This window comes from Mustela lutreola, chromosome 1 (genome assembly GCF_030435805.1).
Source record: "Mustela lutreola isolate mMusLut2 chromosome 1, mMusLut2.pri, whole genome shotgun sequence".
Classification (NCBI taxonomy): domain Eukaryota; kingdom Metazoa; phylum Chordata; class Mammalia; order Carnivora; family Mustelidae; genus Mustela; species Mustela lutreola.
In genome coordinates, this window is record NC_081290.1 from 226,099,325 (window position 1) to 226,171,413 (window position 72,089).

Genomic DNA, 72,089 nt, shown 5'->3' on the forward strand with positions numbered 1-72,089 from the left:
TTTTAAATCGCAAAAAATAATCCAAGAAGCAGAGTCATGGAATGCTTTGCTTCACTTTGAGGCTAAGCTTTACTTAAGATTAAAGACAAATAAATATATTCTCTTCTGGCATTTACCTTTACTGTTAAATATTCCAATAGCCACTCAATAATTCACACTGGGCTAATGTTTAAAACTGTTATATCAATATGACATGAATGCTGTCAAAATTAAGTTATTGTATCCTATTCTGCAGTGGTGTTGCTATCAGATATACTTTTCTTGGTTCAGACCTCTTCAGCCACTGGTATCTCTCCTTAAGATAGATGTATACCAATATCAGGAATACAAATCTTTCATCTCAGAGCTAAACTTGGTCCTTGGTTCTCTAAACCAAGATTTTTCTTGGTTCTGGAAATGATATGGTTCTAATTACTACTCTTGTTGTCTTGAATGATTCCCACCAGGGTGGGCAACCTGAGTTAACCATTTGATGGCAGAACCTCTACTGGCCGGGATTAAGGTAGCTGTGGAAGTGAAAAGTGTATTTCCTTAACTTTAAGACATTCTCAATTATGATTCAATGACAGTGTTTGGGGGCAGTTATGGGTATAGTTACTGGTACACTACCTCTTTAGTGTACATTTATTTATGTTCAAATACACTTAAAAAACCTAATGAACAACATTAATTTACTTACTCATATACACACTGCTTATTTGAAGTGTCACTTGCAAACCTTGAGTCTAAATCGTCTTAACCCTTGGGATTCTTTGGAATCTTTTGGCCGTCAGCAGTTACGCATTACATCGTGGGATGAGTTGAGTTTTCATCCTTTTTAACACCTTTGCAAAGGATGGCATGATTCCAAAGCAAATGGAAGGAGACCGCAGTTGGATTCTACATTAGCGATGTGGTTAAGGACATAGTTTTCTTTTTTGCTTAATTGATCTAATGATCTCTCGAGATTTCATTTTAAAAGTCAGCCTTAGCTTCTGCTAGATAGATCACAGACACCTAAGTGGCAGATCTTCTTGAAGCATGACTTGTTAGCATGCACCTCTGTTAGATGCGAAAATTCTGCGACTTGCTAGGAGGTACTTGGTGATATCCACCGACTTTAATTGCACTGCCTGGGATGTGCAGATCATTGTCTGCCTGTCCTAACTTTTCACTATCCCGTGACACCGTAGTACAACCTCTCTGGGGACATTTTGAGCAATTAGTAGATATCTAAATTCGGTGTAAAATTCCAAATGTAGTGCTACTAGTGCAAATATCTCATCCAAGACATCCATTTGAGTAGATCTTACCTTCTACTCACTGCCAAGTTCATACACATAAAGGCAATGATAACTGTGTCACAAATTATTCCTATTCTGAGGAGCTAGAGAGTTCTTTCTGGCATCCCTTATAATACACATTCAGATTTCAGCCAATATTCCTCTTAGAATTAAGGAAAAAGAGCAATTAACATTTCAAAGGACAAGTATCTCCTGTATAAACAAAAGAGACTTAAGCTATGAGCAATCACTCTAGCACCAGTAAAGATGAAACCTACAGTGTTTCCTCTTCTGTTCTCATCCTGCCTCCTCTTTCCCTTCCAACAAGTAAACTTGTTACTGTTTGTGGGATAATTTTCCTTACAAACTGTTAAGACAACATTTTGGGATTAGAGTATTTATTTTCTGTGAGTCTCTACTGAAGGAGACCACATATACAGCCCAGAATAATCCATGTATGCCGGTTGTCCCTGTGTAATTGTTAGGAGGACTCTGTTTAGCTCTCAGAAGATCCAGGTTTGAGGGACAAATTCTACATATCGATAAAGAGCCCCAATCAAATCATAAAATGCTTCCAGCTGAACAGCTGCCTCCTCTGTCCTTCTGTCCATCAACCCAGGCGGCTGAGGACCCTGAAAGTGTCATTTTCCTCACGACAGGAAGAGAAAAGGAGACGAGCTTTAAGTTCCCCAGGGAAACTACAAAAAGGGTTTTGGAGGCATCAATTGGGAAGGTGACAAGGACTCTTGCAGGCAGTCTAGGTGGCAAGAAATAAGGTGGTGGTGGCAATACAGAGGCAGACTTGGCCCCGAGATGGCGAGAAGTCAGGTGGGAGCCCCTGGGTCTGCACCGCTCCTTGGGGGGCCCACGCTGAGATCTTGCAGACTCAGAAAATCTGTGTTGTATGAACATTGCAGGGGGCTCTGGTGCCCTCAGTTCCTTCCTTTGTTATTTTCCTTTGGGGTTTCCTATAGTGCTTGGCAATGTTATTTTGAGAGATGTCAGTTGCTCCACTACACAAATAGGCAAAGGCTTTTCTCGAACCTGTGGCTGCATTTTTAAAGGCAGAACAATCCTATTCCTGGGAACTCGGATCATCCCCAGGAGCATCGGGGATCACAACCCACAAGGGAGGTAGAACTCACCAGGACACACTCCTGGCTATCGACATACCTGAAAACTGAGCCGAGTTCTGTGCATTGTTTAATGACACCCTCGCTCCTTATCCCTTGGCCTTCCTCTCTCCCTACCTTCCCGTCCACATTTTTTTCTCTGTTTTTTCTTCTAGTCCCTTCCCCCTTCAGGCCCTCCCTCTCCTCTAATTGGAATAGAATTAATAGAATATTTTAAACTGTTTCTAAATGGAATCAAAGAAAAATTATGTTGGTTTTGAACTAAACTATTTTTTAAGATTTTATTTATGTGTGTGTGTGAGAGAGAGCACAAGCAGGGGGAGCAGCAGAGGGAGAGGGAGAAGCACACTCCCCACTGAACAGGGAGCCTGACACCAAGCCCGATCCCAGGCCTTGGAAACATGACCTGGGCTGAAGGCAGATGCTTACTGACTGAGCCACCCAGGTGCCCCTGAACTAAAATATATTTATTTGATTTTAAATTCATTTGTCACTGGGTCTGTAGGTAAAAATTACTTTTATTTCTGTGTGCAGAGTTTTACTGGCCTTTTTTTCCTCTCTTTCTCTCTCTCTCTCTCTTTCGTAATTTGGCTACAGTCTATAAGCATGGGGCTTGCAAATCCGCTTACAGAGGCGGAGGCCAGGGAAGCATGTTGGCTGCTGAGCATGTGCTGTATGTTTTGGTAAGGGGTGGGCTCTGAGAAGCAGCAGGGGGTTCTAGATGTCATGCGATCATCTCTTTGACAAATGTTTACAGAGCATCTACTGGGTACCAGCTGCTGCTAGGCCCTGGGGGTTCAGTGATGAAAAAGATGATTAGGTAGAACTCAAGATGGAACTCCAAGATCGATAAACAGCACAGGTGTAGAAGGTGGACTCATCTGGTCTCCAAGTGTGACTTAGCCGTTCCCCTGTCAGCATTGCCCTGTGACTTCACTGCTCTGAGCCTCAGGCTCCTGAGTGGACATGCACAGCGTTGCTCAGAGGGACTCACATGATTCATCTGAGTCCATTGTGTGCATTGTGGGAGGTAGGGTTGGAGGTGGGAGGTGGGTTTCTTGTTTTTCTGTAGGAACCTAGCTATCCCTGTGCCTTTGTTTACACTGGTTCCTCTCTGGAGTCTGTGGGCCCACCCCCAGTAAAAATCTTCAGCGTGGAGTCTCTAATGGGCTTCCCTGGGCAAAAACATTGCACACGTTTGCTGCCTTTTTGTTGCTGGGGGAAGAGCATGCCATATGTGCTCCCTCATGGGTCGGATGAGAACGGGGACGTGTGGATTCCTCCGGAGTCCTCCTGCACCTTTCCCCTTTATAATCCAGCCGTGTAGCCTTTACTGCCCTACTGCAGTATGTCTTAGCCAGGGGGACAACTAAAACAAATCCTTTCTGGCTACTAACAAGTAAATGTTTTCAGCAAGTGCCCGTGAGAATGTGGAAAAATTGGAACACTGTACACTGCCGGTGGGAATGCAAAAGAGGGCAGCTGCTGTGAGATGGGATGACCGCACCTCAAGCATGAAAACCAGAATCGCATATAAGTCAGCGTTTGTACTCCTCGGTACATGCTCCAAAGGGCTAAAAACGGAATCTCAGAGGGAGATTTGTACACCCATGCCCATAGCAGCATCGTTCACAATAGCTCAACTATGGAAGCAATTCAGATAGCCATCAGCGGATGAATGGATAAGCCAAATGTGGGGTGTGTGTGTGTGTGTGTGTATGTGTAATGAAATATTATTCAACCTTAAAAAGGAAGAGAATACTGGCACATGTTACAATATAGGTGAACCTTGAGGGCATGAGAGTGAAATAAGCCAGTGTCTATCTGTCTCTCTCTCTCTCTTTCACACACACACACACACACACACACACACACACTGTGTTTCCACTCACATTATATACTTAGAGGAATCAAATTCATGGAGCTAGAAGAAACGATGGTACTTGCCAGGGGCTGTGGAGGAAGGAAGAGTTATTGTTTAAAGGGTACCGGCTGAGGTGCAGTTTTTGCAGGATGGGAAGAGTTGTGCAGACGGATGGTGGTGAGGGTTGCGCGACAGTATAGATGTAGTTAGGGCCACCAAAATGTCAGTTAAAAATGACATCTCATAAATGTTATTTTACCACAATAAAGAAAAAGTCCTTTCCCTATTGGGGGAATTTCACTCCTTTGTTGAAAAGTAAAATGACTCTGTAAATGGAAGAACTTCCATCTCTCTGTTCTGTTCCATCAATCTATTTATTGATCTTTATGTCAAGACCCCATTATCTTGAATACTGTAGGTTTAGAGTAAGTCTTGAAATCAGGTAATGTTAGCCCTCCAACTTGGTTCTTTCAAGATTGCCATGGAGATCCTTGCATTTCCAAAAATTTTAGAATCAGATTGTGAATGTCCACCAAAAAAAAAAAAAAAAAATTCTTCCTGGAATTTTGATTGGGATTATGTTGCATCGATAGATCAAGATGAGTTGATTTCTTAAGAAACTGAGATTATTTATTTAGATCTACTTTAATTTCTCTCAGTAATGTTTTTTAGTTTTCAATGTAGAAGTTTTACACATATTTTGCTAAATTTATTTCAAAATATTTTATGTTTTATAAACACTATTATAAATGAGATCATTTACATATTAGCTGCTGGAATGTAAAACTACAAATGATTTATGCATATTGACATTATGCCTACTATCTCACTAAATACATTTATTAGATCTAATATATGTATTCTAGTGGGGTTTATTCTTTTTTCTAGGTAAATGATTATCTGCAAATAGAAACAGTTCTGTATTTGTGTGTGTGTGTGTGTGTGTGTGTGTGTGTGTGTGTGTGTGTTTGCTTCTTGCCAATATTTCTCTACAAGTAGGATATTTGCTGTATGATTTCTGGAGGGGTTTTGGAAATTCCCATCATTCCTAGTTTTCTGAGAGTTGTTCTTTTGTTTTGTTTTACCATGAATGGATTTTAAAATTTATAAATTTCTTTTTAAGTTACTATTAAAGTGATCATATTTTTTTTCATATATTGTGTTGAAATGGCAAATAACATTAATTGATTTTTAAATGTTAAAACACCTCTGTATGGTGGGGAATTAAAAATCCCCTTGGTCATGATGTTTTATTCATTTTTATATTGCTAATTCAATTTGCTAGTCTTTTGTTAAGTAGTTTTGCATTTATATTCCTAAAAGATCTAGTCTAATTTTTTAATGTTTCATCAAGTTTTGGTATCCTGGTTGTTCTGGCTTCATAAAATAAGTCTGAAAGTTTTTCCTTCTGTATTTTCTGAAATAATTTATATAGAACTAGTTTAATTTTCCTTTAATGTCTGATAGGATATTATTTCTTTTATCGGATATCTGAAAGGATTCATCAGTAAAGCTTTTTAGGCCCACAGTTATTTTCTTTCTTTGTTTTTGAAGAGAATTTTATAATGAATTCAATTTATTATTAAATGTAACATTATTCAGATTTTTTTCCTTGAGTAAGTTTGGCTAAGTTGTAGTTTTCAAGGAATTTATTTAATTCTTAAGTTGTTTTATTTGTAGCACAATGTTATCCATTATATTCTTTTCATAGCCTTTCTATGTCTGTAGGATCTGTAGTGATTATTCCTCATTTATGCCTGGTATTGGTTATTTGTGCTCCCTTTTCCTTGATCAGTCTAGCTAGAGTTTTATTAAGTTTCCTAGTCTTTTTTTAAAAACTGACTTATTTAGGGGTGCCTGGGTGGCTCAGTGAGTTAAGCCGCTGCCTTCGGCTCAGGTCATGATCTCACGGTCCTGGGATCGAGCCCCCCATCGGGATCTCTGCTCAGCGGGGAGCCTGCTTCCCCCTCTCTCTCTGCCTGCCTCTCTGCCTACTTGTGATCTCTATCAAATAAATAAATAAGATCTTTAAAAAAAAAAAAAACTGACTTATTTAATTTTCTTTATTTTTTACTAGCTATTTTCTTCATTTCTATACTTTTACTTTTTTCTCTCTTTTTTGACTTACTTTGCATTTACTTTCCTAGTCTTTTTTTTTTAAGATTTTTATTTATTTATTTGACAGACAGAGACCACAAGTAGGCAGAGAGGCAGGCAGAGAGAGAGGGGGAAGCAGGCTCCCCGCCGAGCAGAGAGCCCGATGCGGGGCTCAATCCCAGGACCCTGAGATCATGACCTGAGCTGAAGGCAGAGGCTTTAACCCACTGAGCCACCCAGGTGCCCCTACTTTCCTATTCTTTTTACGGCATCTTAAGCTGAAACCAGAGGTCACAGATCCTTTTTTAAACTTTCTTCATTTTTAGTGCAAGCTTTTAAATCAACAGTTCCCTATAAACACTGATTTAGTTCCCTCCCAAAATTTTTGGTGTGTTGTATTTTTATTAGCATTCAGGTCAAAGTATTTTCTAATTTCCCTCATGATTTCTTCTTTGATCCATGTATTATTTAGAAGTCTACTGATTAATTACCAGGTGTTTGAGATATTCCTCAAACACATTTTGTTACTGACTTCAAGGTAATTCCATTGAAGTCAGAGAACATGCTCTAGGAGTTATCAATCCTTTTCAAGTATTATTTATTTGGTAATCTATGGTCCAACACATGGTCTGTCTTGTGAGCACATGCACTTGAAAAGAATGAGTATTTTTTAGTTGTAGAAGTTAGTGTTCTATAAATATCAATTAGGTCAAGGTAGTTGATAATGTTGCTCGGAACATTTATGTCTTTATTTCCTTTATTTTTCCTTGTTGCTAAAGGAAGGGTGATAAAGTCTCCAGCTATAACTAGAATTACCTATTTCTCCTTTTTTATTATGTCAATTTTAAATATCTTCTCTAGGAGTGTCCTTTTATCATTAAAAAGGTTCTTTCCTTTTCCCTGATAAAGTGCCTTGTCTTGAAGTCTGTATCAGTTGGCGTCCAGAAATCTCACAGAATTTGAGCAGGCCAAGCTGTATATAAAGGATTGTTAATAAGCATCAGGGAATTAATCACTAAGGGGCAGGAGGTCCCTAAAGAACACAAGAATAGCATGTATAGGGGCAGCCACTACCTTTGGGACTGAGAGCTCTTACCCAAGGAAGGAACCTATTTTGCAGAGCGTAAGATTCAGACCTTGTTAGAAAGTGTGTGACTTTGTCATGCTGAATGACAGGGAAGTTCACTCAAGTGCCGCAGACCAGAGGTGGCATGCCGTGAAGAGCACATACGATGGCACTGATGGAACTGACCAGGAATCACGTACTGAGGTATCACTGAGGCTCAGTGGAAAACCACCTACTGAGACACCCACTAGGCTGCTTCGGAAACTCCACTGGGACGATGCGTTATTCACCAGAATGCTAGCTGGGGTGCTGGTGTAAGCTTGCCAAGAAACCACCCACTGGGGTGCCACTGACAGTCATTGGAGGGTGAGCACCACTCCGTGACCTGCACACACCTTCTTGGCCACCAAGTGCCCCAGGAGAAACGAAGGGGAAAAGCACACCAGCCCGGAAAGGAAGCCCATTTTTCCTGCAGTGACCCTGCAGCGCCCTCTACTGACAAAACTTACCGGAGGCAGCAAAGGCGAAATATTTACAGGGTCCACCTCCAGTACCGCAAAGCAGGCCAAGGAGGACGGATTTGCAAGGGCTAAGCAATAAATTGCTAACTGGTGATGGATGCTATTTCTTTGATATTAAATCAGCCAGTCCAGCCTTTCTATTCACTGTTTCCATGATTTATCTTTTTCCATCCATTTACTCTCAACCGGTCTGTGTCTTTATATTTAAAATGCATTTCTTTTAGAGAGCATGTAGAGTTTTGGTTCTTGTCTTTTTAAATCCATTCTTCCAATTTGTGACTTTTACCTGGAGTGTTTACTCAGTTCACATTTATTATAATTATTGGTATAGTTAAAGTCTACTTTTTAAGTTTTAAGTCTGCAAGTTTACTATTTTCTGTTTGTCCCCTCTGGTTTTGCTTTCCTTTTTTAAAAGATTTTATTTATGTATGTATTTATTTGAGAGAGTGTGAGAGAGCATACATTAGGGGGGAGGGGCAGGGAGAGGGAGAAGTGGACTCCCCGCGGAGGCGTAGACTGATGTGGGGCTCAATTTGACTTGAGCCAAAGACAGCTGCTTAACCCACTGAGCCGCCCAGGTGGATTTCTTTCCTCTCCCCCTCCCTCCTTCCTTCCTTTCTCTTTCTTCCTTTCTTTCTTTCCTACCTGCTTTGGGATTTTTTTTAAAACAACAGTTTATAATTAAATTTTATCTTACATCTTGGCTTTTTAATTATATCTCTCTGAATTTTTTCAAGTGACCATTTCAATGACTACAATATACATTGTTAACTTTTTTTTCCACTTAGAGTTAATCTTGCAATACTTGTCATAAAATGTAGAACCTTTGGAATCCCATAGGTCAATTATCATTCGCACCTACTTTTGTGTTTATAGTTATTACCATATTATTATAATTACATACATTATAAACCCCCTAAGACAGAGTCATAATTTTTGCTTTAAATGGTCTTATGTATTTTAAATAATATAAGAAAAATACAGTCTGTTATATGTACCCAGATATTTACAATTTCCAATACCTTTTTATTCTCTCCCCAAAGTAAGGGTTCCATGAGGTATAATTCCCTTTAGCCTGAAGCACCTCCTTTACTATTTCATATAGTACAGATCTTTTGACAATAAATTCTCTTAGTCTTTTAAAAATAACATTATTTAAGCTTCACTTTGGATAGATAATAACTATGGATATTCTTACTCTAGGTTGTTTTTCTTTTAACACTTCAAAGATATTTGTACTACTTTCTGGACTCCATAGTTACTGATGAATAATCACTAAGATTATGAATCAGCAAGTGCTGGTGAGAATGTGGAAAAATTGGAACCCTGTGCACTGCCGGTGGGAATGCAAAAGAAGGCAGCTGCTCCTTTTTGTCCCTTTTGTAATGTGTCATTTTCCTCTGGATGCTTTATAGATTTCTCTTCATCTTTGGTTTTCTGCAGTTTGACTATGATTTTCCTAGATAGGATTTTCTTTATATCTATCCTGCTTAGAGTTTTCTGCTTTCTTGAATCTGTAAATTTATGTCTTTCCCCAAGTTTGGAAAATTTCAGTAGTTTCAGTCAGGGTTCTTCAAAGATACAGGAAGAGATTTATTAGAGGAATTGACTCATGTGATTATGGAGCCTAAGAATCCTACATAATGCCATCTGTTTGTAAGCTGGAGAACCAGAAAAGCTGATGGTATAATTCAGTGGGCATCCACAGTCCTGGAAATCAGGGGCTGGCAGTTTAAATCCCAGTCTGGGTCTGAAGGCCTGAGAGCCAAGAGTGCTGATGTGTGGGGGCAGGAGAAGATGGATGTCCCGGCTCAAGCAGAGAGAGCAAATTTACCCTTCTTCCACCTTTTTGTTCTGCTCAAGTCCTGGAAAGATTGGGTTGATGAAGGGACCTTTCTTTTTTTCCCCCTCAACCAATTCAGATGCTAATCTCCTCTGGGAAGACTCTCACAGATATACCCAGTAATAATGTTTTACTAGTTATCTGGGCGTCTTTTAGCTCAGTCAAGTTGACACAAAAAACTGTGCCATCACATCAGCCATTTATATCTGTAAATAATTTTTCTGCCCTATTTCTTCTTTTCTTTTCTTTTTTTTTTTTTAAGATTTTATTTATTTATTTCACAGAGAGAGATCACAAGTAGATCACAAGTAGACAGAGAGGCAGAGAGGCAGGCAGAGAGAGAGAGAGAGAGAGAGAGAGGGAAGCAGGCTCCCTGCTGAGCAGAGAACCCGATGTGGGACTCGATCCCAGGACCCCGAGATCATGACCTGAGCCGAAGGCAGCGGCTTAACCCACTGAGCCACCCAGGCGCCCCCTATTTCTTCTTTTCCTTCCTTCTGGATATCCAGAGGAAATTTTTTTATTATTCCCTCCATAGTCCCTTGAGTCCCCTTTCATTTTTCTCAATACTTGTGTTTTCCTCTCTGCTCTTATTTTGGATAATATCTAAACTCTCCTCTGTCTTCTCCCTTCTGCTATTAAGCCCATCCAGTGAACTTTTATTTCACATATTAAAATTTTCAGTTCAATAATTTCCACTTGGATCTTTTTGATAGTGTCTTTCTTTATGAATATATATATATATATATATATATATATATATATATATATATTGTTCACCATAGCATATTTTCCTTAACTTCTTTGAGCAGAGTTATAACACTGGCTTTAAAACCCTCATCTGCTAAATCTGCTAATTCCAGCACGTGGCTTATCTTAAGGTCACTCTCAGTTGGTTGTCTTTTCTCTAGCATCTGACCTATAACTTCTTCGTTCTGGTACACCCAGTAATTTTGGATTTTATCCTGATCCTTGTGGTCATTCTGTTGCAAAGTCTCTAGATTTGGTTACAGTTCTGTTAAGTGTTGATGTTTTTATTTTAGCAGGCAATTAACATGGTGTCGGGGTCAGTGTTTTCCAGAGAACTGGAACCATTACATATTATTATGATATGGAAGATTCATTTTTAAAAATTAGATCACACAATTATGGGGCTAACAAGCATGAAATCTGTAGGACAGGCTAGAGGCTGGAAAATCAGACAGGATTTGAGGTACAATTTTGAAGCAGAATACCTTTTTCTTCGGGAAACCTCACTTTTTGTTCATAAGGCCTTCAACTGGTTAGATGAGACCCACCCATGTTATCAAGAGTAGTCTCCTTTACTTAATGTCAAGCTGTTGTAGATGTTAACTACATTTTGTAGTATCTACAAAATGCCTTCGTAGTGAAACTTAGAGTAGTGTATGTTTAAGTAGCTGCATATTGTACGTTAGCCAGGTGACACACAAGTCTAACCATCACACTTGTTTAGTCTCACACTGCAAATTTTCAGAATGACGGTAGACGTGCATCCTTCAAGCCTCAGATACAAGCTCTCCGTTTGCCCCACACATGCAGGAGTAAGCCAGAGACTTGAACAGAGTTTATAAACAGAGTATGTCTCTGTCTCTTTTGCAAGGTATCTTTCTCACTTTTCAGTAGCTGTGGTTACCCTGAACTCTGGTATAGTATCCCCCTTATCCAGAGTTTCAGTGACCCATGGTCAACCACTGTTAGAAGCAGATGATCCTCCTTTTGATATATTGTCAAAAGGTCAGTAGTAGCCTATCACTGATCCCAATGCCTGAGTCATTCAGCTCACCTCCTCTCATTACGTGGGCCTTCTGTCCCCTTATATCACCACAGGAAAGATGAGTATAGCACAATATGACATTTTGAGGAGAGAAAGACCACATTCATATAATTTTTTTATAGCGTCTATTGTTTTCATTGTTCAATTGGATTATTAGTTATTGTTATTAATCTCTTTATCTGATTTATAAATTAAACCTTATCATAGGTATATAAGGAAAAAACATGGCATATATAGGATTTAGTACTATCTGTGGCTTCAGCATCCATTGGGGGTGTTGGAACAAACACCGTGTGGATGAAGGGGATGAATGTATGTTGCTCTTCAGGCTGGGACAATTGTGGAGTTCCTGTCTCACGTTTGCCCACTCTGCATTAACACCAGTTTGGCCTTTCCACATTCCACAGTTAAAAACTGTAAAAATGAAAAACCCACTCCATGCTAATTCCTTTTTTCATTTTTTAAAATTTCCTTCCAGAATCTGCCCGCTAGTTTGTCACTTTCCAGTGCCTGCAGGTCATTATTTTCTCTCTTATTTACTTGTTTGTTTGTTTGGTTGGTTGGTTGGTTTGATATCTAGTCCACAGTTTATGGTTGTTATCTGTGGAAAGGTAGCATCTGGTAGGCATTTTCTGGGCTATACTGAAAACAGAAACCCTACATATGTTGTAATTATTAAATGAGACAATGGAAGGAAAAGCGTGGCATGCTTGTGGCGCGTCATCAGTAGTGGTCAGATGAGGAACCAGCAGAGTGGCTGTTCTCATTAACCGTTTGTGTCACAGCCCAGCTGTGGCTTTAAGGGTTCCAGGGTCAGCAAGTCTCTAGATTCCTCAGGAGATAAACCCTTAGGAACAAGTCAGGGAGTCAGTCAGGGTCATAGTCAAGGTTGTCTTCCAAGGATGTTTCCAGAGCCTTCCAGGAATTAGGGCTAACTGGGAAACTAAAGCTGCCATCCAATTGTATAGAGGAGACTGATCCAAACATTTTTTTGGAAAAGCAGTAAGAGGAGGCCAGCGTTTGGCAAGCGCTCCAGGCTAGATGATAAGCCTGCTGCTCTCAAGTAAGCTTCAGAAGAGCAAGAATTTTTGTCTGTGTTCTGAGTGCCTGTATTCCATGCCGTCGGGTGCTTGGCACATAGGAGGCAGTCCATAAACATTGGTTGAATGAATGGGCAACCCTTGTTCAAACCCCTACTTGCTGAGCTTGAAATGCTCTTCTGAAAACAGATGTTGCAGAGAAGAAGCGAGCCCAAGTCTGTGGGTAGGACACATTCCCAGTGGCAGGAGAGAAAAGGCTGACAGGGCAGATAAATGCCCTTCACCACAGAGCCTCCCTCCATCAGCCCAGCCGGAGGAGTCACCCTTCTAGCTTGGCTTGTCCTTGGGCTGCAAACATTAAGACTGAATGAATGGCCTGTGTACAACCTCTATTTGAGGTTTCATCAACATCTTGAAACAGTTTGAGGTCATTTTGGGTTTGGCACCACGAAAAACACAGGCTTTGCCAAGCTCTCATTTCCTTTCATGTTTCAGCCCTAACACCCCTAAAACAATCTCCAGCCTGTTGACGCTACGTCTTCATTTTCACTTCTGTCATCAAAATGTTCACTTTAAATAGACCGCTGGCAATCAGAGGCATCGTCAACTCTCGGTCAGGGCCGTGAGTCACCCAGATCTGGATGATTTCCCCAAGCACCACACTGATCCCTCTGTCATTTTCACGTCCCCTCTGTCTGTCCCCCCGCTACACAGTTCCTCACAGAGCCAGCGACATCCACTATGTGTTAAGGGAGACTAATTTTTTTTTTAAATTCATGTTCACTGGAAGTTATTGGGGAAATTCAGATGAATATAGATCAATCTAAAGAAAATACCACCACATGGAGATAAGCAGAGTGAACCTGAATCCTTCCCTCCCATAGTTGGTCTCTATCATGTATTTGACTCTCTGGAGATCATGGTAGAGCATCATTTTGTATCTACCATTTTAGTTAACGTAAGGGAAATTTCGTGTTATTAAATATTATTCATTTCTACAGTTAGAGTGCCTGTACTTATGCATTCAGTCATGAAAGTTTTCCCGAACAGATGTCTAGCAATGAAGGCCAAGCCCGTGGCTATGGTGATGGAGCTTAGGGTATCACGGACAAGAAGCACGAGAAGTAAATCACTTTATAAGTCACGAGTGCAGGAAAGAAAACTAAATAGAGAAAGAGATTAGGCCTGCTGTTTGAAGGAAAGTCTGTCTGAGGAGATGACAATTAGGCAAAGTTCTGACTAAAGTGTGGCTCTGTAACAGTCCGTGAAACACATGAACAATAATCCACATGACCACACACCTCACCTTGAACGTTTGGTTTGTTGAAAATTTATCACTATAAATATCGCTGCTGGGATGCCTGGGTGGCTCAGTTGGTTAAGCTGCTGCCTTCAGCTCAGGTCATGATCCCAGCGTCCTGGGATCGAGTCCCACATCGGGCTCCTTGCTCGGCAGGGAGCCTGCTTCTCCCCCTGCCTCTGCCTGCCTCTGTCTGCCTGTGCTCACTTGCTCTCCCTCTATCCCTGACCAATAAATAAATAAAATCTTTTAAAAATAAATTAAAAAAAATAAATATCGCTGCTGAACACTTTGAAGTCCACAAGTATCTTGAGCTGAGTGCTACTCAGAGGTGAAGAAAGCTGCTAGAATGAACCGAGCTAAAGAGGGAGAAAAGGAAGAAGGAAAAGAAGAGAGGAGGTCAGAGGCAGTGGGAGGACTGCTGAGAGGAGGGAGGGGAGCTGATGTGCGCGTGCGTGCGTGCGTGTGATGCGACCACCATACCTATGTCCATAAGTAACACCTGATAAAGGAGTAGAAAGAAGTTGCTTTCCTGAGGAGTAGAAGAATCAGCAGGAATTCCTGTTTAATTGGCCGATAGAGGACTAGTGAAAAAAGAATGGGGCTTTCTTATAGCAGCCTCATGTTTGTCTCCCCGGTATTATACTCCTGGCCTCCGCAGTATGGCTCTCTTTGCTGTCAATGGCTAGCCAGAAGTCATTACTCCCTTCTTAGATTTCCATATAATTTTATCTGCATTAAGCACAGTGCTTGGTAATCAGAAGGGGATTTTTAAAAATCCATTTCCTGAATGAATAAACACCTTAAGGATGATACTTAATGTAGTCTATCCTGTATTATTGTAATATACATGATCACCACCCCCCTGTAATGTTGTCAGGTCCCTAGGAAAGAGCTCTTTATCTTCTGTGTTTACAGTATTTGGCACAATAAAGAATATTCTGTGTTGAGGGAGAAAGGATGAAAGAAGGTTGAGGTAAGGCTTAGGTAAGCCAGGAAAAGCAACCACACAAAGACCATTGCAACAGAAACCAGGAATCCCACAGGAACAGGAAGGAAAAAAAAAAAAAACAGACAAAATGAAAGGAGGAAGAAGAGGAAGAGAACTGAGTCAGAGGGAAGGAGCATGGACAGCCACAGTGACAATGGACAAACTTTAATCCTGAGTCATTGTCTGGTCTAGCTAGGAAGCTGCATGTCCACTGTTGCTAGGCTGGCATGGGACCTGGCAAATCTGAATGGGAGTTTAAAAAAAAAATACAAGGCCTGTCTGGTGTTAGTGCAAAAGACATAAGAATTATAAAAGTAACAACACAAAAGTGTCTGACTCTTGATTTCAGCTCAGGTCACGGTCTCAGGGTGGTGAGATCGAGCCCTGTGTTGGGCTGCATGCTGGGCATGGAGCCTGCTTGGGATTCTCTCTCTCCCCCTCCCTCTGCCTCTCATTCTACTTATGCACGCTCATGCACGCTGTCTTGTAAACAACCGAACAGCAACAACAGCTACCACCACGATTTCCACCATTTACCGAATACCTCTTATGGCCTTATTAAGGGTTTTACAACTTCCGTCTTAATAAATTTTCAAATTCAGCTAAAGAGAGGTTGAATAATCAGCCCAGAATCACAGAGCAAAGAAGCCGCAACGCCGTAATCCCAGCCCAGCTCAGTTTCAGTGGGAAGCACATGCTATAGACTAGCCCATAAAACTGCCTCTCTGTGGAACAACTAATGTCGGTCAAGTACACTCAGATGTTGTTTTATGCTTTTAAATCCTCATTGCAATCAGTAGCCCCGTCAGGTGGCCACAGTCTCTCTTGGGGTCCCCAGAGTGGCAGACACCAGAAGGTATGTCTGATCAGCTTCGTTTGCTGCTTGGCTCAGAATGGCGGAGGCAGTAGGCTGTGTACCAGGCTGTGTAACCCCTTGTCCTTCTTGTTTGCTGACAACCGACTGTCTCCTGTGTTCTCTGCACACAGTCACCATGCAGCAATGTGCCATCATGTCTGGTTGGCATGCATGCCATAAAATCGTCAGGTGGACGGATGACTTCCTAGAAGGGGACTTTAGGCATGTGATTTAAACTAGATGAGGTAGCTACACACACATTTCTCAATGTTTGTTTGTTGATGTATCAATGCTTGATACAAAACAATGCTGTTTTGTATCAGTTTTTCCTTCTTGGTAAATTCCAAAGAGGCAATTCTGACTACTTGTCTATAGCATAGACTTCACAGTGAAACTGACCTGGCTTTGAATTCTGGCTTTGCCACTGCTTTGCTCTGTGCTTCTAGGCTAGTTACTCAACCTCTCTGTGCTATCTTTTCATATATATATATATATATATATATATATATATATATATATATGTGTGTGTGTAAAATTGAGATATAATTGGCATATAACATTATATTAGTTCTACGTACAACTGAATGATTCAATATATGTTTATGTTGCTAAATGATCACCACAGCAACTCTAGTTAACATCCATCACCATGAATAGTTAAAATTTTTTTTTTAAATCAAAGGAATGTAAAAATATTTATTAACCAAATGAAAGGTGAATGGGGGAGACATTTGATTATATAATACAAATACAATTATATAATACAATTATATAATACAAAATACAATTAAGACATAAATCTTGACATTCAGTACTGCTTAATATTAACTGCAAAGAAATATTTATATATTAATATAATATATAATATAGTTAATATATATTTTTTTAATTTTTTATTTTTTATAAACATATATTTTTATCCCCAGGGGTACAGGTCTGTGAATCACCAGGTTTACACACTTCACAGCACTCACCAAATCACATACCCTCCCCAATGTCCATAATCCCACCCCCTTCTCCCAAACCCCCTCCCCCCAGCAACCCTCAGTTTGTTTTGTGAGATTAAGAGTCACTTATGGTTTGTCTCCCTCCCAATCCCATCTTGTTTCATTTATTCTTCTTCTACCCACTTAAGCCTCCATGTTGTATCACCACTTCCTCATATCAGGGAGATCATATGATAGTTGTCTTTCTCTGCTTGACTTATTTCGCTAAGCATGATACGCTCTAGTTCCATCCACGTTGTTGCAAATGGCAAGATTTCATTTCTTTTGATGGCTGCATAGTATTCCATTGTGTATATATACCACATCTTCTTGATCCATTCATCTGTTGATGGACATCTAGGTTCTTTCCATAGTTTGGCTATTGTGGACATTGCTGCTATAAACATTCGGGTGCATGTGCCCCTTTGGATCACTACATTTGTATCTTTAGGGTAAATACCCAATAGTGCAATTGCTGGGTCATAGGGCAGTTCTATTTTCAACATTTTGAGGAACCTCCATGCTGTTTTCCAGAGTGGCTGCACCAGCTTGCATTCCCACCAACAGTGTAGGAGGGTTCCCCTTTCTCCGCATCCTCGCCAGCATCTGTCATTTCCTGACTTGTTGATTTTAGCCATTCTGACTGGTGTGAGGTGATATCTCATTGTGGTTTTGATTTGTATTTCCTTGATGCCGAGTGATATGGAGCACTTTTTCATGTGTCTGTTCGCCATCTGGATGTCTTCTTTGCAGAAATGTCTGTTCATGTCCTCTGCCCATTTCTTGATTGGATTATTTGTTCTTTGGGTGTTGAGTTTGCTAAGTTCTTTATAGATTCTGGACACTAGTCCTTTATCTGATATGTTGTTTGCAAATATCTTCTCCCATTCTGTCAGTTGTCTTTTGATTTTGTTAACTGTTTCCTTTGCTGTGCAAAAGCTTTTGATCTTGATGAAATCCCAATAGTTCATTTTTTCCCTTGCTTCCCTTGCCTTTTGCGTTGTTCCTAGGAAGATGTTGCTGCGGCAGAGGTCGAAGAGGTTGCTGCCTGTGTTCTCCTCAAGGATTTTGATGGATTCCTTTCGTACATTGAGGTCCTTCATCCATTTTGAGTCTATTTTTGTGTGTGGTGTAAGGGAATGGTCCAATTTCATTTTTCTGCATATGGCTGTCCAATTTTCCCAGCACCATTTATTGAAAAGGCTGTCTTTTTTCCATTGGACATTCTTTCCTGCTTTGTCGAAGATTAGTTGACCATAGATTTGAGGGTCTATTTCTGGGCTCTCTATTCTGTTCCATTGATCTATGGGTCTGTTTTTGTGCCAGTACCATGCTGTCTTGATGATGACAGCTTTGTAATAGAGCCTGAAGTCCGGAATTGTGATGCCACCAACGTTGGCTTTCTTTTTCAATATCCCTTTGGCTATTCGAGGTCTTTTCTGGTTCCATATAAATTTTAGCATTATTTGTTCCATTTCTTTTAAAAAGATGGATGGTACTTTGATAGGAATTGCATTAAATGTGTAGATTGCTTTAGGTAGCATAGACATTTTCACAATATTTATTCTTCCAATCCAGGAGCATGGCACATTTTTCCATTTCCTTGTGTCTTCCTCAATTTCTTTCATGAGTACTTTATAGTTTTCTACGTATAAATTCTGTGTCTCTTTGGTTAGGTTTATTCCTAGGTATCTTATGGTTTTGGATGCAATTGTAAATGGGATTGACTCCTTAATATCTCTTTCTTCTGTCTTGCTGTTGGTGTAGAGAAATGCAACTGATTTCTGTGCATTGATTTTATATCCTGACACTTTACTGAATTCCTGTATAAGTTCTAGCAGTTTTGGAGTGGAGTCTTTTGGGTTTTCCACATATAGTATCATATCATCTGCGAAGAGTGATAATTTGACTTCTTCTTTGCCGATTTGGATGCCTTTAATTTCCTTTTGTTGTCTGATTGCTGAGGCCAGGACCTCTAGTACGATGTTGAATAGCAGTGGTGATAATGGACATCCCTGCCGTGTTCCTGACCTTAGCGGAAAAGCTTTCAGTTTTTCTCCATTGAGAATGATATTTGCGGTGGGTTTTTCATAGATGGCTTTGATGATATTGAGGTATGTGCCCTCTATCCCTACACTTTGAAGAGTTTTGATCAGGAAGGGATGTTGTACTTTGTCAAATGCTTTTTCAGCATCTATTGAGAGTATCATATGGTTCTTGTTCTTTCTTTTATTGATGTGTTGTATCACATTGACTGATTTGCGGATGTTGAACCAACCTTGCAGCCCTGGAATAAATCCCACTTGGTCGTGGTGAATAATCCTTTTAATGTACTGTTGAATCCTATTGGCTAGTATTTTGTTGAGTATTTTCGCATCTGTGTTCATCAAGGATATCGGTCTATACCTCTCTTTTTTGGTGGGATCCTTGTCTGGTTTTGGGATCAAGGTGATGCTGGCCTCATAAAATGAGTTTGGAAGTTTTCCTTCCATTTCTATTTTTTGGAACAGTTTCAGGAGAATAGGAATTAGTTCTTCTTTAAATGTTTGGTAGAATTCCCCCGGGAAGCCGTCTGGCCCTGGGCTTTTGTTTGTTTGGAGATTTTTAATGACTGTTTCAATCTCCTTTCTGGTTATGGGTCTGTTCAGGCTTTCTATTTCTTCCTGGCTCAGTTGTGGTAGTTTATATGTTTCTAGGAATGCATCCATTTCTTCCAGATTGTCAAATTTATTGCCGTAGAGTTGCTCATAGTATGTTCTTATAATAGTTTGTATTTCTTTGGTGTTAGTTGTGATCTCTCCTCTTTCATTCATGATTTTATTTATTTGGGTCCTTTCTATTTTCTTTTTGATAAGTCGGGCCAGGGGTTTATCAATTTTATTAATTCTTTCAAAGAACCAGCTCCTAGTTTCGTTGATTTGTTCTATTGTTTTTTTGGTTTCTATTTCATTGATTTCTGCTCTGATATTTATGATTTCTCTTCTCCTGCTGGGCTTAGGGTTTCTTTCTTGTTCTTTCTCCAGCTCCTTTAGGTGTAGGGTTAGGTTGTGTACCTGAGACCTTTCTTGTTTCTTGAGAAAGGCTTGTACCGCTATATATTTTCCTCTCAGGACTGCCTTTGTTGTGTCCCACAGATTTTGAACCGTTGTATTTTCATTATCATTTGTTTCCATGATTTTTTTCAATTCTTCTTTAATTTCCCGGTTGACCCATTCATTCTTTAGAAGGATACTGTTTAGTCTCCATGTATTTGGGTTCTTTCCAAACTTCCTTTTGTGGTTGAGTTCTAGCTTTAGAGCATTGTGGTCTGAAAATATGCAGGGAATGATCCCAATCTTTTGATACCGGTGGAGTCCTGATTTAGGACCGAGGATGTGATCTATTCTGGAGAATGTTCCATGTGCACTAGAGAAGAATGTGTATTCTGTTGCTTTGGGATGAAATATTCTCAATATATCTGTGATGTCCATCTGGTCCAGTGTGTCGTTTAAGGCCTTTATTTCCTTGCTGATCTTTTGCTTGGATGACCTGTCCATTTCAGTGAGGGGAGTGTTAAAGTCCCCTACTATTATTGTATTATTGTTGATGTGTTTCTTTGATTTTGTTATTAATTGGTTTATATAGTTGGCTGCTCACATTGGGGGCATAGATATTTAAAATTGTTAAATCTTCTTGTTGGACAGACCCTTTGAGTATGATATAGTGTCCTTCCTCATCTCTTATTATAGTCTTTGGCTTACAATCTAATTGATCTGATATAAGGATTGCCACTCCTGCTTTCTTCTGATGTCCATTAGAATGGTAAATTCTTTTCCACCCCCTCACTTTAAATCTGGAGGTGTCTTCGGGCTTAAAATGTGTTTCTTGGAGGCAACATATAGATGGGTTTTGTTTTTTTATCCATTCTGATACCCTGTGTCTTTTGACAGGGGCATTTAGCCCATTCACATTCAGGGTAACTATTGAGAGATATGAATTTAGTGCCATTGTATTGCCTGTAAGGTGACTGTTACTGTATATGGTCTCTGTTCCTTTCTGATCTACCACTTGTAGGCTCTCTCTTTGCTTAGAGGACCCCTTTCAATATTTCCTGTAGAGCTGGTTTGGTATTTGCAAATTCTTTCAGTTGTTGTTTGTCCTGGAAGCTTTTAATTTCTCCTTCTATTTTCAATGATAGCCTAGCTGGATATAGTATTCTTGGCTGCATGTTTTTCTCGTTTAGTGCTCTGAAAATATCATGCCAGCTCTTTCTGGCCTGCCAGGTCTCTGTGGATAAGTCAGCTGCCAATCTAATATTTTTACCATTGTATGTTACAGACTTCTTTTCCCGGGCTGCTTTCAGGATTTTCTCTTTGTCATTGAGACTTGTAAATTTTACTATTAGGTGACGGGGTGTGGGCCTATTCTTATTGATTTTGAGGGGCGTTCTCTGAACCTCCTGAATTTTGATGCTCGTTCCCTTTGCCATATTGGGGAAATTCTCCCCAATAATTCTCTCCAGTATACCTTCTGCTCCCCTCTCACTTTCTTCTTCTTCTGGAATCCCAATTATTCTAATGTTGTTTCGTCTTATGGTGTCACTTATCTCTCGAATTCTCCCCTCGTGGTCCAGTAGCTGTTTGTCCCTCTTTTGCTCAGCTTCTTTATTCTCTGTCATTTGGTCTTCTATATCACTAATTCTTTCTTCTGCCTCATTTATCCTAGCAGTTAGAGCCTCCATTTTTGATTGCACCTCATTAATAGCTTTTTTGATTTCACCTTGGTTAGATTTTAGTTCTTTTATTTCTCCAGAAAGGGCTTTTATATCTCTCGAGAGGGTTTCTCTCATATCTTCCATGCCTTTTTCGAGCCCGGCTAGAACCTTGAGAATTGTCATTCTGAACTCTAGATCTGACATATTACCGATGTCTGTATTGATTAGGTCCCTAGCCTTCGGTACTGCCTCTTGTTCTTTTTTTTGTGTTGAATTTTTCCCTCTTGTCATTTTGTCCAGATAAGAGTAAATGAAGGGGCAAGTAAAATACTAAAAGGGTGGCAACAACCCCAGGAAAATATGCTTTAACCAAATTAGAAGAGATCCAAAATTGTGAGTGGGGAGAAAAGGGATAAAAAGAGGTTGAAAAAGGAAGAAAGAAAAAAAAAAAAAAAGCAAAAAGAAAAGAAAAAAAAAAAAGAAAAGAATTTTTAAAAAAAGAATACACCTAAGAAAAATGTAAAGAAGAAAAAATATATATATTAGATAAACTAGTATAAAATCGTTAAAAAAGAAAAAGGTAACAGTTAAAAAAAAAATTTTACCCGAAGGTGAGAAAAAAAAAAAATGAAAAAGAAAAAATTAAATTAACTGCAAGACTAAAAAAAAATCACAGGAAAAAAGCCATGAGTTCCGTGCTTGGCTTTCTCCTCCTCTGGAATTCTGCTGCTCTCCTTGGTATTGAAACCGCACTCCTTGGTAGGTGAACTTGGTCTTGGCTGGATTTCCTGTTGATCTTCTGGGGGAGGGGCCTGTTGTATCTTGCGACAAGAATATTTAAGATGGGTTCTCTTAGCAAGTTTCAAATACACAATATAGTATTATTAACCACAGTCACCATGCTGTATATCACATCCCTGGGACTTACTTTATAGCTTGGAGTCTGTAACTTTTGATCACACTTACCCATCCTCCCAACCCCTTGCCTCTGGCAACCATCAATCTGTTCTCTTTATCTATGAGTTCAGTGTTTTTGTTTTATTTTGTTTCTAATTCCACATAAAAGTGACATCATATGGTATTTGTCTTTCTCTGTCTTATTTACTTCACTTAGCAAAATGCCCTCAAGGTCCATCCATGTTGTCTCAAAAGGCAGAATATCCTTGGATTTTTTTTTTTTTTTAATGGCTGAATATTATTCCTTTGAGTGTGTGTGTGTACTACATCTTCATTCATCTGTCATTGGGCACTTGGGTGGTTTCCATGTCCTGGGCATTGTAAAGAATGCTGCGATTGTGTGGGGTGTGTATATCTTTCAATGTTAGTGTTTTCACTTCCTTTGGATAAATACCCAGAAGTGGAATTTCGAGATAATAAGGTAGTTGCATTTTTAATTTTTTGAGGATCTCCATATTGTTATCCGTAGGCACTGTACCTATCCACATTCCCAGCAATTCACAAGAGTTTCTTTTCTCCGCATCCTTACCACTGCTTGTTATTTTCTTTTTGAGACTAGCCACTCTAACAGGTGTGAGGTGGTATTTCACTGTGGTTTTGATTTGCATTTCTCTGCTGATTAGTGACATAGAACACCTTCTCATGTATCTATTAGCCACCCATATGTCTTCTGTTGAAAATTATCTATTTAGTTCCTTTGTCCATTTTTAATTCCATTAAAAAGAAAAATCTTGCAATGGGGTTATATGAGGTCTTTATGTATTTTAGATATTAACCTTTCTGGGCTTCATTTTCCTCATTTTGAAATGTGGAATAATAATGCCCCATCCTGTGGTGAGAATTAAATAAGATGAAAAGTATAAAACTGCTAACATACTCATAATCACTCAATAAATGGTGGAAATGATGGTGGCAGCTGTTGTTGTTACTTTTACAGTCCTTATGTCATTTGCACTGGAACCAGATAGGTCTTGGTGTTCTCCTTTCAAATATTATAAATTATTAGTTCCTTACCCTGGGCGTGTGCTTCCATAATCATTTTTTTCTTCATTACTGTGTTCGGTTAGCCAGCATGCAGTATGTCATAAGTTTTGTTGTAGTGCCCAATGGTTCATTAGTTCCATTGTCATCTTATTTACTCTGCAAGATAATTCTGGAAGGTGTGGAGAGGAAGATATCAGGTCCTGATCTTTGAGGGAGACACAGTGTCTTTTTGGGGCAGCCTGTGAAGGAAGGGTTTGATTCTGTCACAAGGCAAAGTGAGAAGAAGAGCTTAGCCCAGAAGCAGTTGCTGTGGCCTGCTTTCCCGGCTGCCCAGGAAGGAGGTTCCAGTACCCCTCTCCGTCCTGGCAGCCCCAGCAAGCTCCTGGAGCATCTTCAGTGCCCTTACAAATACAGTGTACCTCAGCACACGTGAAGATTGTGCTAAAGGACTACAGCCCTCTGGTGATGGTGGCGGGGTTTGAGGACTAGAAAGATCCACGTGAAGAAAGGTGACCTGCAGTTTGTGGGTTGCAGGAGGCATAAGTGATATTTTGGGTGAAAGCGCCACTCACCATAAGCTACAGTGGTGTATCTTTGCAGTACTTAACGAGCATCTTTTAGTGAGACTTCACCTCAGAATCAGCAACTTTTATACAGTCTGAACTGCGGGTCTCTTAGTCATGCTGTATCACACATGTGCACGTGTGCACGCGTGCGCACACACACACAGGACCAGGCCTCATCATCAAGGGACTTTGTAGTATTTGAATGTATCTGATCACCGCAGCTGAGAGCTCGTGCTTCCCTCCAAATGAGTAGAAGTATCAAGTGAAAATCCACATAGTGCTAAGTTAGATCAAAACAAGCAAATCAACCAAACATGGCTCAGGCTAACACAGTTGACCCATGAACAACACAGCGGTTAGGGGTTCTCAACCCCTGTGCTGTCAGAAATCCATATTTAACTTCCGACTTCCCCAAGATGTGATTACTAGTAGCCTACTGTTGGCCGGGAACATTATCGATAACATAAAGAGCTGATTAATGCACATTTTATATATTATATGCCATATTCTTATAAGAAAGTAAGCTATAGAAAAGAATGTTATAGAGAATATCATAAGGAAAAGAAAATACATTTATAGCACTATCTTCATTTATCGGAAAATAAATCCTCATACAAGCAGACCTGCACGATTCAAACCCATGTTCAAGAGTGAGTTGTATTTTGATTTCGGCTATGTAAACATAATTCTTTGGTGAGTTTCTGAAGAGTAATGAACAGCAACTCACAATTAAAGACATGCTGGCGGGGGCAGGGGAGGTGCCTATTCTCAAATATTTGTTTTAAATTAAATAAACCACATTTATTTATGGGAAGGTTTTTATCCTTTTTTAATACTAGAAAACATGGAACTATTTTTGCCCCACATGGCAAAGCGAGAGCAGATATCCGCATCCTTTGGGTTTGCAAACCTGGTAGTTAATAGTTTTACACCCAAACGAGGATGGTGGAGGCGAATAAGAAAGCCTTAGCTCGAGAACGTGAGATTACACAGGAGCAAAACTCTTATAATATGCTGAATGATGGTTGGCAGTAATAATGATTAATATAATTACTTTATTTTTAATCTAATTTTACACATGGCATAAAATTTTAAAATCTAATGAGGGTGGAATAAAATAAAAAGTAACTGTTTCTCTCTCTACCCACTTTCTTAGCCCTACACTGCCCAGAGAAAGCCATTTTTAATTGTTTCATTTTTAGTTCTTCGGCAATTACCACCATCATGCTAAATAATATCTTTATGCTTTTACTTTGTGATTCTTTGGCTGCAGCCTTATCTTAGCTCCTTCCTTTAAAAGAAGGATTCGGTGCCTTTGTATCCCTTCCCTCTTCTCCTCCCTTCCTCCCCAGGGGTTTTATTGCTTTATTTTCCTTCTCAGTCCTACTTTTATAAGCAGTTTTTACTTTTCCCTTGATAACTACAAATACTAAACTTAAACTTTAGTTTCTTTCTCTTTTTATTTTTTTTTTACTTTTTTGCTAATCGAAGTGTCATTTTTAGGTTATTTTTTTTTAATTGAAGTGTAATTAACATGACGTTATGTGAGTTTCAGGTGTACGGTGTAATGATTCAACAATTCTAGACATTACTCAGTGTTCATCACGGTAAATGTAGTGACCATCACTACAACTCAGTTTCTTTAAGGCTTCACCATAGGTGGTAAGAATGAGTTGCCACTCTGCAAGAGGAAACCAGCACCTCTGTACTTCCCTCAACCTTTCCTTCTGACTTTTATCAGCGATGCCTTTGTTTTTATGTTGTCCAGGATTTAGGGTTCCCAGATAAAATTCAAGAAACCCTGTTCAATTTGAAGGTAAGATAAATGAAGACTTTTAGTACAACTGCAATATATGTACCTTATATATGATTTTGTTCCCTTATTATGTCTTACTGAGATCCAAAGCGGATAATGAGCTTAACACAAGACCAGAACAAAAGCTGGAGGTAGACATTTTATTCTCCTTTTCCTCTTTCCCACCACCTCCTTCCCTACCCAAAATCTATGATTTATCCATCCACCTTGGTACTTCAAAGACGCTGAATCAGACCCTAGAAAGGAAGGTGGTATTAACAACTTACAGGCATTTCTCAACAATGGACTTGATGTACTTGGTAGGATGTCTTGGGGCAGAAGGCTTTAGAGCTGGACAGACGGGGGTTCAGATCCTAGCTCCCCACCTACCCGTCTGCAATCTTGGGCAAATCCCTGAACTTGTGGAACCGTTGGGCAAATCCCTGAACTTGTGGAACCGTACCGCAGGCCTGATATAGCCTGCTTTGCAATCATTAAAAAGATGAACTCACATGATGTATGTGGTACCTGACTGTTTTGCCTGATAAAGCACAGTATTTAACACGTGTTAGTTGTGTCTTACATTTAAGAAACTCATTCATCCTTGGCCTTTCCCCTGTTTTTGTTTTGTTTTGTTTTGCTTTGCTTTTCTCTCTAAATATGCACTGGGGTTATCTGAATGGGGGCGGGGGGTGACCAGCCTTCAGAATGGGGCACTAGGCTGTCCGGCTACATGAAACCTGGGCAGGGGGGCATTCACAGTCTCTCTGGGGTGGCGACAGCAGCTGCCTTGCTGCCTCTCTCTGAGTTTCTGACATATCATCCCCCAGTCCCATACTGCTCCCGGAGCAACCTGTCCAAGTTGCAGATCCTACTGGGGGCCTTTCTGCATAAATCAGCCACAAACCCTACAAGCCCTGCTGGAGAGGGTCCAGGTGCCATGGCCTATCATTCCAGTGGCCCCAGTGTGCCCTCAAACTTGACCTCTCCTTGGTCTCTGCTGTGATTTTGCTCTAAACACATCACCATCCTCCTCAGAGGGCATCACCTTCACCTTGGCTCTGCCCAGAACACGCTTACTTTCCTTCTCTGTATGGGAGCCAGTCAGAATACTTAATACCCTGTTCAAATATCACATCTTCTGGGGCACTCCTCATACCCCATCGCTGGCAGAGTTAGTAAATCCCTTTTCTACAGCTTTCTGCTAATATACTCAGATACTCAGGGGTGCCTTTAAGATGTTATTCATCAGGTATATGTCAGGACCATTAAAAGTCACTAAAGGCTAAAATATTGGCATTCAGTCCTTCTTCTTAGATGAAGCATCATTCGCTTGTGTTAGTTGTGAATGCTCGCTCCTCCTCCAACCCCTGCACACAGATTACACTATGTTCCAACACTGTCCCATCTCCAGCCCTGCCGCTGCCTGGCTTGTCCCCATCCGGAGTGAACCAGGCACCCTGCTCTGCTGATCCACCCTAATTCTGCATTCTGCCAGACCTTTAGTTGTTAGGTCCAGCACGTACCTCTTTTATTTCACATACCTCTTTAAAAACTTATCTTCTTCATACCTTTGCATTGCCTACTAGAGTGAGACATACTCAGGATCAAGGACTGAATATACATGTATTTCCTAACCCAATAAATGGCCAGCAGAGTGCAAGGTTCACAGTAGATATCCAAATGCATCGTCGGGTGAATGAATGAACAAACGAACGAATGTGAATGAATGAATGTATGAATGATTGAATGAATATGTAAAGTTTATGGAAGGTAGGACCCAATTGCCAATGCATCGTGAGCCAAAGTCAGCCATTAAATGCCCCTCAGGCAAAAGCAACAAGAACACTGTTTAATGTCATAATAAGTAGAGCATGTGAGAATTATAAAGTAATCTGTCTTCTCTGATAAAAAAAATATATATATATGTATATATATATATATATATATATATATACATATATATATTTTTTAAATATATAAACTTTCAAAGCTGTCAGAAAAGTGACCCTCCCGCTAGGTAATGAGAGAGGAATGACATGGTTTTCAAGGTATCAGCTCCGAGGGACTGGGAGCTGGAAGGATTGAAGGCTCCTGCAAAGTTCCTGTGAGCAGCACAGGGTGGTGCCTGTCAGGCAGCATCCCTCAGCACGTAAAGCCACCAGGGAGGCCTGAGGCTCGTGCTGAGGCTAATGCTGGGGAACACAAGCACACGAGGCCTGGCCCAGGTTTGAGGAATCTCCTGGCTTACAAGCAGGGGGTGAGGACTCTTTGTGGCCCAGGCATCCAGAGGAAGCAGGCACATTGACAGAGCTCTGACTTTTGAGCTCCCCTGTGCATCACATCATCCTTATAATAAGGGCTCTCCAGAGGTCAGTATGACTTGTCCCATTTCACAGATGAACAGATTACCCCAAGTATTGAGAGCTGAGCTTCTTTGTTACCTCAGCACATAGGATGCCTGTGGACAGCGTGTAAGACCTGAAAGCAGGAGAACGAGACTCTAGACCTGAACGTGCCATTTACCAACTGAGTCACCTCAGTCTGTCTACCTATAAAATGAAGATGGCATTAAAATGATTTATAACAGGTGCTTTTGAAAATCAAATGAAATAACATATATGGACATTCTTTGTAAATGAGTGAATGTTGTCATTTTTACCAGCTTTAAAGTTCAGCATCCACATTTTAGAACCTGTACAATTGAAAGAGATCAGAAATGTACTTTTGAGAAAATGCCTGAGCGACAATGACTTTTACTTATCTAGCCAGAGTTGGGCAGCCTCGGCACTATGGACATGTTGCTAAGATATCTCCGTATTCCGGGGGCTGTCCTGTGCACTGTAGTATTCATCAGGTACATGTCAGGACTGAGTAGCAGCACCCCTGACACCCAACCCCTGGACGCCAGTAGCATCTCATACCCCCAGTGTCTCCGAAATTGTCCCACATCCCCCGGGGAAGCAAAATCTCCTTCAGCTGAAAACCACCTGTCTGCGTATTCACTATATGTCAGATTATGCTAATAATTTTATACATCCACTTAAACCCACAACACTCGTAAGAATTAGTGTTAAGTAATTGGTGCTATCTCCATTTTATAAGGTTTTAACAGTGAAACAAAATTTCAGAGAATGTACTTAATGTGCCCAAGTTCATGCAGAAGATGGGAGCCCAGAGCTGGGCCATGTCTCCCAGACTCCAAAGCCCACAACCTTCATCCCGCCCTACTGAAAGCCCAGCATGGGTGGCTTTGGGTTCACTGACAGACAAAAGACTTGCCAAGTGTTAAAACTAACCAAGCCTCTCCAAGGCAAATAAATATCTCTACTCGCTAACAATACAACATGTTCTTATTCTAACGCCTCATTCCTCCCGTTATCAGAATTCAACTCACTAGGATGATGATATTTATGGCACTGACCTTTAAAGATAGGATGGTCTTTTGAACGCCAGAAACTATGAAAAGAATTTCTGGAAGCAGTGCACTGGATTTAACCCTCTTTTGTTTACAAAGCCCATGTTTTTGGCCACCGCAGAAGGCCCTTGACTATGTAACATTTGACTGTCTAGCAACAAAAACGTCTCTACTGTCTATGCCATTGTCATTCTGTTGATGAAATGCACACTGTGAGCCTGCGGATGCTGAGCCGCAGACCACAGTGGCATCCCCTTCCTCATCTGTGATGAGAACAGCGGTAACAGTAGCTAGTACAGCTGAGTGACAACGACAGAGGTAGGAGTTGGGTCTTATTACCATAATAAAACTGAGTGAGGGACAACACGTTTCCAACCTGTCCAGAAAAGAAAGTCCTGTCTCAGATGGACACATTTGAAAATGAATCATGCTGACTTGTGTTCTGCTATGCAAAAAAGAGCCAAATTAGACATCATTTAGAAAATGAAAGGACTATATCAGTGGTTATATCTAAAAAGTAAGAGACATTAGTGAATGTTTCATGACTTTTAGCTTTTAAGACAATGTCCTGATACTACAAGTTTTTTGATTGACGTCTTCATGCTCCAGCTCCCATACCCATTTTCAAGGGCACAAAGAAGTAAGGAGGTTATGCCATTCTCTCGAGCAGCCATCTGCTGCACTTGGTTTAAAAGTCCACAATTTCAAGTCTCATACTCTCTTGACTTCTTCAGTCTCTCTTCCCTCTCTCCCCATCTTTCCTCTTGTTGGATCTAAAAAGTGATCAGCCAGAGGAAGACTTGAGGAAGGACACGTCCCTTGGCATGAAGAAAGACTACAGTATGAAATGGCATCAGTCTAGCAGCAGACTCAGAATCTGCCTACAGGTTGTGTGTAGATATTACATCTGACGATAAGTAGAAATTTCAGTGAGAGTACTGAGAATGGACAAAAATAGTCTGTGTCCTTAGTGATGAAGGGAGAGAATGGAGAGGGAGTCCGAGGGAGCATGCTGTGGGCACCTGTGAGAGAAACACACACTGTATAAACCCAGACATAGCAACATGACTTCATGCTTTGGGAGGTCCTCTTGTTTGGGAAGAAAAGAGCATTCAAGCAATGTGGACTCCCGGTGCCAAGGCTTCTTTTGGTCAATGCCTCTCTGTTAGCCAGCCATGGCCTACTTCTCTTTGTCGATTGGACTGAATTTTAATTGGCTGCCCCTCTACTCCTTCTACACCCCCTCTTTTGGGAAGCTTGTAAAGAAGTTAAATGAATTCACAACGGAAGTGATTAGTTTTACTGGAAAGCAAAGTCCCTGGCATGTTGAGATGCCGTCAGGATGGGCCCTTCTTTCTCTTTCTCAGATCCCCTTCTCATGGCCCACACTTGTCATCTAACTTTGGAGATGCCATATGAGCTTTACAGTCTCAGTTGGTCAGCAGAAGGAGATCGGAACAAATATTGATTCAAGGGATTAGGCCCCCAAAAAAGAAATAGAGTCCTCTTGCTGCTAGCCAAACAGGGCATCATCTAAACAAATCTGCCAACAGAACAAGGTAAATCTCGGACCCAGTCAAGAGAAACAATGGTCTGAGTCTTTGTCATGCCAGAGAGGAAGTGGCTTTCCATTCCTGGGTCACCCCCTGTTAAGTGAGCTTGAGTAAGTGGTGGCAAGAGGTTGCTGAGAGGTGGGCGGTGTGCTGACTGTTCTGCCAGCGGATGCTAATGAATTCACTTCCAGCAGAATGCAGCAGGAATACACAGTGGAAAAATATCCCTTCCATTCCACTGAACCGACTAAGTCTCACCCGGTGCCAGACCCGATGCTGGGTGCTAAGAGCCTAATAGTGGTGGCACCCTCTCCCTTCCCCAGAGGAGCCTACATTCTAAGAACCAGGGATAGATGCAAGGGAGAGCAGATGCATTCATTCATTAGGCAAATATGAACGAGACACTCATGTGGACCACCAGGATAGAGGAGTGAACAATACACTTACATCCAGAATGTATTCTGAGGTTTAATCTAAGATTTCTCTGCTCCCTAAGACATGCCTGTAAGTTTATTATTATGAGCACCATTTTTAATTAAAATTTTATTGAAGTAAAGTTGACACGTGATGTTATGTTAGTTTCAGGTGTACAACACGGTGATTCTACACCTCTGTCGGTTACGCTATGCTCACCACAAGCATAGCCTCCATCCTACAGTAGCCAAGATATGGTCGTCCCATTTCCCACCGGAGGAGAGTGCAGAAGGAGAACTAAGTAAAGTACCCAAACTACGGAGTGGTAGAGTTGAAATTTGAACCTGAACAACCTGGGCCCCAATGTTAAAGAAGGGAGTGCAGGGGAGGGTGGGATGTTTGTAAGCGCCTTTCTTAAAAGATGGTGTTTAAACCGAGAACCTGAACTATCGGAGCAAGGCAGCTACTGACCATGAACCACACTCTTTGCTGGGCCCTCGAAATGTCTCCTTCCTTATTCCCACAGCAGTCACAGCAGGCGTCTCATAGCATCCTCACTTCCAAAGAGAAAATGGAAGCTCACATTTAGGTAAATCACACCAGGGTGCATGACTTTTATGTGACAGGGCTGGGATTTGTGCCCATGTTTTTCCATATAATTATGTTGCCATAATTATATCTAGAAGATTGGGAAGTTTATGGGTGTAGATATGTCTTACCTGGGACAGGCTTAATGGAGAAAAAGTCAGCCTAACATGGACCTCCAGGATAAGTTCACCTGTTTTTTGTTTGTTTTGTCTTTTTTAAAGAGTTGGGTCTGGGGTGTAGGAATTCTTGGAAGGAGACAGAGTACACGCAAACACACAGAGGTGCTAGAGATTAGGGGGCATCTTATAGACAGTATTTGAATGTAGTTAGAGCCACATGTTAGGGTAGAATGTTAGCAGAAGACACTGGAGGGCTAGGTTGGAACAAATTTTGGAGAATGTCAGTTGCTTTATGAAATTGAGTGGCATTCAGAATAAACTGCCTTGAACATTATAATAAGATCTCACTATATCATGAGACTCATGGAATGCCTTTCAACCAGCATTTATTAAGCACCTCCTACATGTAAGGTTCTAAAGTAGGAGCTCTGGCCAAAATAACTGTCTTTCATTTGCAATTATTATAGCCAGATCTCTGTAATGTGTATTAATCTACTTTCTGTATCTCAGAAGGCTGCTACACAAAGCCTGACTCAGTCATTTTTTTGGTTGAGGATCCTGCCGTAGGGTCACCAGCCTGAACTTCCATTTTCATTCCAGAGTCTGTGGATCTAGGAGTAGGGAAGATTGAAATGAAAATCTGTATTGACCTCAGAGCAGTTTGGAAGTTACTTTTCTTACAAATAAAAAAAAAAATCTGATATCAGTGCTTTGCTTTTTTCTCAGAAAAAAGAGAAAAATGAAGCAAGTGTACAGAACGTACTCTGTGAAGAGCAGACTTTCTGGTTAGGTAGGGTCTGACCAAGCAATTTCACTGTGGATGTCCACAGGCAATGGCTGAGTGCCCCACAAGGTTTGAGCCTAGTCCCAGTGAGCCTCATCTATAAAAAAGGGATAATAACAGAGACTACATTTAAAAAGAGGTAATGTGTGTAAAGTGCTTGGCCTATAGTGTAGATGAGCAAGCACTTGACACCCAATGGATTGAATAAGATTTATCACTAATAATAATTATACCAAGTATTACTTTTATATTGTGCAGAACAGACGTTGTAAGGAAAATTTGCTGCTGGGGCATAAAGATTCCCCTTATGAAACGTACTGAATCACATACCAGGCACCTGTCTAAGCACATACACAATGATCACTTTTAATTCTCCAGGCACACTGATAGGTATGGGTTATTAGCCATCCCAAAGATGAAAACCTTGGAGTTTAGAAAGGAAAAGAGAAACTAAGATTAGTCTTTGCCTGACACTTGGTTGGCACGCAAGATACTCCTGTTTACCTAACAAAATATTCTTGAGTGCTCACTATCTCCCTTGTGCTGTGCTAGGTGATGCCAGGTATCCAGTTAATGAAACTGACACAGGGTCTACTCTAGGGCCACTCAAAGCCTATTGGAGGACAATGAGGGTGACTTAGTTTACAAAGAGACCATAACAAGGGGATTTATTTAGAATGAGAAGGAAAGTTAGGGGGACAGGGAATCTAACCAAATGAAATAGGATGTGAAAAGTCCATAGGGTAGGAAAGAATTTAATATTTTCTTGGAAACAATAAAGTATTTTCTTGGCTTTGTGCACAAAGCCGAAGGCATAAAAGACAGCGTGATATAACATGAGGATGAAAAGGAAGGGAGTGGCCAGATCATACTAGCCTTGTTAAGAAATTTGTATTCTGAATTAAAATTTCTTATAAAACTTCTTTACTACTTTTTGGGACACTGCTGGACATGAGTCTCTAGTTTGGGGACCGAGTGAATAGAACCTGCCGTAGCAGACAGGCTGGCATCTAACTCTCATTCACAGAAAATTAGATTTACAGTATTTAAGAAAACTGGGAATTTTGAAAATGGCATAACTGGAAATTTGGAGATAGATGGGTGTATGAATTGTCAAGGCCAGAATTTTCAAGAATCACTTAGCCTTTCCCTCATGCTCACCACACGGCTGCTATAGTTCCCAGCATCACAAGTCAGGATGAAGCAAGGTTGACACAGGGTTGTGACAGTTGCATCTGTATAATTTTATCAGGAAAGCAAGTGATTGCTCAGATACTTAGGCCTACATGACATGGCTCCAAAATGAGTCACATGGCCATTCCTACCTGCAAGGGAGTCTGGGAAAGTGTTTGGATTTGCAGTTTCAATATTAGAAGGCAGCAAGGGAGAAGGGGTTAGAAGTAGCTTCTGATTGGTCAGTTAAGATGTCAGCCCTAAAGCCCACAACAGTGAAGGGTTCCTCTCTTCTAATAAGTATTAGCTGTACGCCGTAAGAAAAGGTCAGTCAAAACAATAAATGGATAAAAGACTTGCATAGGTATGCCACAGAGAAGGACACACAAATCTCCAGTATACATTCACAGGTGATTAACCAAATGCAAACTGAGGCCATATAAATAGGCAACATCAAATGGAATATATTTAATATTGTTGAGGTTATTCAAGAATGAAGATTTCTATGTACTGGTAATAGAGTACAACCACTTTGGAAAACTATTTAGTATTATATGTGCATATCTATGACCCAGTCCACTCCTGTTATATGCCCTAGAAAAATGCCTACACCATGAATCAGGAAACAAATAGAAGAAATTGCATGATAGCATTTTTCTTTTGAAATAGAAAAGGAAGAAGAAAAGACAACTTGAAATCCAAACGTCCATCAACAGAATAGATAAAAATGCAATATATTCACAGTATTATACAGCAATGAAAATTTTGAAATATGGTTATGTATAAAATAACTAGATGAATCATAAATATGTAATTGAATAAAAGACAATCTGGAGGAAAAGCTTACATTAAACACTACTGTTATAAGATTCAAAATAAGCACACTTAGAATAAAAATATTGCTTAGGCAGTTTAAAAAATGATTTTTAAGGCAAGGTATTTAAAAAAAAAAAGTTTTGCATAATTACCACATGGTGGTGGGACCCCTGGGTGCCTCAGTTGGTTAAGCATCTGCCTTTGGCTTAACCTGAGGTCATGGGATCCTGGAGTCCTGGGATTGAGCCCCTTGCTAAGCAAGGAGCCTGCTTCTCCCTCTGCCTGCTGCTCCCCCTGCTCTCTCTGTCTGACAAATAAATAAATAAAAATTAAAATAATAATAATAATTACCACATGGTAGAATTTGAGAGGAATTCAGAAATAGGTCAACCCTACTGGTGATATTTGATCCTTTAAGTTGAGAGGTGGCTTTATGGTTGTATTATCATGCTTTGTAACTTAAATATACCTTTCTTATAGTCCTTTTTATGTGACTAATAGCATACAATAAGTATTTTAAGAGAAAGCAAGTTATCAAACAGCATTAATAATATGAAATAATTATAAATTTCTAAACATAGAGATAGAAATATAGCAAGACTATAAAATACTCTATGTAGACTAATAGTAGTACTAATAGTAGCTTCCTTCCTTTGAACTTCTCTGTATTTTCCAAATTCTTCAGTGGTGTTTATTATTTTAGTAAGTAAAAAATGTAGAAAAAATGTTACTGAAAAATTTCAAGTAGTGCTTTTTAGTTTCCTAGTTCAAAGAGTTGACAATTTCTGTTCAGTTGTCACTGAGTTTCCTTAACTGGGCTTTGGCAAATATCCCTGAAAGTTAACATTTCTTTCACTCTATCTAAAATATATTGTTCAGTACCTTTCATTTTCCCCAAAAATTTCTAAAATATTTTGGAGTGATAATAGATTGGGATGGATGAAAATGAAAGCAATAATGTTCTGATTGCTTCAGAAAAAAATGTATTGTCTCTATACCTTTAAACACTTCATAATCTTCTCACATACAGGGCTTTGTGTTTATATCATGGATACTGTCTATGGTGAAGGAAATAAATTAGAAAACATGTCCATTGGCTTTTGCTGGATGCTTCCTACATCAGGATTTATAACTTTAGTTAGAAAAAGCCTTCCTATCCACGGGTGGCAAAAGCTGTCCTGTTCCTGCCCTCTGCATCAGATCCACTGGCTTCTGAGGCAAAATCAAGACTCAGGGCTCAATGTTTTCCAAGTTTTCCAAGAACAAGTGCTTATTTCTAGTGTCAGAGTATTTTGAAGAGCCCACAAGACAGATAAGTTTATTATCTGTTAATTGGGATAAAAGATAAAACAGATATAACAATTTCAAGAATGAAAGGAGTCATATTTTATATTTTATATTTTATATATTTTTATATATTATTTATATTATTTATATATTATTATATTTTATATTTTATAGCCACATCTCCATATATGCAAAAACATAATTCAGATATGAGCCAGCCAACAATATTCTAATTTTTTTTTTAGGCAGCCAACTATATCCGGTATCTTTGTGGCTTAGCAGATCCCTTATGGTGACACTCTGAGATGGGGAACCACAGACAGAAGTTGGCATCAGACCATTCTGAAAACCTGAAGCTTAGAGAAAGGTAGTGGCTTGTGGCAGGCAGCTCTGGTCAGTGATAGGGCCAAGATTGAAATAAAGGCTTTTTAAAAAATTTCAAATACACTTTTATCCCCAAGGTATCACAATATCTGCACAAATATTTCTGGGGCTTCCCTTTCTACTCCTGTAGACATATTCAGTTACTTCCTGGGTGATTTATAAAAATAGCACTGTAAGAGTCCCACCTATATGAGGTATCTATGAGAGTCAAACTCCTACATGTAGAAAATACCATGGTGATTGTCCAGGGCTAGGGTAAGAGAATTAAGAAGTTGTTGTTCAATAGGTATAAAGTTTCAGTTACTCATCAGTTAAATGAATAAAGTCTAGAGAACTGCTGTACAACACGGTGCCTGTAGTTAACGATACAATATTTAGACTTCAAAATATAAGAGGGTCGATCTCATGTTAACTATTTTTGCCACAGAAAAATAAGTAAATGAAAAAGAGACATAAACACAAGCAAACTTTGGAAGGTATTGGACATGTCCTTGATTGTGTTAATGGTACTAGGGGTATTGGGGCATGTCCAAGCTCATCAAATTGTATACATTCAATATGTGCAGTCTTTGTAGATTAATTATACCTCAAGAAAGTTGTTAAAAACAAAGGGCTTTGCAGGTAAGCAAAGGCTTACCTACCTCCAGCTGACCATGGGAGATAAAATGGCAGTGATGAAAAAGAGTTCCATCTTGCCTCTTTCTTTCAACAAACATTTATTACACACCCAAGATGGGACTTCCTTGGTGAATAAAACTGTCACAAGGAGCTATCAGCCAGGAAGGGAGAAGAGAAGTATGCAAATAATGAGAGTAAAAGTGGTATTGGGCAACTGACACCTGTTCCAAACTCTGTGGAGCCCAGTGAAGGGAATAAAGAACTCTTCCCTGAAGCAAGAAAGGCCAGCTGATCAAGAGATATCTGGAAATGGCCAACTTGCCCCTAGGCTTCTTTTCTTCAAAGGAAACTATGCCTTTATCTCTTCCTGGTGAACTTGGTTTCCAGAGTCTCATTTGTCCTCCTAGGACGATGGTCCAATTTGTCTATACCTCTAACAGAAAATGAATCTCTCATGTTCTGGCCTGGGCCTGGGAGAGAGGAACTGTCCTCTCTCTGATTCTAGGTACTCCCTTTGTGTGTGTGTGTTTATTTTTTTTTAATTTTTAATTTTTAATTTTTTATAAACATATAATTTTATCCCCAGGGGTACAGGTCTGTGAATCGCCAGTTTACATACTTCACAGCACTCACCATAGCACATACTCTCCCAGTGTCCATAACCCCACCACCCTCTCCCTATCTTCCTCCCCCCAGCAACCCTCAGTTTGTTTAGTGAGATTAAGAGTCTCTTATGGTTTGTCTCCCTCCCAATCCCATCTTGTTTCATTTATTCTTTTCCTACCCCCAAACCCCCCACGTTGCATCTCCACTTCCTCATATCAGGGAGATCATATAATAGTTGTCTTTCTCCAATTGACTTATTTCACTAAGCATAATACCCTCTAGTTCCATCCATGTCGTCTCAAATGCCAAGATTTTATTTCTTTTTATGGCTGCATAGTATTCCATTATATATATATATATATATACCACCTCTTCATCCATTCATCTGTTGATGGACATCTAGGATCTTTTCATAGTTTGGCTATTGTGGACATTGCTGCTATAAACATTCGGGTGCACGTGCCCCTTCAGATCACTACATTTGTATCTTTAGGGTAAATACTCAGTAGTGCAATTGCTGGGTCATAGGGTAGTTCTATTTTCAACTTTTTCAGGAACCTCCATGCTGTTTTCCAGAGCAGTTGCACCAGCTTGCATTCCCACCAACAGTGTAGGAGGGTTCCCCTTTCTCCGCATCCTCGCCAGCATCTGTCATTTCCTGATTTGTTAATTTTGGCCATTCTGACTGGTATGAGGTGATATCTCATTGTGGTTTTGATTTGTATTTCCCTGATGCCGAGTGATGTGGAGCACTTTTTCATGGGTCTGTTAGCCATCTGGATGTCTTCTTTGCAGAAATGTCTGTTCATGTCCTCTGCCCATTTCTTGATTGGATTATTTGTTCTTTAGGTGTTGAGTTTGATAAGTTCTTTATAGATGTTGGATACTAGCCCTTTATCTGATATGTTGTTTACAAATATCTTCACCCATTCTGTCAGTTGTCTTTTGGTTTTGTTAATGTTTCCTTTGCTGTGCAAAAACTTTTGATCTTGATGAAGTCCCAATAGTTCATTTTTGCCCTTGCTTCCCTTGCCTGACAAAGCAAAGTTTATAGGGAGAAGGTCGGTGCAGGCAGGAGGAAAGCTCTTCTTTGCTTCTTGCATTCCTGAGCCACTTCTCTCTGACCTCAGCCCTTCCTCCAGGGTGAAATTCCAGCCACCTTCCAGCAGTGATGGGTCAGAGTTCCTGTAGGAATAGTGGGCAATCTCCAGGGGAGTGATTGAAGAGAATTGAGTAAAAGGAGTAATTACAAAGGCATGGGCAGAGGGAGAACATCCACCAAGGCATGGGAAAACATCCCAGAGTGAATCTGAAGAAGCAGTTTGGGCGGTGATTCTCAAAGCCAGAAAACTGGGTGCGAGGGTGGGTCCCTGAAATTCTTTTTTTGTGGTCTACAGGTCAAAACTATTTTTACAGTAATACATTTTTGCCTTTACAATAAGACTTGCATCTGCCCTTCTTCGCTCTTCTATTCTCATCAGTGCATAGTGGAGTTTCGCAAAGGCAACATGACTCGTGAAAAAGTCATTGCTCCGGTGGCTAATGGAATGTATGTTTGTGTATTCTTGTGTTTAAGAACTCTCAGCTTTGATTTTTAATATGGTAAACACTGAGAGATAAACAAAAGCTCTTTGGGGATCCACAACAATTTTTTTAGAAGTGTAAAGGAGTCCTGAGACTGAAGCATTGGGGAATGTTGGGTGACTGCACATCTGGGAGAGGGATGAGGAAGGTGGCTGCCTGGCAGGACCTGGAAGCCACCACAGCAACCTGACGGAGTGTATGCCTGGGAAATACACACCCTGCAGTGTCACCTCCCTTCACCCAACCTGCCACCAAGGGCCTCCTATTGGCCAACACAACTCAAAGCCAGAGGGCAAGAGTGGCTGTTCTCTAGAGCACAGAGCTGGGTAGAAAAGAGCGGACCTGGAGAAGCCAATGAAAAATACCCACACATTTGGAGATTGGCAGGAAATTTTTAGAACAAAAAAGAAGGAAGGGGACAGAGGCAAAGTGGAGATCCTTCAAAATGAGATCCAAAGGGGATAGCTCCAAACAGTTCCTGAGTGCTTTTCTCTGTTCACTTAGCTGGCTAATGAAGGAGGATCTGGGTTCAAATTCTGACTCTTTTGATTTTCTAAATATGGTTCTTTGAGCAAATTTATGGGTCTTTCTGGGCTCAGTTTCCTCATCTCCAACATGGGTTAATAATCTCTAGCTTGGAGTGCAGATGACAGGATTGACTAAGTTAATATGCATGCAGTGTAGTATATATTCTTCGCTAGTGTCTTTTTTCCTTTATCCCATGTGTGTAAACTCCCAGGAAGAGGTTCAGGTCATTCTTGGACCTCATGTGGGGCTCGACTGTAAACCACGGAGACTGGGACTCTGATGCCCCTCATCTCTTTCTGAGGGTTTACTGCCAGGTTAACTGCTCAGAGTAGATAGACATTTGGATTGAAAGAAAAAGAACAGTCATAATAAAATGTCGTATAAATGCTAATTATGTCTTATGGGAATTAGTCCTTTGAAACAGCCAACTCTTAGAATCCTAAGAGTTCATTGAGAGGAAAAAAAAAAATCGAATTTCTGCTGGGTTGGCTGATTTGCATGCCTTCCCCTGCATTTCTATCATCCTTCTCTGAAGCTCCATCCTGCTCTGGTGGGGGCGAGAGACATTTGTTAGAGGCGGAGCAGACTGAGGCTGTGTGTGCTGCACACTGGTTTTTCTGCTCTCTTTCGGAATGTTTCCATTTGTCGAGTCCAGTAAAGCTACAGTTGCTACAACCCTTTGATTCTTCTATGGGATGTTCAGCGTTAACACTCATTTGAAACCTGCTGGGAGCCTAAGCCCTGCTTAACAGAAATAAAGGTGTGATTAAGGAGGTAATCTGGTAACTGTCAGTCACATTTTGCAAAGATATTATCTGGTTGCAAATCTCTAAGTATTAGGGGCTTCACTGCTCCTTTTCAAAGAACATTCATTGCCCGTGGCCCCAAGTGAAAGAATTTTATTTTCCCATATTAATTAGTGGTACGTGGGTCTGTCGTCCCAACCCTTTGTTTCTATCTCTTCCCCACCCTCAGTCACACCTCTTCTCTCTCCTCCTCCCCACCCCCCAATCCGCACACCCCCCCACACCCTCCCCCACCCTCTCTCCACACACCGACACACAGAGTCTGTTGACATAATATAAATTGAAAATCAGAAACACTTTAGTAAAGAAGCGAAGTCCCCCAAAACAAGCTCTAGGCCAAACTGCAAATTTGTGTTGATAACATGCAGTTATTCAATTACAGATCAGATGGAAACTGCGCAGCCAATTTGCCATTCCAATTGATAGATGGGATAAGGGACTGAGGCACCATTGTCGAAATGCAAATGATCTTTAATTCCAAACACTAGGAGAAAATGAGATTGATCAGGAAGCTGGTTTTTTTCTCCCATTACTCAAATGGATAAATAGATGATAGATGAGGGGGTGGAGGGTGTCTGGGTGAAGGTTTTATAAGAGCTGCTGTTCTCTTGTCACAGAAGGCATTTAGCAAACAAGTTTTTTTTTCTTTTTCCTCCTTTTTTTTTTTTTAAAGATTTTATTTATTTGAGAGAGAGAGAGAGAGAGAGAGAGAGCATGAGCAGGGGGAGGGGCAGAGGGAAAGGGACAGATAGACTCACCACTGAGCCTGGAGTTCAACATAAGGCTCCATCCCAGGACCCTGAGATCAGTGGGCCTGAGCACCTGAGCCAAAGTCAGATGCTTCACTGACTGAGCCACCCAGGTGTCCCTCAGAAGCAGGTTGAACGGGAGAGTGAGCTCTCCTACCATGTTTGGGTTTTCCGTTATTGGTCACAAAGACGGCGAGGCAGGGGAGGGTGGCTGTAGAGAGGAAGAGGAGAGAAACAGTCCTCAGTCCGTAGTGGACTTGGCAGTGCTATGATTGCTGCTTCAACTCCGAGATCCCTTCTTCTCCCACCCACTCTCTGATTGCACCATATCCCTCCACTCACACACGCAAATCTTATCCCCATGAGACTCTGCTCCGGTAAACTTGCACCACTGGTGGACGAGGAAGGAAAGGGGCTGGGAGTGGCTGATGCTGTCATCTCGGCTGGGAAGGGAGGACGAAGCGCTAGATGCAGGAAAAAGATCATGAGTTCAGGGTCAGGCAAGTTGTGTCAGATATGTCAAACATATCGGAAGTCAAGGGCCTCCAAAAAAAAAAAAAAAAAGCTACGCACACACACGGGCCTGAGGTGAGGAACAGCCTCGGATCTCAGGGCACTAACTCCATTTGTTTCATGATCTGCTCGGTGTCTGTCTGCCCTGCTAAATGCAAGCTTGTCTCTTCACCTTCAAACTCTGAGTTCCTGGATCCGTGGAAAGATGTGGAGGGAGGGAAGGGGAGCCCAAGGTTGGGGGGGGGGGCGGTGCAAGAAATTAATGATTAAAGAGTCATTACTAGTCATTTATTACTAGTTGCCCCAGAAGCTAATAGGAAGCTATCTGGCTGTAAACCATAAACCAGCTTCTCGGATTATTGTACAAATCCTTACCACAAAGGAAGCAAATAGAAAGAAACTAACATATACGAAGTATGCACTGTTTGTCGGGAAGAACGAAATCCTGGGATTTTTTTTACCTTCATCCCCTGCTACTTCCATCAGAGTATTCTTGCTGAGCAACTGCTGGAGATCCCTCATCTTGCTGGGACATTCTGGCCACTCCACCTTCACTCCTTAGTAGATCTTGGTTAATTCATGAACTATTCTAACTGCTCCCTTCTTTTCTTTTCCATCCCCCGGCCCATCTTCTGATCTGACGCCGGTGTGTTTTCTGTTTGTTTTTGAACAGATCACAGCACATATGTCCCTTCCTTTTCGCTTTGAACAATCCTCCAGTTCTTCCCCTAAGTACCCCGAGAAGCTTCTCGTGTTGTTCCGATGAGCCTCTCCATGTCCACTGGTCTATCAGACTCGAGAACGTGAATATCCGATGACTAATGGGACCCTGGCTGAGTTCTCTCTGCCTCAGAGTCTAACATGTTCAGAAGACTTTCAGGGGTTCAAGATAGCTTAATTTTTAAATTGTGCTTAAAGTCCTAGCAGGGAGGCTCACTTGCAGGTGCTAACTAGATGCGAGCCACTGTGCTAGGCCCTTTTCATCGATCGCACCTGGAGTGACCACACAATCTGGCTGGCTCAAGATGGTGCGTTCACAGCTGGAGTCCCAGCACAGTTCTTGGCAGGACTGCCCTCCCCATGCCACCACTGTCCCTGTTTGAACGATGTTATAGGACTTTATAGGTACACCGTAGTCATACCTCATTTATAGTGTCTTGTTATTGTCCTCTGTGTTGATATCTTTAATAATCCCATTTTTAGATGAGACAGCTGAGGCTCAAAGAGGTTACATCACCTGCCTGAAGTCTGACAACTCTTGTATTACTTTCTGGTTTCCGGTTTAGGAATGACTGATTTTAAAGCAGGCTTTCCAATGTACTGTGAGTAATTCACTGTGAATTAAGAAGAGTAAGTTGATCAAAGTTCTTGGTTTCCAAGTGAAACACATTCTCTGTGTGATCATGGCCCAGTAATTCCCATTCTGCAAATAAGATGAGCTACCCAGAAGTATTTTTCTTTGTTTTTGATGTGCACCTGGCAGGATTTTCGTCAGAATCGGTCCTTAATAAGATTGGCAAAGGTAGAGAATTTGGCTTTCCTGCCTGCCTTAACACCTCCATTTATTTTTCCCCTATTCCCCTAACCCTGTACTTCTCCATCTCCTCTCCAACAAAACAAGGGAAATACAAGGCTCCATCAGCACAGAGATCTGAATTCAAATCCCAGAGCCAATATATATAGCTGTGTAATGCAAGCAAGTAATACGACCTCTCTATACTTCAGTTTTCCCCTGTGTAAAATGAACAACACTGTCTATTTCATTGGGTTGTAGTAAAGATTAAATGTGAGAACATATGGTACACTCGTTCAGTGCCAGGACATTGTAGGTACTCAACGACTAGTAGTCCCTTCCCTGACTCAGCAAAGATCTGATTTTTCCACCTCAATTTAAGGGAAAAGGATTCTTTTCCAGGGTATTTACTAGCACTCACTTAGATCAAATGATGAATAGGAAGATGTGTCAAATATCCTAGACCTGAGAGATCTGTGGGTGCTTGGGAAAGGGTCCTGCAAGGGTTTGCTCCTAAGGTTATTTGTTGTTATTGTTAGTGCTATCATTTGCTTGTTTCCACCAAAGATTATAAACTCTAGGAATGCATGAGCCTGTCCCATCACATACCTTACTGGGGTACCATCTGCAATGAGTCTTGATGAGTCGGTAGAAGTTTATCCAGGGAAGAAGTCAACAAGAACTACGTTGTGTGAAGAGAGGTGGAGTGTGGAAGTGTGGAGTTGTGGAGTGCGGAAGGAGCCAGGGAATAGCACCGTGTGCCTGGGCTCTTAGTGACTAAGATACAGCGATTCCCACCTACTGAGCATGGTGCTATGCTAAGTACTTTACATGGACTAACTCATTTAAGCTTCACACTAACTCAACATGAGGAATACTCTTGTTATTCCATTCTATACATGGTAGACTAAGCCCCAGAGTGACTGCACAAGGATCTGAACCCAGACATTCTGATTGCAGAGCTCGGACTCTTAGCAAGGGATGGCGGGGGTGGGGGAGGGGGAGGTGATGCCGTGTGTTGGGCTCAGACTGTGGGGGTCCCTGTGAGCCAGAGGAGAAGGGTGATTTTCATTCTGGAGACACAGGTGATAGAAGCCTTCCCAGGTGCTGAACCAGAGCAGGTAGAATATGGACAGTGTTGAATTTAAACGTGAATACATTTGCTATTTGACCTAAGTGGCTTTGCGGTATTTGCCAGTCAGTACTTCTCCAATTACTTTAAGAGCTGTTGTGAAATTCTCAATGTAGTCTGCAAAACATTAATTTAAAAACACATATATGGGAATGTGAACTCTTCATGAACATTAATATACTTCAATATATGTGAGTTTAAATTCATTTCATTTGAGTTTTTTTTTAAACATTCCAGAGGTACACATGTATACATTCATTATTCACAAATTATTCATTCAATAATTCTTGAGGTCCTAATATATGATAGAAAACATATCCTGACACTAATAGACAGCCTGGTAAATATCATCATCATCATCATCGTCATCACCACCACCACCATCATTCCTTCATGCCAGAAAGTATTCCATACACTTTATATATATCCACTCAATTACACCCTCTAATAGTCCTATAATACCATTCTCCCTATTTGAAAGATAAACTGAGTAAATTGTACCATGGAGCCCAAAATGGTCATCAGAGCAGATCATATTAATCTTTTCTTTTCAGATCATATTAATCTAGATAGTACACATAGATTCTAAATATATGTTTGTACTAAGTAGATTCTTAGCACATATTTGTCGAGTGAATAGCACAATCATTAGAAGTACAAAATATTATTCATAAGATCGTATCATGCATTTTTCTTGTGCATGTTCTCCATTAGAAATAATGTATGTAAAGGAGCTTATTTTCCACTACAGGAGGTAAGATATGAACCCCAGTAACAAACTACACAGTCCTTTGAAAATATGCTTTAAAAATAAAAACCTAAAATGCTTAAAACTGAAATGTAAAGAGGTGAGATTCACTTTACGTGGGGAAACAGATATGGTTTGTGGACAAGGTAGAACTAGGTGAGCCTTGAAGGATTTATGCATACAGAGATTGGGGTGAAGACACAGAGCAGAGAATTAAAGAGATCCCTATAAGAAGAACAGAAGGAAGAGAACACAGAGCTAATATGGGGAACACGGGATATTTTTCTTTATTTAGAATGCTGCAGCTCAAAACCACTACTGATCTTTTCCTGCTCTTTCCATTACCTCTCAAGATCAGTTAGGCCTACGTTCAGATACAAGTGTAGAGAAAACCCAAATCAAGTGACTTGAATATAAGAGTTTACTTTCTTCACATGATAAGACCTCTGGATAAATGGATGGCTGTTGGCATTGGTGTAGACTGGTAGCTTCTGTTGGACTGGCTGACATCTTTGTGATTCTCTAGGCCTTTTCTTCATGGTTGGGACTCACTTGTCCTAGCCTCAGGCACCCTGCCCAGATTTAAGGCAGGAATTAGCAGCAGAAGGAGCCTAAGCCACAGTGACTGGTCTTTTCCTTTAGTTACGGAAGTAAATGCTTTCTCAGAATCCCCCAGCAGACATGTGCTCATCCTTATTGTCAAAAACTCTGTCATTCCTAGGTGTGAAGGATGCTGAGAAAGACAGTATTTGACTTCTGTAGATTCTATAGTGTGAGAGGAAGAGAGAGAAGGGGATTGGATGGAAGTTGGGTCAACCAACCAACCGTGTCCAACAGAAACTAGTTAGCGCTTCACTTGAGTGCTTCCTGTGTGCCCATCCCAGGCTAATCACTTCACATACATCTAACTTAATGTTCATTACAACAGGTCTGTGAGAAATCTGTTATCATCCCCATTTTATCAAGATTTGCCTTAGGTTCAGTCATTTGCCCAAAGCTGGACCGCTGAGTAGGGATAGAAGTACAGAACTGTTTCCAGCCCAGAGCTTAACCAGAATGCCCTCCTGCCTCCCAGATGGCGGCCATCACTGACTGACTCCCTACGATGTGAGTAGCTTTATGCATTTATTAGTGCCATTGATTCTTGCAAAAGGCTATGAATGATTAGTAATACTACCATTTGATAGATGAAGACACCGGATCTGAGTGAGTTTATGTGGCTTGCCCAAGCTCAGTCACATTCCTCTAGGTGGATGAGCTGAGATTCTTAGTTTAGACTCATTCCAAAGTCCATATTCTTGCTTCAGTGCTGTGCCTTTTTTTTTTTTTTTTTTGAGATTCCATTGGAAAAATAGCTCCCATTTATCCGATCCAAAATGTCTCCCATCTGTCCCTCCTCTCCAGTCCATAGCCACTTCCTTGGCTCAGGTCCTCATCACTGTATAATTAGACTATTCTAGGAATCTACTAAGCAGTCTTCACACTTTTACTTTTTCCTACCAGATTTGCCTTCCTAAAACATAAATCATATCACATGGTCCACCCTCTGTTCCATGGCTCCCCACTACCCAACAAAGGGCATTCAGATTTCTTAACCAGTCCTGACCCCCACCAACTTTCCTATCTGACCTTCCATGACTAGCCATTCTTTGCTTCTGACTCTTACCCTACTCTCCGCTGCAAGAAGACTGCTCTTGTCAAAGTATCAGTGTGTATCACTTCAATTTAGACAGTCCGTACACCCGATCCAATAGGACCTTGAAAAAGGGAAGGGAGCCTGGTTGTAGGTGCTGGAAAGGGACACTCCAAGTGGGAAACACAGCAGAAGGCATGTGGGTGGGAAGATAGAGAGTTTTAGTCCTCCCATTAGTAGGTATGGCTGCAGAAAGGAATGTTGTAGTGGAAAATCACAGTGTAGAGTGCTGCCAATGAATATGTTCAAACTCCAAGCGGGGAGAGAGAAAAAAAGTCCTTTCTAGCCTTATATCAGCGTGTTCATGCCAATCTTAAAAGTGATTCTTGGGTTGAGGGTCATTATCTAATGATTTTGGCTAATTCTCCCAGCAAATCATTTCTCTAATTAGCATCTTAAAAACAGAGTTGGCCAGCTAGTGATAGGAGAGTCAGCCTCTGCTTTCCAAGTTCCTTGCAATTAGAGACGGAGCTGAGTGTGGGTATAATGGAAAGTCTTTAGCAACAGAACAGACGTGGGTTTGAACCCTGGCTGTGTAAGGCCTTGGACACATAAGTTACTCCACCTCTCCAAGCCTCAAGGTCCTCATCTGTCGGTAGCCAACAACTGAGCCCATCTTTCAGTGTTGTCACAAGGCTTTGAGAAGTCTGAGGGAGTAAGAGTGGGAAATATCAGCGTGCAAGCACACCCAGCTCCAGTCATGCAAAGCCGTGTGGTTTTGTGGAAGAAATTGCTAGAAACCAGCCTCTGCCAACCTGAAAGTCGTCAGGGCAAGAGCCACAACCAGCCTGGAAAGGCAGGTCAAAAATGCAGTTTATTTCATCTGGTTTCATGTTATGTCTACATAGGGAGGGAACTTACTAGACCACACTCGTGACATGGGAGCCCAACTGCTCGTGCACAGCAGAATGTGGAATCCCTCAGTAAGGGTGACTGAATGGGCTGGGGAATATGCAACATGGCTGGACTGCTTCAGGGCCGGCCCTGGAGGACTCGGCGCATGGAGGCCAGATTCTGGGCTTAGATTGCCTGCCTGTTTACAAGTTCTGTGACCTTGCACAGATCATAGCAAGCTCTCTGCCTCCTACACAGCGTCTATAAGATGGACCAAAAAAAAAAAAAAGATGATGGTGATAATAATAAAAATATGAAAATCATTTTTAAAACTACATTCAGTTTTAATTATTTTACCATAAAACCACCTCAAAATGAGAGGCAGATTATTGATGCTGTTATGTTGGTCCTTCATACAATAGTCAAAGTCATCGAAAGGCCCTTCATAAATATTTCTGTCCTCAGGAACTCACATTCTAGAGGGAGAGGCTGACATGTGCATAAATCACTATAATACAAGGTAAACAGTGGTAAGTATCGAAGGAAAGGTACAAGCCAAAGGCCCTGGGGACATGCAAGCCCGGAGATTAATTTCTAATAGGAGAATCTGAAAAGGTTTCGTGAAGGAGATAAGGTTTTGGTTGGGCCTTGAAAACCTGGGAGAGCTTTGATTTATACCACCTTGTCTTGTGCCTCAGGAAGCACCCGTAGCTTTCTCCTCTCAGGTGAGGCTGTGCTTCCAAAGGGGAAGGATGTGGACTTGCACCTCCCATCACCGGCTCCCCAGCACAGAGCCCAGCAACCAGTCCCTGCTCCATAAATGTTTGAGTCCAATGAGTAGTGATGATAAGAAGGAGCAGGAGGAGCTGTTCCTCATGTCAGTAGTATTTGTGCTTTCTCAAGTTCATGCCGTGTCAGGTGATTTAGGGCAGCATCTCCCTGGACCTTCCAGCAATCCCTGAGCAAGGTGTTACCATCGCATACCCTCCACCCCCCGCTGGGTTCACACAGAGGTCGCTTGAATCCCGAACTCATGACCCCAACATAACATGGGGACAACATCTCTGGAGAAAGTCTAAGTACAATGTGTTTTATGACATTTATAGTGAAAAAAAAAAACTTTCAGTATCGCAGTTATTTATCAGTCAGGGCTCTCCAGAGAAACAGAACCAATAGGCCAAATTTCTGTGCTGAAACTTGAGGCAGAACTACTTCTTCTCTGGAAGACTTGAGTCTTTGCTCTTACAACGTTCAACTGATTGGATGAGGTTAGGGAGGTTAGTCTGCTTTACTTAAAATCAGGTGATTGTAAATGTTAATAATACCTAAAAATATCTTCACAGTAACATCTAGACTAGTGTTTGACCAACAACTGGGTGTCACAGCCTACCCAGATTGACACATAAAATTAACCATCACAAGATGTAGAAAAATGGAGTCCCCAAAACGTTTTTATATTTAGACCACAGTAACTATTGCATTTTTGTGTTGTCTTTATTTAGGTTTTAGGGGAAAAAAAAGCATGAGAACAACAAAAGCAATTCAAAATGCTATACATTTGTTAAGGGAAAATAAATTCTTCTAATAAAACAGACTATTTTTTTAAAATCATATGGGGATAAATAAAGGGAATAAAAATGTCAGGGTTTGATTTAAACATCAAAATATTTTATGCGTGTTTCATTTTTTTAAAGATTTACTTATTTCAGAATGAGAGATTGTGGGGTTGGGGCAGAGGGAGAGAGAGAATCCCAAGCAGTCTCCCCACTGAGAAACAGAGGTGGGGCTCAATCCTAGGATCCTGAGATCATGACCTGAGCTGAAGCCAAGAGCCTGCTGCTTAACTGACTGAGCCACCCAGGCACCCCATGGTTAATTTTAGAGTTTGCTACATGGAGAAAAGTATTTGATTCTTCTGGTATATGTGCTGACCTGATTTAAAGAGGTCTGTAGAAGACCGGAGCTGGGAGATCTTGAGTGTCATTTTGTACAGCCTCATGTGTTACAGATGGGAACATTAGGGCCCGGAGAGGGCACTACAGTGGCACAGCTTGGGCACCTCAAACAAGTGGTAGAACCAGGACTTCTGCCTAGTCTCTGGCAGGGATTCATTCATCGGGCTTATTATCCAATTTCATTATCAGCAGAGAAAAGAAAGAGAAATACATGAAGCCCACATTCTCTGTCATAGGGTTGCATGGGCTGTACTCAGGCCAGCTGTGAGCCAAATGTCTGCCCCCCATCCCAAAGGAGATACAAGGGGTTCTCTGCCTCTCAAATGATCAGATGAGGGAGAAGATGAGGATTGCAGAATGGGGTGGGGGGTGTCCCAGACCCTTCAGGGACAGGACAAGCTGCTGAATACACTCAGTGCCATCTGCAGGGAGGCCTGCTGGTCATGGGAGAACAGGTGAGCCATGGAGGGGTTGAAAAGAGTGAAGCCATGATGCCAGAGTTCTGGGTTCTAGTCCTTGCTCTGCCTTCTGTTAGCTGTGAGCTTGCTTTTCTGGGCTTTAGTCTTTTTCCTCCATAAAATGGATGGAATAACAGCCCAACTATAAGAAGGCAGATAATTCAGAAGATTGAGGTTTGAATTCTGCCTTTGCGACTTACCAACGATTTGTCCTTGGGCAATGCACGTAGCCTCTCAAAGCTCTGCTCGCACAGAAGAAGAACTGGTTAGGACTTCAGGGCTGTTGCTACCAAAATGTTTGACCTGTGGAGTGGGAGCATGGTAACTGTCCCTACCCAGGTCCCCCTTTCTCTCTCCCAATCCAAATTCCAGAGACCCCAGCTTCCCAACACCACCTGATGACGGTCTCTGAAGACCCCCACAGTAACCCTCCCCCCACCGCCTCTCCAGCCTCCTCGGTTGCTCAGCAGCTGTTCCTCAAAGAACGCACTGTGGTCCTGTCCCTGCCTTCAAAGAGCCGCACCCTCAGCCATGACCCACATGGCGGCTGTCCCCTGGAGATGGCATCTTTTAGCCTCTTCTCGATGGCATTGCTGGCACAGTTTTCCAGCATCCAGCCCGCATCCTGGAAGAGCTCTCGACATTCTCCAGTGGGAAAACCGTGAGCCTTGCAAGGCGGGGTGGAGCGGAGGCCCAAGGGTGGGTCCTGACAGCTGGAGCTGCTCAGCAGCCGGATGACGTCCATCTGCCCACACTTTGGAATCTAGGTGTGGCTGCCTTTGTGTCTCTCTCCCAAATAGCAACGGGGCCCCACTCCTTTTCATCTGGTGAGGGACCTGTAAGGTGAGGTTTAAGATCTTTGTTTCTGTCCCGTGAAATGTCAAGGGTCCCTGGCGGGGGTGGTGGTGGGGCTCCCAGTGACGTCTGGAATCCAGCACACAGCTGGTCTCTGTGGGGCCTGGACCACACCTGTGCACTGTGTTTGCCTCATGGAAACCAGAGCATGAAACAAAGCACTTCCTCTGGAGCAGAGGCCTGTGAAGGAGCTGATTATAATCTGGTTTTTAAGGCCTGGCAGCCCCGGCACTCATCAGTGAGTCACACTCAAGTCCAAGCTCATCGGAGACACTTGTTTGTGGGGTTGCTCAAGGAAAGCAGGGAAGTGAGAGCAACACACCTGTGCCCTGGGAGGGCGGCTGAGAAAGCCTCTAAAATAACCTCCTATTATGGGAGCCTCTGGAAACTTCTACTGCTCAGGGCCCCTGTCTGGACCCAGGCTGGTGAACAGCCCCCACTTTTTCATGCTGTTTTCCTCTCTCTCTTTAGTCCTCAAATGCCCATCCCAGCCCTGAGGGCCCTCCTCACCAGAGCCTGGCTGGAAAAGAAGAGGTAGGATCCAAAGCAGTGAGGCCCTGCACCTCCATAGCCACCTCCTCCCCCAAATAGATAACAAGTAAACCTTCTGCAGTCCCCTGCTTGGGACTCAAATAACCCCGTAGCCAGAGGGAGGAAGCACCCAGGTTCTCAGATCAGAGTGGCTCTTATGCCCCTCGTCTGTGCTTCCAGGTGCCCTTTCTGCGACACTGCCTCTCATTTTCATTTCGGATGGTTGAGGTCATCAAAACTTCCCTCATCCCGTGGACCTAAAACGTCCTTTCTTTCCAGAACTAACTAGGCCAGAGGCTGCAGTCAAAGCCAGACAGTTGGTCCCTCTGGCCTCTAGACAGTCGTGTGCTCTGTTAATCCCTGTCTGGAGGATCTCTGGGCATCTACACACTCCTTTCCTTTATATATGAGAGACTGAGGCCAAGTGGGCTTAAGAGATTTGCCAAGATCATACCCCATGAGTACATAACCCAAATCATGGGAACCAAGGCCTTCCTCCTGCACTGTTTCCATACAAGCCACTGCCCAGCCTAAGGACTTTCCAGGTCCTATCTTGATTATTTTCACTCAGACACCTAAGAAGACATCAACACTTTATATGTCTGAGGAATAAGAGCCCCCAAAATCCTTTATAGGGTGGGACATAACACTGCCAAACCTCTTAAGCATAAACTCCCTTTGATGTCTGAGCACAGACTTCCTAATTCCCAATGAGCTTATTTCTTGAACTTCCAGATTGAGCCAGTCTTGTCTGAGCAACGTGCTGGAACACAAACAGGCTCAATCCTCAGAAGCATCTGGATAATCAAGCTTTCTCTGTTGGGTTCTTAGGTAACAGGGATGGTGTCATTCACTAGAAAAAGGCACTGGGGTAAAAAGACTTATGCTCTTTTGGAATTAAGCATAAATGTAAAGTGTGGCTGATCATCCCAGTATGGTGTGACCCTGGGAAAGTTACTTAATCTCTCTGAGCCTCAGTGTGCCCCTCTGGAAAATGGGGATAATTACACTTATCTCTCAGGATTCAGGAGAAGATTTAACCCACTTTTTTTTTTTTTTAAAGATTTTATTTATTTATTTGACAGACAGAGATCACAAGTAGGTAGAGAGGCAGGCAGAGAGAGAGAGAGGAGGAAGCAGGCTCCCTGCTGAGCAGAGCCCCATGTGGGGCTCGATCCCAGGACCCTGAGGTCATGACCTGAGCTGAAGGCAGAGGCTTAATCCACTGAGCCACCCAGGCGCTCTCAGGAGAAGATTTAAAAGGTGATGTAGGCCAAATACCCTTTGTGTGCAAAACAAGTATTCTTTACTTAGTTTCCCCACCTTACCCCATCATGTTTTGGTTTTGTTTTGTTTTGTTTTTTGAAGTAGTAAGAACTTGGCTATTTACAAAGCTCGTTTTGCTGTGTGGGTGTATAGTCCAGATGCACATAGAAAAAGGGTGCAAATGGCCTCAAGAACAACCAAAAAAAAAGCCATGCAATGAGATCCCCAGTCTGCAAATCAGAAACCCTGGCTTGTGTCTGCCTCCTGCCAGCTGCTTTCTCAAGTCCAAGTTACTTACAAGGGTGCCCTTCAATGACATCTCTAGAACATGAATCATACCATCATCCCCCCTTCCTGCTCTAACAGAGTATGAAATAGTAGATACTGAGCACTTGGAAGGGCTGTTATTATCTAGAGCAGCACTTCTCAAAAGGTGTAGGAATGATGCAAAAAATAGGGTGCCCTACCTGAGTAAGTTAGGGAATACTGGAGTAAAGAGGTTTGTTTTATTGTAGAACATCTCCAACCCTTTCACCTGCCCATAAGCATCAGGAATCTTCCAAAACTGGGATATGGTGTGCCATGTTTCCCAAGTCTATTTAACCACTAAAGTTGCATTTTTAAAGACCATATCACAGTCCCAGTGTTCTACAGGACACACTTGGGGAGACCCTCAGCAGACATGCATCAAACCTCTTCCACAGCCCAGAGAATGAAAAGTGTGACTGCCGTGCCATCTTAGCTGCATGCAATATGCAACAGGAAGAGGCAATTTAGTAGCATAAAGGATAGCTTTTAAGAGCAATTCCTTCTGGCAGCAAGAGGCAAAGAGGGCAGGTACCAAGCTTTAAGAACCTGGAGCCAGACTCTAATGGCATTAAGTGGAGGTGCCATTGGGAGGCCCAGTGTGCCCCAAACAATTATGGAAGGTTTCAGCTTAGAGGTGGCACCCTCAGGGCCGCTAAGAAGCAATGGATTTGAAATGGCTGGGTTTTCTTTCTTTCTTCCTCTTCCCTTTTTCTTCTTTCTTAAAAATGCTTAACAGTGAGGCAGGGGGAGATATAAAAATAAAAAAATTAAAAGCTATGGCTTGGAATTGAGGGCTGGTCAGGAACATGAGCAGATAAACTCAGCATCTTCCATGCGGAAAGGATCCCTCCGAAAAACCACCATATACCCAGGGCCCCGTGTACTCAAGCTGCTTCTTCACCTCACATGCCCTCCTTCCTCATTCTGGACCAGCCCACCTCGACTCCCTATCTCATCTACTCTTTCATTTATTTATTTATCTTAGATCAGTCACTCTTCTAAAACCAAGTGTAATACAAATGCCTATCATCTCTTCCTTCTCCTCTTAGACCTGAACCCCTGCTCCACCACCAAGTAAACACGGAACACAAATGACAAGAGCGAAGCAGAATTTACTGGAGTCCACAGAGGTGACAGTGAGGGGAGTTTACATGCCTATCCATAGACAGCTACTCTGAAGTTGGTTTTGGTATTTTTTGACATTTCTTATCTCCCCTTGGCCCTTTCTCTGCCACACTTTTTTTGGCCACCTTCCCACCCCTCCCCTCGCTGGCCTGGGGAACCTTCAGTTTATTTTACCCTATATGCAGTATATAGCCTAGCTGGCACCTGTCTTTTGTTCCCAGATTCTAGAGATAAATGGCAGGGCCAAAGGCAGTGCAAGAAAGTAGAAGGAACATAATTACTGAAGCCCGTACAGAACTCAGTACAAATCCTAGTTAAGGGATGTTGGTCGAGTCACGTCAGTTTTCTGAGACTCCATTTCCTCTTGAGGAATCTGGGGACGATAATGCTATGTTGCACAGTTGCTCTGTGGAGGGGAGAAGAGGAGTACAAAACATGTTAGCGCGGTGCCTGGCACAGAGTGGGCACTCGATGAATTGCAGAACAATGGTTCAGAGAGGAATTGGGAAGTGTCTGAATCCAGATGGTGGCTATTAGACTAGGAAAGGAGAGACAGGTGCATGAGACCTTGTGTCTCAACATAGACTGGGGCTGCGCCAGAGTCAAAGTGATGACAGGTCTCCGTTAAAGAGATTAAGTGCTTGGCCTTGCATGAAGCTCGGAGTGCCAGTCATGACGTGGCCTGACAGCTGAGCATCGGGGACTGCTGTGAAAATAAGCCAGGTGTCCCCCAGGGCCCGCCCTGGGAAGAAAGGGCTGAATTAATTAATTAAAATAATAGTTGTAGATCTGCTTGACGTTCAAGCCAGATAAATGACAGGGCCACCTAATTGAGAATGTGAGTGGGACTGTTAATAAATGGCCTTTTGATTGTAGGTTTTAAAACATCTTTTAGAAGCCCACGGTTTGTTTTAAATTTAGTTTGCAGGTAGATGTGTTTCAGGTTGTTTTATAGAGTTGATGGCTATGGTGTAAAGTGGACATGCTTGCTTTAATTTCAACCTGGTCACAAGTGACAAAGACCAGCATAATCTAGGACTCAGCTCTTCCAGATAACACAACAAATCAAGGGTCCAAAGGTCTTGAATCTTAGCCAGTACTTTGTACTAGAAAGACTTAGCCTCTAAAGTTAGACAAAGAAAGATCAAAATCCCAACTTTGACCCTCAAGAGTATAACTTTGACCATATTATTAAATATCTCTAGGCCTCAGTTTTCTGTTCCACGCAATGGGTATGAAATTCCTACCACAAAATTCATGGTTGTTCTGAGGGACCTTTAAGAAGACATAAAGGAAAGTCAGCGCCTGACACATGATTAATGCTTAGTACATGATTTCCTTTCCTTAGTGATTGGATTTATAGAGCTTATGTTCTTGTGAGGCTTTATACTGGGTAGAATGAGGGAGACAAGAGGAGACTGTTGAGAACTTTATATAGGACTTAAGATGTCTATGGTTTGTTACTGGGAGTAGAGTAAGAAAACTCAAGACTAACACCAGGGACTTGAATTCCACTTCAAGACTTGGGTACACTGAGTTACAGAGCCATAACATGGCAGTGGAAAGAGATATACTATTTACAAAGAATAGGAAGAAAGAAAGGAAAAACTAATGAAAGGAGGGTCTGAGGTTCTCAGAGTTAAAAAGCTGGACATCTACACTACACACGGTGGTGGACATGTGAGGCAAAGCATTGAGCTGTGGGTCAAACAGAAGAAAGACACAGAAGCCGATATTGTCATGAGGATGGCTTCCAACCATGCAACCTACTCCTCTCTGGGAAATGCCCATATAGAACCCAGAACTGGTGCAGGGTAGAGCCATAACAGAGCTTCCAGAAGTCTCTGGGGTGCTGGAATTGACCATCTTTTAATCTGAAGGGAGAGGCCACAAGAAGAATTGCTCCTTGGGACCTTCTGTAGAGCCGAAGGGTACTGAATCATGAGTGCTTCAGCCCACGTGACAAGAGTCTTGGTAGAAACGAACGGTGCCATGTTGGAGTCAAACTAGGTCAAGACTTCCAGCTCCAGCCATCATGCAATCCCAATGTCAAATATCTAGAACCTCAACAACAACAACAACAACAACAAACCCAGAGTCAAGTTTTCAAAAGGGGGATTCCAACTGTATCATCTTTAAGTGGCCCAAGAAGGCAGGAAAGGCTGCATGGACACCCATGAGGTTTCACACAAAGTAAAGCTGCTGAGCTCATGACCGCATGAATATTGCAGAGCTGAGCATGCCTGAGTTTTAATTTTAGATTCATCACTAGGAACTATGTAAGCTCTGGTATGTTCTTTAAGCCTTCTAAATCCGTTTCCTTATTTATTGTAAACAAAAATTACTACTTACATTGCAATGTCTCTACGGAGTTAAATGATGAATGTAAAATGTGCTCCCACTGCAGGGTCATAGAAGCTGCCTGAGGTACAATATGAGGCTCCTTCCCTCTCACTTCATAAGATTATTTGTCAGGTCTACTAGAGGAAAGCCTGGGAAGACCAGATTTCAGAAGGGAGTCTGAAAATGTGTTCCTGCCCTGTGGGCAAGATAACAGAGGGGCAGTGTTTTATCCAAAAGAAGTGTCTTGAATGGTGGAGCTGGAAGTCTGGCCAGAGAGATTATTTTGGAGGTATTAGATAGAAGAGAAGAGTTCAGGCAGAATTTTTCCAATCACACTGTGCAGGCAGTCACTGGCTGAGGCCATGCCGTGAGGATGAAAGATGGCTTGCTATTGGAAAATGCCAGCAGGGCCAGAAGGACCCTCACCTACCTATCGGGGAGAGCTTACAGGGTACCCAGGATACCCAGATCGCTACTCTGACTGGCCACTATACCCTTCTCATAAAGTCTTTGCTTTTACCCCATTGGTTGGACAAAGAAATGACTCTCTCTGCTTCATGTGTTTGGTCAGTGCCTTTAAGAAATTGGGAAGAGGGGTGCCTGGGTGGCTCAGGGGGTTAAGCCTCTGCCTTTGGCTCAGGTCATGATCTCACAGGCCTGGGATGGAGCCCTGTGTCAGGCTTTCTGCTCAGCAAAGAGCCTGCTTCTCCCTCTCTCTCTGCTTGCCTCTCCGTCTACTTGTGATCTCTGTCTGTCAAATAAATAAATAAAATCTTAAAAAAAAAAAAAAGAAAGAAAGAAAAGAAATCAGAAAGAGGCGCCTGTCGGCTCATTCAGTCAAGTGTCTGACTCTTGATTTTGGCTCAGGTCATGATCTCAGGGTTTTGAGATGGACCCGCATTGGGCTCTGCACCAGGCATGGAGCCTGCTTAAGAATCTCTCTGTCTCTCCCTCTGTCCTTCCAACCTGCCCCTCTCTATCCCCCCTCAGAAAGAAAAAGAAAGAAAGTGAAAAAGAAAGAAAGAGAAATTGAGAAGGCCTTGGCCCCTTAAGGCCACAAATGCACCCTGGAAACACATAATCCATATAGTCTGGCCTGAAAAAGCAGACCAGCAGAGGAGGCCAGGGCTCTAGGGACCCTAGCGCCTAGGGACCTAGTCCTAATTCTGCCAGCTTCTTACCTCTATGACCTTGACAGATGAGCTAGAAATCTCTGGTCCTTAGTCTCCTCATCTGAAAAAGGGGGAATGATTGGGGGAGGTGTGGGGCAGAGGGAGTACCTATCTTGAGTTAGACTGTTGTAAAAGCTTATTCAAATGTGAGAAATTATAAATCTCCAGCACAGCGGAGTGCAAACACTAGCGAGAATGTATTGAATGATTATCATGTGCCAGCTATTATTCCAAGCCCTGTGTATTTTTAATTCTTCAGTCTTCACCTTCCCACAAAGTAAGTGCTATTCTTATCCTCATTTCGTAGGTGGGAAAACTAAAACACAGAGATCTTACATGACTCACACAAGGTCACAGAGATGGTAGGGACAAAAGTGCAAACCTGAGCCCTTCCCACTGGCTTCAAAGCCTGCAGGTTTGGCTCTGACCCCTGCCTTGGAGCTGGGCAGACCTGGTTGTTACCTGAGCTCCCCTCCCTTATGCTCTGTTTTGCACAAGCCAGGTCCTTTCACTTCTCGGGCCTCAGTGGCCTCATTGACAAGGCAGCCATACTGTTTCCTACCTCAGAGCTGGGCAAGCAGTTAGGTCCAGTCCATATGTATAGCGGGGGGATTAGTAAGAAATAAGGTGGTGGTTCGGAGAGGCTAGCTGAGTTACTATGGGCCTTGGTTTTCCCAAGAGGAGACAAAAAAAAAAAAGGGAAATAAACTAGTAAAAATGACTTAACAAATCATTTTGTTGGATGAGCAAAATCCTTGCAGATTATGATGCAGCAAGAGGAAGTCACCGTTGTGACAATAAAGGAAAGGGATACTTACGCGGGTGAATGGTGTGATTGGTAGGGCAGGGCTGAGGAGCAGCTACGTCAGCAGGGAAACCATGGGTCTTGTATTCATCTTGTGATGGGTGGCGGGGCCTCTGCTCATGACAGAGACAGCTAAAAGCTCTGGAAAGATTTTACTTGGGAGAAATAACGGAGTGATATGGTTCCCCGAGGATGGCAGGCAAAGGAGCCCATGCACATTATCCGTGGGTAGAATTTGATCAGTCCTAAACGTATTTGGCTTCTTGACCTCTCTCATGTTGTCACCTCCTGATGATGTGGCAATAGCCATGGGAGGGATATGCAATTAAATGCCTCTCCTTTTATTTGGGGGTGGAGGGGAGAAGTATGTCACATTGATTGAATTGGAATCAACACTTAGGCTTCTCCATTCCCACCAAAAAAAAAGAAAGAAAGAAAAAAGATTTTAATTTTAACATGAAAATTTGATGAGCGGAATGTGCAGCATTGCCTGGGTCGATATCTACATTTCAAATGCATTTACTGTCATTACTGAAAGAATCTCCACTTGGTGAACCATTAAGACAAAGCACTGAGTAAATTAGCTAAATTGTGCCTAGGGTAACCACTCTGCAGGGCTTGTTGGGAAAGAACTCTCTTCCTGCGAGTGATGATTGGTAAAGGAATGTTTCTGGAAAATGACCCTTTTAGAAAGGAGATGGCTACTAATCAGGAGAACACTAAATGGAGATGAGGAGTGGGGAGTATGTGGAATGTACTGGAATGTGAATAGACAGACCCCAGCCAGTCTCCTTTCTGTGTCACCAACCAGCAGTGTGACCATTTATTCTACAAGTATTTGTCATGCACTGACCACGGGCAAGGCAGTGCTCTGGGCGCCAAGGACCTAGCCGTTAACAGATGAGCCCAACAAACCTGGCCCATCTGGGACTTCAGGGAGGAAGAGGTTAATATGAACTAAATGTTGATGTCCTCCCCCAAATTCCCATGTTAAGGCCCTAACCCTGATAACCTTAATGGGGTTTACAAATGGGGTCTTTGAGAGGTAGAGTTCGATGCGATCATGAGGCAGGGCCTTCCTGATGGGGTCGGTGCCGTGTAGGAAGAGACACCAGAGAGCTGACACACACCCTCTCTGTATCTTTCTGCCTCATGAAGGCACAGCCAGGTGTCTGAACACGACTGTGCGGGCACCCTGATCCGGAACCCCTAGCCTCTAGAACTATGATTAAATAAATTTCTGTTTTAAGGCCACCCAGACTATGGCATTTTGTTACAGCAGCCCAGAGTGACTTCAGAGAAAAGTAAACAGTAAGTACTTAGAGTGTACAGTATGCCAGCGGGTGGGAAGAGCTCCGGGCAGAGGGGTGGGAGATAGGAAACGCCGGCTGTGGGCGGAGGGGGTGGGGGACTGCTGCTCTAAGGAGGGTGACTGAGCGAGGCCTCCCTGAGCAAAGCTTACGGGTGGTCCCAGCGCCGAAATTGTAGCCAAAACCGCTTCAAAGTGAAAAGCACAGCTTACTTACTGTTTTAGCTTAATTTTTTTTGCGTAGCCCAAATAACCTGACACAAGTCCGCCAAGGGTCTGAGACACAGTATTGGCAGTTCTCACTTTCTGAGTCTATTGCAGGCCTTCGCTGGGCTAGGTGTACTGGGCCATGTGCTTTCCATATATTATTTTACTTAATACTTGCCTCTGAACTCCAGTTACTCACTGATGCACTCCCTCACCCCCACCATGTTGTAGATGGGAAAGAAGAAATTTTCCAACTTCACTTGGCTGTGGGCATTGCTGTAAGTGACAGAAGAGAAGCCAAATCCCAGAGCCCATGCTCCTTCCACATACGCACACCAAGCATCATGAGATGTGAATTTCTCCAGAGATGAATGATGGAAGGAACTTAAAGTACTAGCTCTGTATGGAACGTGAATTCTTCCAACTCTGAGCCTCACTCTACCTTGGTAATAGATGTTACAAGGAAAGTGTCTCCCCACAGGTTACCTCTGCCCAGCCCATGAACCGCGACTGGCGTGATGCCTGGCAGGGCACACTTTTTGTGTATTTGTTTCTGAGACACGCATATGACTGTGGCTACAACATGACTGTAGAGGCACCTTGAGACCTCTCTAAAATGACACCAGACTTGCTCCATGAAAACTTGCCAGCTGTCACTTCCTATCATAGTCACGAAGGCAGACTGGAAAGGGTGGGCGGAGCGGGGGGGGGGGGTGTGGATCCTGGTCCTACTAGGTGCCAGGCAGTGCACTGCGATTGATCAGTGAGTAAGAGAGCCATAACCTCAGGCCTCATTGCACTTAATGTCTGGAAGGTAAAGCAATTTTGAACAAGTAATTCCCCATAATTACACTATATTGTAAACTCCTTAAGGACGAGAGTCATTTGTTTTGTTCACTGATACCCAAAAGCAAAAGTGACCCATGAAGAGACCCCGCCAACTGTGATGGACACTGCTGGGTGAATGGGGGAAAACTAACCCTCCCCACACCTTTGCAGGCACAGAGTACTTGCTCAACAAATGTTGGTTTTTTCAAATGAGTGGAGTCAGATACACTACTATTGCACTACGAGGTCCTACAAACAAGTGAATAGAACAGTGAGGTCAGTCATCATTTCAAATGGGGACCTAAAGGAGGCCTGTGTATGAGGATGTAGAGCTGGGGCATTTAACCTAATCTTGTTTGGTGTTAAAGCATATTTTGAAGTCCTCAAGGCTCATACCATCTACTCAGCGCTTAAAAACACAGCAAACTAAAAATCAGCCATCTTTGTGAAATATATAAACTCCACAGGCTTCTGTTCCATCCACGCACTCCCGCTTCCCAGAATATTCCAGACCCTTGTTGCTTCTATGCCCTTGAAATGGCTCCTTACACCTCCTGGTTAAGGTTCCACTGTCACCTGTCCTGGCAAGTTCAGATTGATTCTCCAGTCCTAGCCCAACTGGCACTTAATCTGGGGAGCCTTTCCTCATTCCTGCTGACCCCAGTAGTTTTTCTTCCTTTGGGTTTCTTAGCGTCTCTTTCCCACTGTAGTTATATTGTTTCCTCATCTACCTGATTACATGCCTATATCTCTCTATTCATTTCTATATCCCCAGTGGCTAGAAGCCAGCCTGCCAACAGAGACAGGTTGAATGGATGAGTGCATAGGTCAGTAGAAAAAGGGAGGGGAGAGTGTGTGGTTGGATAGATGAATGGATGAAGGCTTGGCTTTGTGGCCAAGAAGAGAGCCGTGCTGCCATACGCTACATGCCTCAAACACATGCATAAAGAAGGTTCAAGGGATCCACAAGCTCAGATTGAGTTACGGCTGGTTCCCATCTTTCCCAGCCTTCTCCTCCATTCTCAGTCCTCACCCTGCTTTTCCATGGCCTGTGCAGGTCCTCTTCCACTTGCCTGGGAGCTCCACCTGGCTCCAGGATGCAGTGAGACAGCCCATTGTCTCCTAAAGTGCAGGACCAATGCCCTGGGCCACAGTGAACACGGACAGCCTTCCATACTGATGCAGGACTGGGCGAAGGGAGCTGGGGAGAAAGGGCTGCTGGTACTGGCTCCCACTTCCCCACTCCAGCCTGTGTCTCCTAAGTCCTTCCCTGGTGGAAGTTAGCTAAGTGATCAACTAGCTGCATAGCAGAAACAGTCTTCTTAAAGCCCCAGGAACCTGAGTTCTGAACATCCCTCGATCTGCCCAAACACAGTGCAATGACAGTTGTAGACCCAGATTAGCAGAAGGACAAAAGCTGGTTTTTGGCAAAGACCTGTAGAAGCCAGTTGTAAGGTTCTGGACTGCATCAAGCATGTGTTCATTCATTTGCTCACTTTCAGCAAATACTCTGAGGGCCCCCCTAGGGGCTGAAAATATGGAGACCAGCTCATTTAGGGGAGTTGACAGACTGATCTACCAATCACGATCAGACAGTGGGATTTACATTTTAGCACAGGAACTCCGTAAATGTGTTGACAAAATTAATAAATAGTAAACAAACCAAATGACATTCCAGTATCTTTCTATATCCCTGCTGTTTGACGGAATACATTTCAGATTTTCTCTCACCCAGCCAATAAAAGTTATTTTTCTTTATGGCGCACATCCTGACCTCTTCCTCCCACCCCCAGCAGACTTTTCTCTGGCAAATGCTTGTTAACGTGTGTGCTTGCCCCTTGAACACAGGGATGGTCTCATTCACCTGAGTGTCACCAGCTTCTGGCACAGGCCCTGGTCTAGATCAGGCACTCAGAAAATGATGGTGAATCATTGCCAGATCTTGTAATTTACTCTCCTGAAGTAATGGGGAGGGAGAGAGGGAGGTATGTGGTATTACTGCCGTTGTGGACATGAAAATGCCAGGACAGAAGCGTCTCTGGGGACATTTCCACCCAGTTATTCAGTGCCAGAGCAAGAGGCAGAACCCTGGTGCTGAGGCTGCCCTCAGAGCTCTCCATCCCTTCCTCCCAACTCCAACCAACTCATCTCACAGAGCACAGATCTTCGGCTTAGTTACTTACTTACTTATTTACTTTTCTCTCTACGGTTGGGGAAGACAGGAACTGGGGGTCATTGGAGCGAAAGGAAAATTTGGAGGTGGTACAGAAGGAGATTAGCTGCAAGGTACACTGATTCTAAGCAGAAGTGAGTTAAACCTCCAGTCCCTAAATATGTTAGACACAAGTGCACCCTGGCTATTTGCCAGTAAATGGAACCTATAGACATGTGCTGTTTACACACAGTGTTTGGAGAAGTTACATAAAATCTGGATTTGAGCCTTGTCTTAAAAAAAAAAATCAGTGTGACAACCCAGGTATACTCCATCAAAGTCTTCCTTTGTCTGTATTTTGAGTGCATTCTCGTTTGCCATAGTCCCTACCGCTCCCTATCATCCCTCATGCAAGCATGGCTCCCTTGACTCATTGCATTGCCTTCCTGGCACCTGCTGAGCTTTGCATGTGCAATATCTGCATGAGAGAAAAATAACCCCTGAAAGAAAAGGACAGAAACTTCCACAGGGAGCACTTAGCCATGTGGCAAGTGTTGTAACAATCTGTGAAGTCAGAAGGGGCAGAAAATTATTATCCCCATTTTAAGACTGCTAAATCTGAGGCTCCAATAGGACAAATCTCATGACCAAGTAAGAAACTAAATAAATGGTGGAGCCAGGATTCAAATCCTGGTTGATCTCAGTCCAGACCCTCTACTCTGTCTGCAGGACTCCTCTAGGCACTTGTTATTTCCTTCACACCCCAAACCCCTCCCCATCTCCTTGGATTCTGAACTTGAATGCTGACCCAGAAGGTCTAATTCATTTGCATATTAATTGAATGTGGTCTGAGAGAAGGGTCATTGGTTCCAGTGTACTGTATAAAGTCACATTTCAAAAACTCCTAGGTAAACCGATGTGTCATTTGCTGGTTGTTCTTGGTTAAGGGAAGGAGAAAGAGAAATAATTAAGTTATCTTGGTGTTTGGACTTCAGTGTTCAGACCACTAATTGTTAAAGGCAGGAAACTGTTCATCGAGGGGCAGGAGCTATGCTTTCGTACATCAAAAACCCCTGTTTGTTGCAGATGTGACAAGAGGAGTTACAACTAAAGAGGAGGATGTGTATAATTAAATGTCAAAACATCTTTTGAAAAATGGTTTTTAACTTCTCAAATCTCCAGGCGGGATGAAAAAGAGAAACCCTCTAATAATGCTGGTTCCGCCTCACAGGAGACCACTAAGCCACTGTTACCAGCAGAGACCCAAGATGGGAGCCCAAGTGTTGGCAGCAGCACTTCTTGCCAACAAATAGGAAGGCTAAATGCAAGGAGACCGTCCATGTGTCGAGCATTTACATACATCTCCTCATCCGACCTTCATGGTCAACCTTCAAAATAGGATTTATTTCCATTTTACAGATAAGAAAACTGAGGTTCAGAGAAATTTAGTAGCCCACCATTTTCATTCCCATTCCTCAACTCTCTGCCTTAGGCACTAGCCAACTGCTTCCCATGCAAATTCTATAAGTCACCAGAGGGCGAGAAAGATGGAGAAAGACAAAACTGTCAAGACTTCAGTAGACCTGGCTTCAAAACCTGGCCCTCCAGCAGTGGAAGCTTGTATAATTTAGTCCAGTCTCTCTGGGATTTATCTTCTAAGTCTGTAGAATGGAGAGATAGAACTTTCAGTATTTTTCTGAAACTTAAAGGCAGTAATATACATAAATGCTTGACATAACAGTAGGTACTCAAAAAATACCTACTTTGGTATTGGATTCTCATTAGTAACATATTTTATTAAAAAAAAAAAAAAGATTTTATTTGTCAGAGAGAGAGGCAGGTAGTGGCAGGTAGAGGGAGAATCAGGTTCCGCACTGAGCAAGGAGTCTAATATGGGGCTTGATCTCAGGAGACTGGGATTATGACCTGAGCTGAAGGCAGATGTTTAACCAACTGAACCACCCAGGCATCCCAGTCTCATTCATTTGCTCACTTTCAGCAAATACTAATTTAAGCTGCATTACTAATTTAAACTGGCTGCTTCCCTGGTATTTTCTGAGAGTGAAAGAAATTTCAGTTCTTTTAATGGAATGAATGGCTTCATCAGCACAAATAGGGTTTGGGTCTTTGGCCAGCAGCAGATCATGCCATGGCTGAGTTTGAGTGACATGATGACCTAAGCTTTGGGCTAGGGGTCCGCTGAACATGAGTGTGGGCCCTGCCTTTGTCACTTAGTAGCCATGGGACTTGGGCCAAGTTTCTTTTATCTATCAAGATCTTAGCTATCAAATCATTAAGTAGAGCTAATAACTATTCTGCAGAATGGGAACAAAGATCAAATGAGTTAAGACTCTTTAGCAAGAAGTTGAGGGAACATGTGAAGCCTAATGAAATTCTTCTCTGAAGGCAGAGTTTTGCTCCCTATGAGGGAATGGACAGCAGTAGCTCTTAAGCTTTCAAGAGTCATAAATGCTTTGCAAACCCAGTAACAGTAATGGACTCCTTGCCTTCCCATAGGCAGTATACCTGAGACATATATGGACAATCTCAAGGGTTCCTGGGCCCTTCCATAATCCATCCATGACCTCCAAAAGAGCCCTTCGTTTGGTTCTGCTTCCCTTCCATTCCTGTCTCCAAGCCTCCAGACCCCTTCCTCAGCTGTGGAGGGTGGAGACTGGATAGGTTCCCCCGACCCTTGTGGCTGCTAATGTTTATTTTGGGGACCTTTGGGGATACAACAGCAAGTTAGACAGAGCAACTGTAGATACACACCAAGCTGACTGCCTGGGGAGGGGAGCGCAGGACAGACAAGTAAGCCCTGAGACCTGTCCGCCCTTATAAACCACTCTTTCCTCCATCCTTTCCTTCAGGGGTATTGCCCAAAGAAGAAGAGAGCAAAGTAGGACTGGAAGCCAAAGGGAGACTTATGCACTAGGTCTCTAGAGCACATTCTAGAACTAATGCATAGAAGCGGGGAGAACATAGAGTTCTAGCGAGCATAGGAAAGCTGTGAGCACCTCCAGACTGGGAACCATGCCTTCCTGTTGCCTGCACTACCAACATCCAGCACAAGGATGCACAGTCTCGGTTGGTAGATGGATGACTTTCTAATGAGGTAGAAAAATCTGAGGACATAGACCAGATTCACATAGCACAGTGGAGTTGAACCAAGGAAGCCTTTAAGTCAAATGGAGGTTCCAAAAGCTTTTCTAAGAACCAGCTTTGTCAATATTACCTGAGCCGTTTATTTAAACAAGTAATTGCTGGGTCCTGCTGCAATGCACTGAATCGTAATCTGCTGGGTGAGCATGGGAGAGGGAGAGGGAGAAAGTGGGGGTGGGGGGTTCCAGTAGATCTTTCCCAAGTAATGTGTATATCCTGGCTTGGGGACCACTTCTTCCTTTGTGAGTAGAGTGTGACCACAAAAGTGTTTCTCCTGGTAGCATGATTTATCCAGGTTCAAGTCCCACCTCAGCCACTTTTGTTTTTTTAAAGATTTTATTTATTTATTTGACAGACAGAGATTACAAGTAGACAGAGAGGCAGACAAAGAGAGGAAGGGAAGCAGACTCCCTGCTGAGCAGAGAGCCCGACATGGGGCTCGATCCCAGGACCCTGGGATCATGACCTGAGTGGAAGGCAGAGGCTTTAACCCACTGAGCCACCCAGGCGCCCCCCACCTCAGCCACTTAATACCTGTGCGATGTAGGGAAGTTTCCTTGAGGTAACAAAGCCATGTGATTCCATGTATACCATGGGGGTAAAGACACAGTTGACCTCATGGCATTGTCAGGGTTAAACAGGACCCTAGTGTATGGCACCCACTTAGCTTTCAGTAAACATTAGTATGGCTGATGGGAGCAGAGCTAGAATAGAGAACTGTTAAAGCATTCATAGGAACCACAAGGAGTTGGCAAAGCAGGAGCTCATGATTTTTGCTTTAAAGATAACAAAATAAATGCTCACCATGAACTTAGGGTTCACTGGGGGAGCTGGGCCGTGACTCTGGACACGCTGGCTGGCTTATGTGTCCACATTTGTGCCCAGTGCTCTTTGGCCTTCCTGTAGGAACTGCTGGTTGGCGTGTGGCAGGCCACTAGCACACGTGACACGCCCAGGACACAGCTCAGATTGGCTAGGGTGTGAGTTAGACCAGCCATGGGGTTAGAATGGGCCACATTTGTGAAAGAGCCCCCCTTCCCCCTTGTGGGTCTTGCAGTAGACTTGGCTACTCATGTTAAGTGGCATGCTGACACCACTTGGCATAGGTGGAGAGCTTTATTAGATGAAGGGTCAAATGCAATAAAATGCTTGGAGGCTTTTAGAAAAACATTAGAAACATTTACCATGACATTATTGACAATCTGGTTAATAAGCCGCCTGGACTCGGGTGATACTGCTGGGATCAGCAGCTTTTGCTCCCTTTTGCCTTCCCCTCCTCCTCCTCTCGTGCTCCCAGCATGTTTGGGTTGTGCCTCCAAGGGGCTGATTATTACTGTGCCTTGCGTCGGGAGGAGTCTCTGCTTCCAATCTCAAGACCCCTTTAAGGGCAGGGACCAGCTCTTTTCCATCTTTGTATCTCCAATACTTAGCACATATATTGGCAATTAATAGCACTAAATAATGAATTGACCTAATGACTCTTTCTTTTAAAAAGTTTTTTTAACGTCTCCACTCATATTTCAGTTCCTTCTATTTTTATCCTTGAAATTTCTTCCTTTTCTGCACTCTCACCCCAAAGGATCCATTTTCATTCTGTGGTTCTCCCTAATACAAATAATTTAATGTAAGAATTTACAAACGGACTCAACTCCAACAATTAAGTAAATCTTTCTGAATCTTGCTGGATTATTGGGTAATTTTCCCCCATTCCCACTCCTTGGGAGTCAAAGGCTGTATGTTTTAGCAAAAGCATTCCCTTGGTAGAAGATTTGGGCTCATCCCTTTGGCCATGAAGCAGTAACCATTTCTAGACATATTTTTAAATTTAAAAGTAATGGTAAACTGGCAATAATTTAGCTCAATATCACGGTGAGCATGCCTGTGCCTCTCTGGGCCTCCATGTTCTCATAGGTATAATTGGGGTAAAATAGGGCCAACATCCCAAGGCTGATACAACGATTGAAGGTAATAAAATTATCATGGAAGAGAGCCGCCGATATTTGTAAGGGGAGCAGTTCTAGCTTTCTCAGGCTCCTCAATTTCATATGCTGCCTCCTGGGTAGTGCCATGTTGGAAATGCAACATTTAATTCACAGAACATGTATCCAGTGTCTAAGGGCAGAGCACTCCATGAGGCACTGAACATGAGAGAGATGACAAGGAACACTGCCTATGAAAAGAGGAAAGCGCAAACTTAAAAAATAAATAAAAACAAAACAAACAAAAAAAAAAAAACCAAAACAACAAGAAGACACAAACAAACAAACAAACAAAAAACCACCCTAATGGAAAGTACAGAATGATCACTGCTTTACTTCTTTGGAAGAAAAAAATGATGGGTCATCCTAGAAAGATCCATAATGCATCTCTGGTTTATATATACAGTTCACAAATGTTCATTCTCTCTGCCTGGGAAAGGATTCTGTTTCCCTACTCCACTGATGGGAGACTTGGTCCTAGGATTTACCTGACCAAGGATATAGTGGAAGCGAATGTACTGCTTCTGAGGAGAAGCTCTAAGATCCAATACGTGATCACCGTGCCCTCTTTTCCCTTGTCCCCTGATAACTGGCAGTGGAGCCGAGCTACAGGGGAAAGGTCAGAAGAAGGGAATGAAAAACTCCTTTGATACTGTAAGTCACTGAGATATCATGATATCTTGGCTCATTCTGACAGCCACAGAATAAAAGATGGAAGAATTTCAAAACAGAAGACAATGCTAAAGCAGAGGCTTGGAGTCACATGAGATATATAATTCCATTGAATAAATATTTGAAGACAGAGAATATACCCCTAACATAGTGGGTTAACTACATTGGGTAGGCCAGGAACCCATATTCAAGCAGCTTTGACCTCATTGCAGACTCAGTGAGAAGCTGCACAGTCATCTGAGCAGGGGAGTGATAGGATCAGGAATCCTTTGCCTAAACCATAGGAAAACATAACCAGTGACCTTGCACTTCATCCACCGGCCAGAATGGCTGAGAAGGCTGCAAATACGAGTGTGTAAATGTTATTGGTTTTGAAATTATTGGCAGGGCAGCTCATATGAACCCACAGCAGCAGAGCCCAGCTTAAAACCTCAGCCCAAAGATATTTATGTGCATGCCCACAGTAGTCTAATTACTCTGTATCGAGTACTATGTATCAAAATACCCTTCAAGATTATAACAGGTTTAATTAAATGCACAGTGAAATCCACTTAAGATGAGCTAATTAGGTAGAACCTGATTTTCCTTCCCGCTGCGTCTGACAGACATGAGGACATTCCAGGGAAAGGGCAGCACGTAAAGGGATGTTGAAGGAGGCGGGGGGGAGGGGGGTGGTCAGAAGCTGGTGCCTTTGGAGCAACATCAGGACTGAGGTTTTTCCAAAGGCAAGAATGTGGAGCTGGGAAGGGCTATGGAATGAGCCCAGTGACAGTGATCCTCTCCTACCCTAGAGAGGGACATTATTCCAAATTTACTCCCACCCGCACTCCTCCCCAGTTCAGTCTATGGCAATTCCATTTGCTACTCAGGCCAAAGACACTGGACTCATCCTTGAATCCTCTTTTTTTCCCTTGCACCCCACATTTGCTCTGTCAGCCAGTACCATCAGACTAGTGTTCGTAATACAGAACAGTTGTGAACATTCTACCATTCCACCACTTCTTCCCTGCTTCAAGCTACCATTGTATTTCACCTAAAGGCTTGACATGGCCTCTCAGCCAGTCTCTGCACCTCCATCCCCACACATCTATTCTCAACCCAGCAGCCAGATGAATCCTTTTAAAGCCAGATCATGTCAGTCCAATGGTGTGCCAACTCATTCAAAATAAAATTCAAGAGAGATCAGTGACTTACCAGGCACCATATTGTTTCCTCCAAACACGCAAAGCAAATTCCAAATGGGGGACCAAGTTTCCGATGGATGAGCTGCTTCACCTTCTCGAAGCGTCCTGGATTTCTGGACAAATGCTGCTGTGGACTGAACATAGACGTGGAAACAAGAATTTTTGCTTTCAGTGAGTTTCTGGTCTTGTCAACATAAAAGACACATAAACTCAGATATTAGAGAAGAACGTGACCCCTGACAAGGTAGAGATAAGCATCAAGTTTCAAGGAGTGTCAAGAAGCACCTAATCTAGTCTGGAGAAATCAGATCTGATGGCCCTCAGTTCTAGTAAAGGTTGATCCTTTCACCACTGATATTCATTAGGTACTAGATTTAAAAAGTAATAGACTTGTTTCTGTGTTAGTAAATTTGTAAGGTCCAATTCCCGTCAGACATTTCAGGATCATGTTAATGTCTAGGCAGGCCCCATTGCATTCTTAATCCACTCGTTCCAACCCATCCACACACTCCATGCGCCAAGAATATATAATGGGGACTAAGAGTCTCTTCAATGAACGGTGTTGGGAGAACTAGAGAGCCACATGCAAAAGAATGAAATTGGACCCTTTATCTTGCCCTGTACATAAAAATCAACTCAAAATGGATTAAACCTTAAGACCTGAAACCACAAAACTTCTAAAAGAAGGCATAGAGGAAAAGGTCCTCGGTGTTGGCCTTGGCAGTGATATTCTGGATATGACACCAAAAGGTCAGGCAACAAAAGGAAAAATGAACACATGAGACTACATGAAATGAAAAAAACTTTAAACAGTGAAGGGAACAATCAACAAAATGAAAAGGCAACCTATGTATTGGGAGAACCTATGTGTAAACCATGTATTTGATAGGGGGTTAACATTCAAGAGCTCATACAATTCAATAGCAAAAAACTAAACAGCCCAATTTAAAAATGGACAAGGGACCTAAATAAAATTTTTTTCCAAAGACACACAAATGGCCAACAGGTATGTGAAAATGTTGTCTACCTCACTAATCATCAGGAATATGCAAAGCAAAACCACAGTGGGAGATGACGTCATACCTGTTAGGATGGCTATGATCAAAAAGATAAAAACTTGGGCACTGTTGCTGGAATGCAAACCGGTGCAGCTACTGTGCAAAACAGTGTGGAGTTTCCTCAAAAAAATAAGAAAATTGGGGGCACCTGGTGGTTCAGTGGGTTAAAGCCTCTGCCTTCAGCTCAGGTCATGATCCATGATCTAGGGTCCTGGGATTGAGCCCCACATCAGGATCTCTGCTCAGCAGGGATCCTGCTTCTACCTCTCTCTCTCTGTCTGCCTACTTATAATCTCTGTCTCTCTAATAAATAAATAAAATCTTTAAAAAACTAATAAAAATTAAAATAAAAAAATAACTACTGTATAAGCCAGCAGTCCCTCTTCTAAATATATACCCAAAGGAAATGAAGTGAGTACTCAAAAAGTTTTGCACCCCCTATGTCCACTGCAGCATCACTTACATGGAAATAACCTAGGTGTCCATCAACCAATGAATGGATAAAGAAATTGTGAGATAGGGGTACCTGGGTGGCTCAGATGGTTAAGCTTCTGCCTTTGGCTCAAGTCAGGATCTCCAGGTCCTGGGATCAACCCCCATGTGGAGCTCCCTGCTCAGTGGGGAGTCTGCTTCTCCTTCCCCCCACCCCCACTCATGCTGCTCTTTCTCTCTCTCTCTCTCTCTCAAATGAATAAATTTTAAAAATATTTTAAAAAAGAAATTCTATATAAATATGTATATGTGTATATATATATGCCATATATATTGTATATACATACAATGGAATATTATTCAGCATTTAAAAAGATGCTGCCATTTGTAACAACATGGATAAATCTGAAGGATATTATATTAAGTGAAATAAGTCAGACAAAGAAAATGCATGATCTCACTATGTGGATTCCAAAGAGATCAAATACACAGAAGCAGAGAGTTAGTTGAACAGAAGTTTCCAGGCATAGAGAGGTGGAAATGGGAGACGTCAATTTACAGGGTACAGAGTTTTACAGGATGTGTAAGTTTAGAGATCTAATGGACACGTAATGACTATAATTAATAATACTGTACTGAGTACTGGAAATTCACTAGAAGAGTGGATTTCAAATGCTC